This window comes from Argiope bruennichi, chromosome 7, assembly GCF_947563725.1.
Source record: "Argiope bruennichi chromosome 7, qqArgBrue1.1, whole genome shotgun sequence".
Classification (NCBI taxonomy): Eukaryota; Metazoa; Arthropoda; class Arachnida; order Araneae; family Araneidae; genus Argiope; species Argiope bruennichi.
This window is the reverse complement of record NC_079157.1, coordinates 8,404,798-8,476,886: the sequence shown is the minus strand read 5'-3', so window position 1 is coordinate 8,476,886 and position 72,089 is coordinate 8,404,798. Positions and strand designations below refer to the sequence as shown.

The 72,089-nt window shown below is 29.9% G+C and overlaps 1 protein-coding gene across 2 annotated transcripts; it reads left to right on the top strand.

Moving 5' to 3' along the window:
* Window positions 1-29,008: 29,008 nt before the first annotated feature.
* LOC129975607 (60S ribosomal export protein NMD3-like) lies at window positions 29,009-56,158 on the top strand. Of its 2 annotated transcripts, none has more exons than XM_056088676.1 (15): window positions 29,009-29,126; window positions 30,683-30,738; window positions 33,271-33,405; window positions 35,708-35,801; window positions 36,455-36,661; window positions 38,540-38,630; window positions 38,717-38,795; window positions 41,249-41,345; window positions 42,632-42,749; window positions 44,760-44,911; window positions 46,139-46,254; window positions 48,626-48,698; window positions 52,116-52,225; window positions 52,975-53,045; window positions 55,979-56,158. In XM_056088676.1, exons 2-15 carry the CDS (start codon window positions 30,698-30,700, stop codon window positions 56,110-56,112), a joined length of 1,518 nt encoding a protein of 505 aa, XP_055944651.1. In that variant the 5' UTR covers window positions 29,009-29,126; window positions 30,683-30,697; the 3' UTR covers window positions 56,113-56,158. The 2 variants fall into 2 exon arrangements, with proteins under 2 accessions (XP_055944651.1, XP_055944652.1); XM_056088677.1 differs by having other exon boundaries at window positions 29,120-29,260.
* Window positions 56,159-72,089: the final 15,931 nt, after the last annotated feature.

Here is a 72,089-nt window from a genome sequence, read left to right as displayed (position 1 = left end):
TTAAGGCGAATCTCCATTTTTCAGACCTTCCTGTCCGAAAAACATGTTCTGAAATTATGTCTGTCTGTCTATCTGTGAAATAGATAATTCAAAAATGCTTTGAGTTAGATTTAAGAAAATGAGTACTTAAATTTAACACACCAAAATTATAGATTTTTATCGAATTTTGAATACAATCTATTTAGAGAAAATTCTTCTTTCCGGTTGTCCGTATACAAGTGAGCATGCTAATTAGAAAGCATATATATCTGATAGATAAAGATAAAATTTGGTTTACAAAATCATTTCAAATTTAGATCTATATCAAATTTGAAACAGATTTCGACAAGATGCTGACAATTTCTTGATCTATATTTTTGCATGCATCTAAAAGCGATACTTCAAAAACATAACAACTTAGATACATAAAATTTGGTTCAAAGTTTTAACACCTAAAAAGTAGGTTCCTATCAGATTTTCACCTAAATATATCAAAAGATTGATTGTCTGTTCGTCTGTACTTCCACTTGCATGTAAATGCAAAAACATAAAAAAAAAGCTATAACTTAAACCTTTAAAGGAACATTTTTTTCTAGTCATATTATGTTTAAATACTTTTAGGCTTGAAATTAGAATAAGAAAAGGGATTCATTTAGCTTATTAGATAAATTTAATTTGATTCATTAATTAATTTGGTTCATTAATAATTAAGTAACAAAGCAAGACACATCATTTTGTGTGAGATAAAGAACTGAAGAATTTAAGTTTCTGTCTTTCTAAAAAAATTTGTCAGAGCTTATGCCAACCTACATAATTTCATACAAAGATTGATAAATTTGGTAAGAATCATACTTCCCACGGTCCTAGAAAGGGTTAAATAAATAAAATTTGATATTTGATTTGTAGATTCGTACAATTGTTTTATGTCGAATTCTGGTTGTAACTGGTCAGGGGAAAAGTTGTCCAAAGTTCATATTAGATTTTCTACTACTTGTGTTTTAACCGCAGGCCAACAATTAATCACCAAAGATCACACTCTAATGGAGATAAAATGCTAAAGATCGATACTTCACAATTATTGTTCTCTAGTGATATGAAATTAACACATTAGTTTCAATTTTCTTCATTTTATTTCAAAGCACCCTGCTGTCATGTGAGGAATTCTGAAAATACAAATTTAAGTACTAGTGACATTTAAAGCACTGCTTAAAGTCCATAATTTTTTATATGTAGTGAGGGGGAGTAACATTTTTATTACAAAGTAGGAGAAAAAGTTTTGGGGGGACTGCCCCCATTAGTTGGAATTATTATTATTAAAAGATCAGTCAGAAACGCAACAAGCTATACTGGTGAATTTTAACATTCGTTCTTTATGCAAAAACTATAAATTTCTGTCATGGTTTGGTCAGAATTCTTTATTACAAACCTGCCAGTCCGTATACATGACAATGCCAAATCTCAAAAATTCAATGAGATTTTGCTTACAGTTCTATAATTCATGTATATGTGAAGCGATGCCATATTAATGTAACAAGCTAAATAAATGTCTTTTATTCAATGGCCTCTACATTAACCACCTACTAGTTTATTTTATCTTCAATATAATAAGAGAACACCTAATATTATAGGAATCATTTTATGATTGGATTCAACTCAAAATCCATCAAACACTTCAGATATTTACTTTTTCCCAAGTGATTTTCACTTCCTGATATATGAAGTATGCAAAGAGAAATGATTGTAATGGTAAAAATTCGAACTCAAGATTGTGACGAATCCCCATATTTCAGTTTTCTCGAGTACGAAACATTTTTGGTATTTTTCTTCTATATGACTCCGATAACTTAAAAACGCTCTAAGCTAGATAGGTGCCATTCGGTACATGGTCTTTACATTAAATTTGTAGATTTCTGTCAAATTTTGAATGAAAATGCACATGAGGTCATTGAAGGAGTTTCATTAAAAATTTTGGTTGTAGCTTTCTTGGTATAAGTGAAAATGGTAACCATAAAATGTAAAGAGTAAAAATGGATAAAATTCGGTACTCAAATTAAACATCTATAGTGTAGATTTGTATCAAATTTCGAATCAAAAATCGTACAACGGTTGACTCTCTGTGGGTATGTATTTTCAATTGTATGTAATCTTGATAATTCTAAAACGCAATGACTGAAAAGAACCAAATTTGATATGTGATCTAGTGGTTGAAATTGAATTCTGTATCAAATATTGATCCACGTCGGTCGATAAAAAGTATTCCAATAACCCATGCTCCACCTTCTTCACTATGCCACGAAGCATAAAGGGCTCATAAGCGGAATTCGATTCTCTGATACTTGTGCATGCCAAATAATCGTCCACAAATTCGCACACTAATTTCAATGAAAATTCTTGGTTCAAATGAAAGCTCGATATTTATATAATATATATTAATTAATATATATAATATATATATTAATTTATTAATATCGAAATAAACTACGGTTGGTATTGTGTGATTGGTATAACTATAGTTGGCCAACGTCCGGCAATTAATATATAAGTATTGAGGTTGTTTTTCCCCTCTCTATTCTAAAGCATACAATTCTAATTTGTGGGGTTCTAAAAAAAAATGCACATTCGTGGTATTCGCTGCTTTGTCCAAAGTCCGCAATTTTTTTAGATAGTGTTTTTGTGTGGGTAGTGGTGGGGGAACGGTAGATCGTACTTATATAATATGTAAGAAATTTTCTGAAAAAAATTCGCTCCCGCAGGGTGCATTGGATTTTTGTATTAACGAAGAGATAGGATGTTGTTTAAACTTATTAGGGTGTTAAAACTCAATGCTTGGTAAACCGTCTAAAACGTTAATATTTTCTCTGAACAGATGCTATTGTTTATACTTGGGTGTAAATATGCGATAAACCAGACACACAAAAAAAATTCTTTCCATCTTGGTTATGTTCTAAATCCACATTATATATATAAAAAAAGAATCTATGTGTTCTATAATTCTGCGGGATATATTTCCTTTGGACGAAACACAAATGTTGTCCTATATCTCTTCGAATTCTTCCAAAAAGGTCAACTTACTGTAACATATTTGAAGTAAGTTAGATTACTATCTAATTCTATGAATTTGTAACATTGCTTACTTGTATATATAGTTTCCTGTTAGGGAAGAGTGTTTAACTCCCCGGCCTTGGCAATCATATGCCGATTTGGCAACCAATTTAGCGATTTTGGGCAAAAATGAAGGATCCAGAATATTCGAAAATCTTAGTGATATCCGTTTAGGACATGACTTTCATCATTTGTTCTGGTACATTCCAGACATGTTCTTTCATCATTTGTTCTGGTATATTCCAGACATGTTCTTTCATCATTTGTTCTGGTACCCTGACTGGAAAGCTATAAAAACGAGTCAAATCGAGCAGCAGAGTTAATAATCGAATCGAGAAAAGTATTTCGTTGGATTGCTGATCTTCGATTAGTTTTCTTTGAATACTTTTTACTGTTATGTTTGTAATAGCGATTTGCTAATTGTGTGTTATTATTTACTACAAGTGTTGTTTTTATTCTTTATGTACACTAAATCGACATTTTAGGATCGAATGAAGAAATGTTATCTGTTACTGAGGCTACTGATTTTTTTCCATCGTAGACCCGCCAGCCGTATTTTTCCATAATACTAATAATATTGTTGGCAACAGAAAATGCCATAGTTTCCGTTTTACTAAGAACCACTTAGATATGTTGCACAAAGCAATATTGCAGACGTCACCATTAGAATGGGACAGCGTCTCTGGAAAAATTTCTTTTGTATGAAAACTAATTTGAATAGTCATAAAACAATTTATTTAGTAAGCCTCGAAAAATTATTTAGTCAATTAGAATCAGGAAATCATTCTTCAGCTAGTCTCTGCAATCATTCATTCAGTTAGCCACAAGCATTCCCTTATTCTTCTTACCTCAGGTAATCATTTATTCGTTCGTCTTACCTCAGGTATTCATTCATTCAGACTCAACCATTCATTTACCTAGTCTCAGGTAATCATTCATTCAGATTTAACCATTCATTCCCCTAACCTCAGGTAATCATACATTCTTCATTCCTCTAACCTCAGGTAATCATTTATTCAGACTCAACCATTCATTCACCTAGCCTCAGGTAATCATTCATTCAATTAGCATCAAGTAATCATTCATTCATCTAATCTCAGGTAATCATTCTTCACTTTTAACTCAGATAAATACTAGTTGCTCAAAAGCGCTACTTTCTCTATTAATCCTTAATCATGGGCTTGGCTAGATAAGCCAGAACAAATAAGATTAATTCTTCCATCACGTAACAAGCAAGATAAATGAAATTCAATATGTCGTCTTTGGATCAAAACTTCATATCTACATATAATTTTGAACCAAGTCAATCAAAGTTATACATGAAAATCTGCAGAAATATACGGCTCCTGGTAATTAAATACATGAAATATAAAATAATCTGCGAGAACTGTTCCAAAATGAAACAGACTTCATTCTTATTTCCTCCTAAAACTTAATTGTTAAAATTTAAACATAAAAATTAAGTTATTTGTTTGAGAATCACATTTGATCTGTAGCTCCACTAAAGGAATATATATATATGTATGTAAATTATATCCTTTGACTGGTTTCATCTACCATTTCTGATCTAGTTAGGTGAAAAATTTCTGGCTGATACTTCTGGAACTGATTTCATGTCCAACACGAAGAACAGAAACTGAGCAGGGCTATTAACCCATGGTTGGATGTGAGTTCTTGGTTTAGATTATGAACTTCCCTTGTTCGGCTGGCTTTTTCTTCAAAAGAATTAGTATGTTAATTCAAAGTTTAATAATCTATATATTGTATGGACATAGCACAGAATAACTATCCTTTTTTTAGCTATATTAGTCTGTGTTTTCAATAAATACAGAATCGGAGTTTCAGTTATAACATTCTTTCCTCTCTTTCGAAGTGCGCTTCTTATCACTCGTGAAAAAAGGAGTAATTGGCTGTTAATGGAGGAAATGTGTATTATAAAAAAAACAGAAAACATACCATGGCAAGCTTCTAATTCAAGCTTTGAAGGGGGAATAGTTCTTTATACCTTGAAAAATTGCAAACTAACCATGTTGTATAGATATGGCAGGAGCTTATCAATCTCTTTGAAGGAATTTGAAGGATTAACTGCTTTTTGAAACTACAGACAATCTCTGAATCTCGTAGTTACTCACCTGAAAGATTTTAAACTTGCGTTTTCTTTCTAAATATAATCAAACTCTGGAATGGGAATATATATTTCCCATGTAAATATTGTAAATCAAAACATTAAACTTACATTTACCAGACGTGTGTACTTTCTTAATAGACATTTTATATTCAGTATGTAGCACCGGTTCAGAATCATAATCATTTTTAGAACATAATTTCATTTCAATGAATGCAAGAATTTCTTAGGTTACATACAAGGGGAAAATTGCCTCCAATGAGAAAGTTCCTAAAATTTTGCGTTTCTTAATAGATAATCTGTTGCTTGTAAGAATGTCTATGAAGTGCTATATTTCTATAAACGTTTCGTGACTACCTATATTTCAACAGACAAATACTGCTCATTTCAGGATCTCAATACTATCACTTCTTGACGATTGTATTTCGCTAAGGGGTGATACGCAGAAAGATAATCGACAACAAAGCTTCTTAGACGTGAGAATAATGTTTGCTCCTTTTTGCCATCATAAGCGACTGTTCCTTTCATCCTTCCCCTTTCTTGACAAAATGAACACCTCCTGACGCAAGTGCAAAGGAGCGGGAGATTTCTGAATCAAACGATGAGCAAACGAAAAGACGTTGCCTAAAGAAATATGTCAAAGTTTATTCAGATAAGTTCGGAATTTCTTATCAAACCTTCAAAATGCAAACTTATTTCAGCTCCTAATTTAATGTACATTTTATTTCGATATTATTGTTATTTCCATTCATATAGAAAGGACAAGGTCAGTAAAAATATTTAAGCGTGCCCAAAGGATTTTTGTCTTTTAAACTAAATACTACTTAAATAAAAACTTAAATATTTTACAATTTGTAACTCGATGAAAAAATTTGATACATCATTTTAATCCAAAAAATTCATTATATCTTTTTTATTCCTTTGGTTCCGGGTAGTCTGTTTATGGATCTCACTCCCTGCAGCTGACCTGCATATCATGGCACTCCTTGTTAAGAGAAAACTCCATAGCTCTCAAACACACGTTTGTTGCAGGAGGTATATACAGAAGTAATCAATGCACAAGAAAAAGTATGTAATAAATAGAAATGAAAGTGAATACACATAGTATTATCTACACCTTAGATCATGTAATTCGTAACATCCTAGTCCCCGATGACCAGGTCATCGAGTGCAAATAATTCCGCAATATTAATATGCACAAAATATAACAGATTTATAACCAACAAAATTGCTAGAACTCCATACTTATTATTTCAGCACAATAACAATAAGCTGTTACTTCAACACCAGGCAGGAGACTCACTCCTTACAGTTGGCCAGCATATCACGTTATTCCTAGTTAAGAGAAAACTTCAGAGGTCTCAAGCCCTTATGATTTTTTAATGGTATATACAAAAGTGAGAAATGTACAAGGAGTCTTTGGTGTTCAAGGAGTTCCTGCTTCCAAATGGAAGCTATCTCCGGTAGTGGAGGACAATAATTGAACCTAGGCCTTTGCTTTTATTAAATGATATGAACTCTCCTTCCTCTTGGTTCCTGTGCAATGTACAAGGAATAATATGAATTAAATACAAATGAAATACAAGGTGAATTAAATACAAAGTGAATATACACAACACAATCTACTTCAGTTCATAACAATCTATGTTAAATGCAGCTAGTTTCTTAACATTTATTAAATACTGTAGATTTAATGCAGACAATTAAAAAACAATTTTGTCTTACTAAAAAAACATTAATTAATTATTATTATTATAAAAAAATAAATAAATTCGGAATTCGACTTCTGAAAGATATTCCCAAACACAACGAAATCAAGATAAATTAATCTTTGTCTGTCTTTTATATTTTTCCAATTCTTCCTATCCCTTATACTCACAAAATTAAACAATTTTAAATGGCTTGCAAATTTAATGGACTCCTCGTATAACGTATTGTTAAACAAATTTTAATGACATTAAACCTTAACTACGCTCAGCACTAACTTTAACAACCAAACCTCTTCTTTAAATTCGGTAACATATCCCAGAGTGTGAAACTTTAATTCCTTCTTTAAGGATCACCGAGATTTCTTAAAGGATTCATATTAAAGTTTAACGTTTAGCGCAGAGGAGGGAACAAATCCCCATTAATCACGCTGCCGCGCGCTTCGGTCAGGTTTATTGCTCTTTGAAAATTGGTACTTCTAGAGGCAAGCAGTCATAAAACTATCATAAAGAACGTTACATAACGCCGTTCTCACTTATCTTTCTAGCCCTTCGGATTCAATATCCTCGTTTCCGGTTTAATGATTTTCGGTTACGCGCAAGGTGGATAATCAGAGTGATTGATTGCGCTACCATGTTGATACAGCGAAAGATGTCTCTTTAATTAATCGAGTTCCTATGGTAAAACTCGAAGGATTTGGAGTTCTGAATGCAGTAAATTTATGCAGTGAGGTGACTGGTTAATGAGCTTTATGAATTACAAACATATTTGACAAAAAGAACTTTTGTGGAAGATTTTAACGTCCAAATAATACATACCTCACATCAGCGGTAGTGGTATCCAAGCTTTTCCGCAGTGTCTAATAAATTTTTATCCCCTTTCGCCCGCATAAAATTGTGGAACTTGGATAAGACAGCAAATACTTTGCATGGTACTTCTAAACTATAGTAACATAATATAGATTTATATTTCGTAACTATTCGGAACCTAGAATTTTTAATGATTATATCATGAGAATATTATTTTTGACACCTTTTTGTCCATCAACAGACACTAACTTTTTCTTTAGTCTTTTGACCATCAACAGGATATAGTTGTTTAAATAAAAGCTCAGAAATTATTACTGGAATAAAAAGTGTACAGAAAATCATATTTTAATATGCTCTAACGTATCTCCGTCGCAAAATCTCGTCATGAATCAAAGAAGTTAAAAGCAAGAAATTATTTCTCTTTATCTTTTATTAATGGCAACTATTCCGTTTTTGCAGTATTTGAAATGAGAGCAACATCTTTTCACTTTATTATCGATTCTATAACAGAAAATGATATTTTTTGTTTGATTTTATGATATACATTGATTTTTTACCTGCTTAATCCGCTTTGAGTGCACTTTTCTACCTTTTGTATCTCCATTTATTATTGATATTTATATGCATATGCAAGAAAGGCAATGAGTTCTTTAAATGGAAACTTTATTCTTTTTCTCTATGATTTATGGAAAGAGATTAAATTCAGGCAATTGTAAAGGCTTCTTCGATAGATCATAACCCAGCAGAGAAGCAGTCCGAATGGGAAGGTAGATAGAAGAAAAAAAGCCCCATAGGGGGTTCATTCAGAATTCTATAGCTTCTGGAAGTAGTTTAGCTCAGACACTATTTCATTTGGAAGGTGTGAAATAAAATCGCTGGAAAATAAACATCCTTAAAAGTTAGAGGTGAAAGTTAAATATGAGTTCTAATAATTAGGAAATGATTATTTTTAAAATATGATATAGTAATAAATTGAAGTTATTGAGTACGTGCGGGCGCGCTCGTGGATGTGGGTGTATATGTGTGCGTGTGCTTCTCTTTCTGTGTTGTGCGCATGCGTATGTGAAATCTATTATTCGTGGAATATAACCAGTTATTCTATGAAATAACTCTATATTCTGTGAACTTACTAATTATACACTTTAACGGTAACATATACAAGGTACCTTAGGGCCAAAGTGACAAACTTATAGGAGGAGTTCAATACACCAGTTATTCCATGAAAGAATTATATTTTCTATAAACTAATTGAATTATTTGATATGAACTAATTGATAATTTTAATAGTAACATATACACTGTGTTTCAGAGCCAGGGTGACAAGCTACTAGGAGAGGCATAAGAACACCCAAGGCCATTTATGAATAAGTTACACCCACGAAATAACTCTATATTATGTGAAGTAACTGAAAGATACACTTTGATGATTACATATTCAGTGTGTCTCATCACCATGGTGACAAACTTCTAGAAGGGGTACGGTACACCAGTTATTCCATAAAATCAACATACATTCTATGTACTTATAGAATTATATATATACAATATCATATATACAGAGTGGTGACATATACAGGGTGATGATAATACGTTACCATGTATGTGTTGCCCCTTATGGTAACATGTACAGGATATCTCAATACCAATGTGGTATTGAGATACTCTGGATGGTGACATATACAGGATTTCTCAATACTAATGTGACAAACTTGTAGGAGGAATATAGAAAACCATAAAGACTCGGAATCACTTATCAAGAAATGATAAGTGCATGCTGTGCCATTTCTTCAACCTAAACAATAAAGAAGAAAACAAAATAAAGTTAATGACCCCACTCAAGTGAATATACGGATTATTTTATAATATACAATAATAAAAGTAGCGTGTTCAACTTCATGCAGATCGGATTAAACGTTTACGTTGAGTAAGTGTTTTTGTGATAAATATACCTAATTTCAAGTAAAACAAAGAGTGTATGCGATGGGTTCTGTTTTTCGTTGCTCAATTAAAAGAAAAACGCAGTTAATAGACATTATATATTTGCGAAAACTTACGGTGGCAATTCTCCTAGTAGCATAAATATATTGTATAATATCATATGACATTAAACTGTATTCGCAATATTATATAATACTATTAAATATTAAATTATATAATATAATGTCACACAATATTTTATAATATTGTGAAACAGGATATACCGCTTGAGTCCCTAACGCAAGACGTGAGTGTGAGGTGAATTAGATGGAAAAAAAGTGGCGACTCCATACCTTTGTATGTATTAGAATCAAAAACGCGTGGAGTGCAGTGAGAATCTAAAATCAGGTGAAACATTGAATACCATTCGCTACCATCAAATATTGATCAATTTGAGCCATGAATTGGTCAGAAAACACTCAGATTGGACTAAAAGACACGGAAAAGGATTTTGTAACCAGATAATAAGACACTAGATAATAAGATCAGAGACACCATTTTGGCTCATAGCTGGGAACTCTTGTCCTATCCATCATACTCAACAGACTTGGTCTCTTCACACTACCACTTATTTTCATCGATGTTTTACACACTTTTCCAACAACACTTCAACAATTCTGAAGATATCGAAAAATGGCTTGCTAATAGGATCACTTCAAGTACTTACGAATGTTGCGATTACAATGAACTGGGTATCGTGTTTGACACCACAGTGATGGCCGTATCAAAACAAAATCATGTCCATTTTGCAGCAGTTGAAGCAACACTTCATGCAGGAAGAGTCAGTAGTTTGTATTTCTCAGATGGCAATAGGTATTATCCAGTGAGTTAATTCTCCACAATGCCGGCCCAAAAATGTACCTTACTTTGTGCCGCATGACTTCATATTGCATGAGAGTTCACCACCAACTATACATAAGTATTGTAATAACTAAAGATCCCCCCCCTGGGAACGATGTTCCTTCTATGAAAGCATAGATGCAGGTAGATTTTGCAGATAACAATATGGAAAATCTATCCGTGGTAGATAATTACTTTCTTCAACTACCTGAACAAGCTGCAAGTGATATGGATACATGTCATTTTTCTCATAGAGCGACGACATCTGCTGCATCTTCAAGCATTTAAAATTCATTATTGCAATGTGATTCTAAGTTTGTAATATTAGTGCTGAGATATTTGAAGTTAATTTTCAGTAATATTTATTATTCAGTTATTCTATGTTCAGTTTTGGAACTTCTTGATTTTTTTTATCATTTGTATTTTATGATATTTGTAGACGAAATACTTTTAAGTCCTTAAAAATTACAGTGGTGGAAGTTCAATTTCTATAAAAATTGAATAACAGTAAAGAAAAGATTTCCGCTAGTTAAGTCAGAATTTAATAAATTGAATTGTTATAATTGTTAAGAGCAAATGCATGAACTGTAGGCTCGAAAATGTAAGGAGTCTTTTGATTTAATTGTCATTTAACAAATAAAAAACAAAAACTTTTATCACCTAATGCACGAATATTTTTTATTCATTTATATTTCTTTAAATATGTACCTTTCTTCACTTTAGTGAAAAACAAGGAAAAAAAAACAATTTTACAATAATCCCCAGATAAAGCTCGAAAACCGCAACAGTTTTAGTAAGAGAAAATGTTAATAAAGAAAGAAAAATAAACTGCAAGAGAAAACGCTGCAAATGTTCTGTTATGTAAATCTAAGAAATAATTAATCTTTGGTATTAAATATGCACTCCATTAATTTCCATTTTAAATAAATATTTAAATTGGAAGCGACCAAACTTAAAACACCGTAATCTTTGATTTGAACATTTATTTATTCAGCCTATTATATATGCAGGCAGCATAATATTTCATTTAAATTGTCTTTCATTTTTTTTCTCTTAATAAAAAAAGCATGTCATTACTGGTAGAAATTATTTTAAATGTTACAAAGAATAGAATCTATTAAGATATGAATGCAGGTACTTAAATCTCAAGATAGAAAACTGAGAAAAGCAAATATTAAAATAAAAAAGATTAACATTCCTTGTTGCCAAACACTACATTATAATTACTGAGTTTATGTTTCTTTATTTATTTAGTAAACCTCATCGAAATGAAATTCATTCAAGACATCTGTTTATATGTAAGCAAACCGAAAACAACCCAAATGTTGTTTACCTTTTCAACTTTTGTTTCAAGGAAATAAGAGATGTTGAAATATTTTAAGATGGAAAATAAATATCTTTTGACGTTATTTATTATTATTATTATCAACGGATTTTATTCTTTATACTTTCACTTTTACTTTCATTGCTTATGATAAAATACTCTTTATTTTCTAAAATTCTATGCATATATGGGGGGGGGAATTATTTCTGAAAACACGAGATGAAGTTTATGCGATGAATTTTATGCGTATATAATAACAATTAACGTTATGTGTCACTTTTATAAAACATAGTTTCGTAAACAAAAAAGGGTGGTGACTGCATGGGCCGTTGTTAGTGAATTTACAACATGATTATATTAAAAATCTTTTCTGGTACATGAGACCCACCTCCACATAAGATTAGGCTTTGCATTCGTGGTAAGTCGTCATACATGATAAAATATTTTAATACTGGGTTGTTTTAACTTTTTTAATTATATTGCAAGACCCATTTCAACTCTTTTTTTATTGTTAATAATGCATTCGAAAAAAAATTAAAGTTGTAGCCAATTAAAATGTTCCAAATTTTATTCCTGTAACCATAACTGAAGAAGCTGAACTGTTGTTTTGAAATCCTTTTTAGCACATATCTTAATTTTTTAATTGTTTTGCTAATCAGTTAACATCTTCTGTTTCAAGAAGGTGCTGTCTTACTAACTCAGTTAAGGATCCATAGAATATATTAGATGTTTGCGGATTATGTGAAATTTTTATATGGAATTTTTGAAGATAAGCTTGAGAAGTGATAATTTGATGTCCGTTTTACGTACGATCAGACCGATTAATGAGTTAAAATATTTTTGTCAGGTCCAAAATTTAATTGCTTCTTTGAATGGTATGATCGCCAGAAGCTCATCAAGAATTTTTCTATAGTCTCTATGTAATTCACTGATGAAGAAGCTCTTTGTAGTTATCTTCCTTTGCCTTTCTTTGCTGTCTAATCACTCCGTAATTCACTGACAAAGAGAGCTCGCTGTTATGGCCCTTTACTTTTACTTTATAATAACGTTATAATTCACTAACAAAGAGCTTTATAGCTCTTTGTTAGTCACTCTGAAATCACTCCTTTGTTTGTCATTCCGAAATCGTCATTCTTTGCCTTTGATTTATAATCATTCCATTATTAATTGCTAAATTGTACTCTGTAGTTGCTGCCTTTTGTCTTTGCTTTATAAAAATTACTCACTTCTGTATGCTTTACCGAACTTTAAAGCTTTCTCCATGAATTTAGAAACAACCTCACGATGAAACAGTAGAGCAATTAGCAAAATATGTGATTTCCAATTTTTTGTCCTCTTTCCCTTCCTTATGCACTCTGTCCATCTGTCTTTTCTTCTCCTCAAAATCTATTCACAACCCCAGATAAACTTGTTAGATTTTTTCACGCTTATCATTCGCACATATTTTTACTTCCAAGCTATTACGGATTTAGTTCAATGAATTTCGTTCAAAGCAACGCAGGTCATTTTGGTACAGATCTCATTGCTCTGAATTATTATCAGATGACAAGGGTGACCCATGAGCTGCCACCCTGTCTCCAAATATTTACACTTACAAGCGAATGAAGAGCAAAATTTTTCGGAAGTTATTTTATCACGAAAAAACGAGCACATATATGTTTATGCAAGTTTGTTGTATTCTGCTATACATTGTAGTGAACGCTTATAAGCCAGTTAACAGCTACGCTACACGAGCAAGTGCTTTTGTATTGTGGTCATGTTACTCAGCTGCGAACCACAAGGTCCCAGATTCTATCCTCGCTCATACCAATCACCACATTGGTGACCTGGGACTCTGAAATTTTAACCTTCGTACAACTGCTGTGGCGCCATCTACTCGCAGCAACCCAAAATCTTCAGACTCACTTGACGCAGCAACACAAAGTCGTTAGCCTCACTTGACGCAGCAACCCAAAATCTTCAGACTCACTTGACGCAGCAACACAAAGTCGTTAGCCTCACTTGACGCAGCAACCCAAAATCGTCAGACTCACTTAACGCAAGAGCAACCACTCACTCGCACACGCTCTCCATAACGCTTGGCGCTACTCAAATGGGTACAGGCACATTAGACTCAACAGCTAAAACATCACCACTGAACAGCCATATCGTTCGTCTCACTTTCGACTCACTGGAGGGAGAGTCTATAGTGAACGCTTATAAGCCAGTTAACAGTTACGCTACACGAGCAATTGCTTTTGTTTTGTGGTCATGTTACTCGGCTGCGAACCACAAGCTCCTGTGGGTACATAGAAGTCCAACAGGCTCAGTAAAGGGTAACGATGCTTTATTCCACGTGGAAACACAAAACACAGGTAGCAAAACACGGATTAAACACACGCAAAGCACTATTTGTAGAATTAACAGCACATAAGAAGCAGATCGTCATTCAATAATCACAAGAACTCAGTGAAAGAACTGAAGTAGATCAACAGTCAAAAAAGAAAATTCACTCGATTAATCTCTCTTGACTTAACTACTAACTCAATAAACATCTGTGCACTTCTGTTTTCAATAACTACTGTGACAAGGCATCGAATATTCTAAAGCAAACTCTAGAACTCGAATTCTAATCGTCAAAATTCCATTAATTTCAGGAATCTCCGTTTTAGGCACCAAGTTCGTCGCCAAGGTCGGATGTCATTGCTCTATCATCTATTATCCATCCATTATCTCTGTTATCCATTATCCAAGCATTAAGGATATCTGTAAAACTCACTTCCTTACCAATAAACTCACTGCTCAGGGAAACAATATTACAGATTAGTAACAGTACATTATCTTCGCCTCCATCGCTGCACTTCTTAATAACTTGAGAATCGTTGCTTCTTAATCTAATTCTTCATCCAATGGTGAAAAAATCTCTTGAAACGAGATGAAGAGAATAAGCTGATTCTTCTGATCTCATGTCTCATACGAATAAGCTGATTCTCTGGGAAGTATAGGAATTTCATGTTTTGATAGATGACGTCTGGTGGGTCTATGATCCAGCTGTTTATCTTCATTATCCATAAATTTATCTACTGATGACCAAAACTTTTTAGATACCTCTAATCACGAGCTATACGCAATATTTGATCCGAATAAACTTTCTCGGATTTTTTGAAAGAAATTGTATAATTCAATACCTTTTAAAAAAATATTCAAAAAAATTTCGGATCATTTTGAACGTAGTATTGTAAATCTCACGTTATTATACAAGTCAATATTCATCTCTAATGCCACATATTTCAATACTTGAAACTTTTCAATAGGAAAAAGAAACCGGTATTTTTCGCAATCAGAAACGAATATGATTGATTTTTTTTAATCATTTTTATTTATTGGTACGTCATGTAAGATATTATGTGAAAAAAATTGTTTTTGTATTTTCTTTATTGGTTCTGAAAATTTCAATTATTTTCCCCCTTGGAAAATTTTAAAAAATAAAAAATGTTTTTTTTTTTTTTTTTTTTTTTTTTTTTACTTTCTCGTGAAGAGAAAATTTAATAATCGTCAAAAAAATTCGAATTCTAGATTTTAGCGAAGCACCACCTGTTAGATCTCTCTGTGTTCGAACAGCACATTTTTGAAAATGTCCATCTGTGGCAAAGTTTACGCAAAAACGCTTTGAGCTAGACGGGTGAAATTTGGTATACCATCTTTTCATCGGATTTGTAGATTTCTATCAAATTTTGAGCAAAATCTGTTCAAAGGAAATCTGTCTTTTCAGCTGCACCAATATAAATTAACTACAAAAAAAGAGAGCTAGGCAGTTAAAATTCGGTACACACATTTAAAATCCATAATAGAAGAATCCATAATAAAATCCATAATGCAGATACTTATCAAATTTTGAATCAAATCTAATGAGGGGTTGACAGTCTGTCGGTCTGTATTTTAAGAACCATATTAGCGCTATAACTCAAAAAAAGCAATGAGTTATATACATAAAATTTAGAATGAGATTTTGTGACTGCAAGTGCAGTTTTTAACAAATTTTTGTTCCAATCGATTCACAAAAAACGCATTTAAAGTACAGATTTGTTTTTGGATGTTATTATACATGCAATAAAAATAATAAATTGACGCCAAAGATTAGTATTTCTTAACTATTATAGGCCATGCAAGGCGTTCTCTGTTATAACACCTTTATTAGAGTGTATGTGAGAAAGTTCTGGGGAGACCATATAATGATACACTTCACTTATACGACAAAACTTATACAGACAGAAAAGGATCGTACAGAAAAAAATTAGCATGTTTAAATAAGTACATTTTTTATCAATTTTTTAATGTATATTTTGTATTCTTTTAATTTTTTTTTTCTTTAATACCTCCAAAAAATATTTTGCATTTGGGCTCCTCTATGGAGACAGCCGACCTAGCCCATGTTACACCCAAAAACTTGTGAACAAGTAACGAAATTTTGCGTGTTGCTAAAACTCACTTTAAAACTTTCAAAATGATCACGATTATGCGAAGTGACAATGTGAAAACGGTAGACTGTGGGGCGCCATCTATGAATTCTAACAAGAACTTTTTCTTCATCTTATTATTCTGACGCTTTTTGAAATTCAGGAATAATATTATAGTTTTAGTACTGGAGAAAAATTTCAGAATTTAAGTCGTTTTTAAATAGGTCATATTATTTTTGCATGCATAATATAACTATTAATACTTATCTAAAAATTTGTTCTAGTAGATATTTATCAAGTTTAAGTAAAATTGCATTTATCTTAGAGTAAAAAAAGATCTTATATTTTGAAAAATTAAGAAGCATTAAAAATATTTGATTTCAACGATTCGGATAGATTGAATATATTTCATATGAATTTTTTTTAATGTCTCGCTGTCTGCAAAAATGATAATTCAGAAACAAAAGAAAATCCACTAAATAAATTTAAAATGTTGCCTTTAAACTAAAACTGCAAAAGTTTGCCTTGTTTTTGAGCACAGCCTTTTTTTCTGTCTGTTCGTGTACATATGAATAAGATAACAGAAAAACACAATTATTGGATGGATAACATTTGTTAACATATGCTTTTATCTTAGAATTGTAAATTTATATCAGATTTTCGACCCTACATGCCAAGAGGTCTTCTATTCTAATTGCATGTGAATTAAAAAAATCTAAAAAAGGCACTAAGTTACATAAATGAAATTTGGTCCATGACCTTCTGAAGAAGATTTCAAACTAGTAAAAAAAAATTAGGAGCATTTGGTTAGGAAAGATGTATGTATTATTTGTATGTAATTGGTATTCACATACAAAAAAAAACATATTCGATTTTCATGACTCTTCTACGAGGTTAAGTGTAAATATGTGACCTAATTAAAGAAAGGACATTTCCATTGATTATCATTACTTAATAGGACTTTCTTCTTTACAGTATCTAGGAAGAAAATAATTAAAAAAATAAGGAAGAAAATGTAAAAAATAATTAAATATAATTATTTTTTTTAATTTATCCCGTACAAAAATAATTAAATATAATAATTTTTTTTTTTATTCTTTCAGAAAGAATTTTTTGTCCTAAATTTTGGTTTTTTTTCAAATACTCTTAATCGAAAACAAATGACCAGAATAGAAATCAGTCCTGCTTCGGTATAAATAATGATTAATATATCGGACCAGGGACTGAAGCAAAAGTTTAGGAATAACACAAAATTCTTGTAAATTACAAGAGTTTTAATGTAAAATCATAGATTTTTTCACAGGAGAATTTTGAACTTTATAGCTTAAAAGATGCGTAACTTTACGACGATTTATTATTGGATTTATATTTTGGTTTATTTCCGGATTGTGTTATAAATTAAATGTAGCAAAATTTAAGACTGATGTTTTTAATAGTGTTCCAACAATCGAATTGGAGAACTAGAAATTTTTGAAAAAAATAATGTTTAGAGAAAAATAGTTTAAAGTGTTTGTTTTAAAATTTGTTGCTTATAAAATTTCGTTTTCGCTTTTAATTTTTAAACACATGGAAAAAAAACAATTTTTCTTCAAAACTTTCTAAATTGGCAGGTTATTCTTTCATTTTTCTTGAAAACAATTCATTTTTACTTTCTAGTGTACCATGTATAGAGGAAGTATTGTAGTCGTTAAAAAATTTGAGGTCAAACTTTATGGAATCTCCACATTTTAAATCTCCTTGAGTTTTATAAACACATTTTTGGAAAATGTCTATCATTGGCGAAGGTAACTGAAAAACACCTCTAACTAAATGGATGAAAATTTGGTATATGGCCTTTACACCAAATTTGAAGATTTCTGTCAAATTTTGAGCAAAATTAATTCTGCAAAAGTCTATCTGTGTGATTGCTCGAATGTACGTAAACACGATAAACAACAAAACGAAGAGAACTAGATAAATAAGATTCTGTACACAGATTTAATATCTATTATGTAGAAACCTATCAGATTTTGAGCCAAATCCAGTAAAGAGTTCACCGTCTATCGGTTTGTACTTTCAAAAACATGTAAACACGATAGCTCAAAGGCGTAGTGAGTAAAATATATAAAATTTCGCATATTATTTTGTGATTACAAGTGCAGTTATATGTCAAATTTTTGTTTCAATCGGTTGTGGAAAACGTAACAGAAACACAAATTCGATTTTCGGACACTTAACCGCATGCAAGGGATTATTCGCCAAATAACTCGCCAAAGGTGACACAATAGATTCAGTAAAAATGCTATTTTCACGTCTAAGGTTACTATTTCATAACTATTCTATACCAATGCTATAGAAAGCGTTCTCTGGGATAATATCTATAATTGTTAGAGTGTATGCGAGAAAGTTTTGGGGGGACCACTCCCGATAGTTGAGTTATTACGATTCAAATGTATACTGACGAATGAAAAGACAGATTTCACAAAGAGGGATTTCTTACGAAAGACCACAAAAGGAATTGACTAAAACACTCTCTACTCTACTCTACTCTCTCGTCTCTTGCTCACTATGTTACAATATTCAAAGACAGACAGACGTATTTCAAAAAATGTATTTTTCGGATTTGGGGAGATAAGAAACGAAGAAATTCATCATGATCTCAAAGTTAAATCGTTTTCAGCATTGCAATATTTTCTCTTTGTGTATAAGAATGTGGGAACACAAAAATTCCGAAATTCAAATGGATTGAATCAAAACATGAAAAAAGTGTTTTAATTTAAATTGCCATCTCTAACCATCAATTCCGAAGATACCCAAAAGCCAATTCAATGAAACTACGAAGACCAAAAGCCGATTCAATGAAACCTCGATATTACTGTAAAATTCCGCCACCTTTCGTTATATACTCAGAACAGGTGTATTACTCGTTAGAGACGAGAAAAGTCAAAAAATATCAACTAAATAGGATCTTTGCATATCAAGCTCTTCTGAACAAGGTCTATTGTTATGGATTTTAAGGGAGGTTGAAAATTTTTATTATTTTTAAAAGGGAATATCGGGATTGCAACATTACAAAGTATTGGGTGATTATTTTAAAAAAATAAATAAATAAAATAAAAAGAATAAAACTATCGCAATATATTAAACTATCATAGCATTCTCAAAAACGGAATAAAATTTTTATTCAAAGCAATTTGAGATATGCACTCAAAAATCCTTTGAAAACTAACAGTTACGGTTACAGGACAAAATTTATACAGAGTTGGAACAGTACTTGAAGCTTGAAAATCACCAGTACTAGACAGACTTAGAAGAAAAGAGAAAATAACTGTGGTGAAGTTCAACAAATTCCTTTAAGCATGGTACTGTAAAAAATTTGACCCGAAAATTGCCAGAAGATAGATGTCAGAACCGTATTGGTGTAGATCAAAAATATGATGACATCACACTGGTAGTACGTTTGGCAGACGGAGATTTTTTTCGGCGTGGTGTTGTGTTGTGTTTAGTGGTGTTGAGAGTGAAATGCATTGATGCCTGGTGATGGTGTTCTATCTTGTGGATTAAGATGATGGTCGTGGGAATGGATTTACAAATATTGTAATATATGAATTTCCTATTGTTTGTATGTTGTGAATGTTTCTTTTTATGTTATGTGTTTTATGTTGTGTGTTTTGTCCGACTGTGATGTTATAAATAAACAAATTTAAAATACAAATTTGGCCTATTCACTCGGCTGTATTTTGATGACATCGCAGTACGTGCTTTCGTTCTAGGCACCATCTGCCGAAAAAGCAAAGAGTTATCGAGGTTGAAATAGGTCAAGTAGAAAATTCGTGAATCACAATAAAATGTTTTTTCTGTTGTTTCTCTACTGTTATAATTGTTTTCTCTTTTTCCCTTCAACTGTCTAGGATGGGTGATTTTCTTGCTACAGGCACCGTTCCAACTGTATTTATTGAATTTTGCCTAGGAGAAAACATTCTAATTAAGAAAAAGTGGATGTTTCAATTAAAAAATCTTGAAATTTTGTCACTGTAACCGTAAATGTTAAAGCTTAACTATTTTTTTTTTCATATGATTCTTGAGTACATAACTCAAAATACCTTCAACAAAAAAAATTTCCCGTTCTTGTGAATGCTATGATAGTTACGGTCTCATATATCGGGATAGGTTTATTTTTAAAATAGCCCGGCATCTGAACTCGAATAATCTTAGGAATAAAGGAATAAAGATAAATAACTATGTACACAAACCCCAGTCGCCCATTCCACAATTATTAAAAATTGCTCAATTCTTAAAATAAGATGAAATTCATCACATTCATTAGAATAAGAGCATGATAAAAAATGGCGAGAAAACAAAGCAATAATTATCATCTGACAATTGGAGCAGTCCTCTGGAACGAAGTGAGAAAAAAAGATTTATTATTTCTTTATACTGGCGATTGCTTTTTAAAAATCTGAAAAATCAAGCTTCGCTAATAAGGTGAGAAATTTTTTTATCTAATTAACCTTAGTTTTTTTTTATTATTTATTTAACAGACATGTTTATAAATTAAATACGAAAGAATTATATATATGAATGTTTTGCTGATGTTTAATGATATTTAAGAACAACAATAACTTTCGATATCATATTCTTTTTTTATTATTATTTTGTAAGATTAAAATAAAAATAGCATATAATAACACTCTTCAATAAGACATTTATTACAAAATTTTCATTCAATGAAATAAATAAGGTTATTTTAATTATCAAGAAATTGACCTATCATAAGTTTTTAAAAATTTGGTCTAATTTAGAACAATAAAAATGAAGGCACCAATATCATCTATTGCTTTAGATTTCTCTGTGAGAAAAATTGGATTTCAAAAGGTAATACTGTAGTGAAGTTAGAAACAATGAAAATGAGGGCACCATTATCATTTGTTGCTTCGGGTGTATCTGTGATAAAAGTTGAATTTCACAAGATACTGGATTGAAAAACGTTATCTAAGAAATAATAAACTAGATACAATAAAGACAAGAGCACCATTATCATCTGTTGTATCGGGTTTCCCTGTGAGGAAAGTTGGATTTCAAAATTTAACAGATTCAGAAAGTTATGAAAATACGGAGACAGGTCCGAAACAATAAAGATGAGGGCACCATTATCATCTGCTATCTCGGGCCTTCTTGTGATTAAAGTTGAGTTTCAAAAAGTAATTGATTGAAAAACGTTATCTAAAAAAACATTGTAGAGAAGTTAGAAATAATAAAGAGGAGGCAGCAATGTTATCTAAGTTACACCAAAGGGAAGTTAGACAAGAATAGCGGGTTGAATATTTTAAAAGAAAGAAGTGCTCATACCTTGTTTCCTTTTATTGTTACAAAATTTCCGAAAAAAATAGTATTATTTTTGAGTAATCTGAAAGGAAATTTTGCTTGCAGCTATTAAATTCAAATTTATGGGATGATCAGCAATTTCTCTTCAGGTAATCCCACAACCAATAATCGCACGGATTAAGATCTGGGAGTCCAAGCAAGACCAAAGTAGCCTCTCAGCACGCTATCCTCAAACAATGTGCGCAAGAAATCTTTCACGCATGTTGCAATATGAGATGGAGCACCATCCTACATAAATGTCTTACTTTTCAGCAGGTCTTACTTTCCATAAATATCTTACTTTATCAGCCAGGCTAAGGATGATGCGATTCAGTAACATATAGACGTACCTCGTACCCATTGAAGCTAACAGTTTGAAAAACAGAATCACTCATTCTCTCGAATTAAAAAAGTCCAATTACGATAAAAGGGACAAATCCATACCACATTGTGACATTCTCGTCATGCATTGGAGTTTCACTACAGTTATAAGATTTTCGGATCTACAAATTCTACAGTTGTGGAAGTTTGAAGACATCGGAGTTTGAAATGGGCTTCGTCGTATCGTTAGACGATCTTCCCATATGTTTTGAATTGCTCATGCCGCAGATGTTTTCCTCTTCACAAAATCAGCAGTTAACAGTTCATGTGGAAGCTGGATTTTGTGCTGGTAGCATTGGAGGATATCCCTTACTGAATTCCAAACTATTGTGTTTTATAAAATTGTGTTCTTTTCAATCGATTGAAACAAAAATTTGACACAAAACGGCACTTATAGTCACGGATTCCTACTGCAAATTTTGTATATTTAATTTATCGCGTTTTTGAATTATCGCGTGTACATATTTCTGAAAGTACAAACAGTCAACCTGTAATCGGATATGGCTCAAAATTTTACAGGTGTCTTTACTATAAATGTTAAATCTGTGTACCCAATCTTATCCATCTAGATCCTTTCATTTTGTAATTATTGCATTAACTTATATTCGGACAGTCGGGATTTCCTCTGAATAGATTTTACTCAAAATGTGACAGAATCCTGCAAATTTGGTGTAAAGATCGTATACCAAATTTCAACCATCTAGTTCAAATCGGTTTTAAGTTATCTTTGTCACAGACAAACAGACATTTTCCAAAAATGTGTTTTTCGAACTCAAGGAGATCTGAACTTGGAGATTCGTCAAAATCTTGAGCTCGAATTTTTTGACGATAACTATACTTTCTCTATACTATATATGCGAGAAAGTAAAAATCAATATTTTCCCGATCTCAAACAATAGGAAGTCTGACTATGGGACAAATTGACTGTATGAATGTGTAATCAGTTTTTAATCTTTACCTACAATTATGGCTTGTATGAAAGAGAAATCTAAGGAAATCCGCACCACTCTTTACTATTCAATAAGTTAATGAACGCTAAAATAAGGAAAATAATTAGCACTTATTATTTATACATTCAATTGTTTAATGTCAAGTATAAATTTCTTTGATTATATAGACAATATCTTCAGAATATCTTTAAAATTATTTCCTCCTCGAAGAAATCCCTCTGATCAGAATTATGAAGTATTCTCTATTTTTCAATTTGATTTGTGTAAAAACACAATTTTGAGTCATTAGTTCGAAAATGCATCGAGTGATAATGTGCCAAGTCCAATTCCCTCGCATTTATTCGTTTTGTTTAAATCAGCCGTTTCGTAAAAAATGAGAATCACCCATCACTCCGTCATTCTTACAGAACTTTTTTATAATGTTCTTTTTTACCATTTCTTTCAATGAAAAAGCGATTTTCCCATGCCTCCTCATCATGCAGTTTATATATACCATACAAGCCTAAAAATATTAATATGTCTTTCTTTTTTTTTTCTGGGCTTAAATGTACCATGAAGTTGTGGTGAACGCTTATAAGCCAGTTAACAGCTACGCTACCCGAGCAATTGCTTTTGTATCGTGCTCATGTTACAGGACTGCGAACCACAAGGTCCCAGGTTCTGTCCTCGTTCATCACAATTCGCCACATTAGTGACCCGGAAGTGATCCTTCAACCTTCGTACAGCTGTTGTGGCGCCATCTACCCACAGCAAATCAAAGTCGCTAGACTCACTTGACGCATCAACACAAACCCGTCAGATTCACTTGAAGCAACAGCGACCACTAACCCACACACGCTCGCCATAACGCTTGGTGTTACTCAAATGGGTACAGGCACATTAGAATCAACAGCTAATACATCACCACTCAACAGCCATATCATTCGTCTCACTTCCGACTCACTGGAGGGAGAGTCTGTGGTGAAAGCTTATAAGCCAGTTAATAGCTACGCTACCAGAGCAATTGGCTTTGTATCGTGGTCATGTTACTGGACTGCGAACCACAAGATCACAGATTCCATCCTCACTCATTCCATTCCGCCACAAAGTCATGAAGCATTTTCAGCCAATTCAAGAGACCTAAACACAACACATTTTTCCTGTGCTACTAAAATATTCTTCTTTTAAGCTTTTTCGTTTAGAACAAATAATTCAGTACACTTTTTAAACTTCGTCTCTTCGATTGGACTAATCTAAAATTCGATAAAGAATAGTTTAAGTGAAAAAAGTACAAAAAAGTTTTTTTAAATATTACGTTTATGATAATCATGAATCAACCTAAGAATAAACAGATTGAGAAGTACTATCTTCTAATAAAATTGAAATTTCACTTTTATTGGAAATTTGTATTATTTATTTTACATATATACAAATCTGATGATGAAACCTGTATAAAATTTCCTCCATTTAGCTTACTTTTGGTCAATTATATTCGTAAAATTTAGGTGCTGAAATATAAGATTTCTTTTTGACAGATTTTATCCAAACTTTTGTGAAATGATTTTGCTTTAAAAATCATAAAACAAATTTCATCTTTCTAACTCCTTTCATTTTCTTATTAGCGTACTCACAGACAGACGGATTTACTTTCAAATATGGATTTCTTTTTCGGACTCAGAATGTCCTGAAATATGAAGATTCACTGATCAATTTATTTGAATTCCTTACGCTTCGTAATATGTATACGGGCAAGTAAAAAATGCTCATTCCAAATATTGTTTTATCACCATACGTATTATCCTCGTGCAATTCTTTAACCAGATAAGTGAAATTCCATTCAGTTAATTCACTTTTACTATTCAATATTTTCGTAATTTAATTTTTTTTTATTATAGTATTAAAAAAATCTTTAAATGTGTAACATTCACTTAGAACATGGAAATAATTAAAAAATTATTGAACCCTATGCAAAAAATAATGTGTAATATTTTTATTACAATAAAATAACCTTTTGTCATATGAATTTCCTATCCGATAAACAATAGTTTCCACCTCAAAATAAAATCCCTTCCTTTCAATAAACACCGATTATTTAATTGGTTTAAAATGTCTGTATGATGTGCGCGTCTTATTTGCACGCCATAAGATTTGATGCAGCGATTAAAAAAATAAATAAAAAAAAGAGTTAAACAAGTATTTTATTCATCATAAAAATTAAAATGATTGTTAATTTCTTAGGGTGGGATCAACTAACGAGGACGAATTATGAATTAATTGAAAATATAATAGAAATATCTCAATATTTAATTTAAATTAATAAAATATTTAGAATTAAAAATCATGTTCATATAAAGGATCAATTTAAATCGTGTTGATTATTCTTCAGAAATTTATGTGAATAAAAGCAAAACAAAAGTCCAGGGTTTTTTTCCAACAAATTAAGATCTACTTAATATAAGATCCCTAGTAGCTGGGCTCTCCTAGAACAGACTTTTCACGGGAAAAAAAATAAATATATTTCAAGAACGACTGCGAAATTCGGAACAAAATTTGACACACACATGAAATAAAAAAAAACTACCGAATTGAATTCTTGATAAATCTTGATTTCCATAATGGATAATTTTCGAGATACTAATTGATTAACAATGTTAATTAACTCGGTTAATAAGTTTGTCTACATAAACAAATCTGTCCCTTTATGTCATTTGTAATTGAAGCCAATTTTGTGAAGATATGATAATAAATAAACAAAGTTACAGAGATGTTGAAGTTTTGCTGTTGTTGACGGCTGTGCATTATTGTTTAATATAAATATATTTAATTTGGAGCATGGAACGGTTTTAAGTTTTAATCTTTCATACGACATTTCTCTATACTCTATGCTGGGTCTATATTGTTTGGTTTGCCTCACTACCTGCCCTTAATTCGGATTTCAAACCCGAATTTGTTTTTAGTTGATTGGTCAATGTCGTATCCAGTCAACTAATGAATTTGTCATAGTAGGGATAGATTATGACTATGGAGTTCTGATCGGTAAGAAGCATCGCTCGATTTTGATTCCTAATTTTAATAGTCTTCTTAATAAAGCTATTTTTTAAAGTTTTTAATGAATAATGAACTAAGGATTGTTATCCGAATAAATTAAGCAATTAGATTTTAAAATAATTCTTTTTAAAACTATAAGACTTATTTTTACGGAAAAATTTGTAGTTTTAAGAAAATGATTTGAAAAATTTAATTAAAAATTAATAAAAAATTTGAACATTAATTAATAGGTTAAAACGTTCTATGCAAAACGCGGATTAGACGTCGTTGCTCCTAAATGGCTTGCAAAAAACCGAATAATTTTGAGAAGACTTAATAATTCTGTACAAAACAAAAAGAATAAAATTTTCCTGAGACAAGAATTGATATTCGATTAAATTTTTTCAATTCATATTATTAGTTCACACTCTCCCAATATATATATATATATATATATATATATAATACTTTTTATTCATCCACTCAAATTCAAATACATTTTTTTAAACTTGTATTGGATGACAATTGATGTTAATAAATTTTTTTTCAAATATTAATTAATTAATTAAATTTATCCAGTAATTTCTATTTGGTCGCCAAAGTCGCTAAATTGTCGCCACTCGCCAAGCTCTGCGATTACTGAAGCGACACCCGATCATAAATAATATAAGATATCTAATATATAAAAATCTCATGTCACAGTGTTTGTGTTCGTACTCCTCCGAAACGGCTCGACCGATTTTTATGAAATTTTTTATGTGTATTTGGTAGGTATGAGAATAGGTCGTAAAGTATATTTGATAACGCTAGGTAATTAGAGTGTTCCTATCCACGTTCACCGTATGCTAATGAGATCAACGCTTGCTTGAAATCATCGCCACTGTGCCGTAATGTTGAAGCTAAAGTCCGGCTAAAAATAAACACACGCGTCCAAATGCTACAAGATCCATCTGCTGACACATTCTTGGACCAATTCTTAGATATCGGCGATGGAAAAGTTGCTGTCTTTGAAAATACTGTACTTTTTCCACTGGAAAATTGTCCACTAATTTCTGCACTATCGTTGATTCGCAAAATGCTCTCATTGACCGTATATTTCCCGATGTAAACACAAAATACATAAATTATACATGGCTGGCAGAAACAGCCATCTTGGCAGCAAAAAATGTGGACGTCGACGATTTAAACTTCAAGATACAATAATCGTTGCCAGGTGACTTGGTATCATACAAATCGATAGATACAATTCGCGATGCTAACGAAGCTGTAAATTATCCAATAGAGCTTTTGAGCTCACTGGATTTGCCAGGCATGTCACCACACCTTCTACGACTGAAAGTTGGATCTCCGGTTATTTTACTTCGGAATTTGAACCCACCACGGCTGTGCAATGGTCAGCCAATTTCAGTTTAAATACAGTCAATTTCAGTTTAAATACAGTCAATTTCAGTTTAAATACAATAAACTATTGACATTTCATTTTTAACAATAGAAAAGTTGTTTGATATAAATTCACTTTGAATCTATCACAAATCTGCAAATGTAATTAGAAAACTAGTAATATTCACATCCACCTAAGTTTAGCATTATAGCAGATGTTATTTTTGCAACAGGAGTTTTTTTATTTACATTTAGATAATATTTTGTAAGAAAATGCAATGTAATACTCATGTAAGCATTTTAAAACCTTCTAAGCATATTCAAAATTATCAGAAATTTCATCAAATGTGAATAAAGTAAATTAGAAATGCACTCACGATTTTGTTTGATTGTTTTTGGTGGCAAATCGCTTACCGATTTCTTTTTCTTCGAAGAGTTTTTCTAACAAATTACTGGAACAGCTATATTTAATAAATGGACACACACTGAATGAATTCTTCAAAATGATCGGAGCATATCACCGACTTCGAAGGCTTGAAAAAATCTATATCAAAGCTATCAACCCAAGTCAGAATTGTTGAAAGAAAAATAAGAAAACATTTTATCATGACAGTCACTCTTGTGTTTCGCATTAAAGCATGCATCCATCAGCACACCAGTATTTCCTCTGTTAACATATAATAAAACGAAGAAAATGACTCAAAAATTGTATCTTCAAATGTAAACAAAAAATCCGCTTCGTTCTTGGCGGAGAACGTTAATGGCAGACTGATCAACGAAAGCTGTGCGGATGAAACTTAAATGCCATGCTCAAGAAGTACATGACATGTGACTTTTACGTCACATGAACTGACCCCATTCACTGATCTTACAAATCAATCAGATTCGACTTGTGCTCGGATGTCTGCTGAGATTCATTTTTGCGGTGTTGAAAATCAAATCCATGTTGTTTCTGTCTTCTCGCTTCCATAAATGTTTCCTCCTAGCATTTTCTGCGCGTTGAATGTTTTACGTAGTCCCAAAATGCAACTTTTTACGATATTCCCTTTTAATATGCATTTTTGAGTGTAGGGGTATGGGAGATATGATTATACGTTAGCCGATACACAATAATTAACACTTCTCCGATAAAATTTCGAACACAGTTGCTGAAAGCGAAGCCGAGCATATAACATTAATCGTTAACTGTACATTTATGCATTTTTAAGAATTCATTTTTATTAAAATAAAACTATACTTAAAACTCATTCTCATTACAAAGATATTGGACAATATTTATATTCGAGCTGTTACAATAATATCTTCTAATACTAAGAGGAACATAAGATTTATTTTTGTAACATTTTTCTCAAACTGATAAATATAGGAACAGAACTTATGTTTAAATATCTTTGAAAAGCTGGGATAATTCGAAGTCCATCCATTAATCACTATGTTAATAGGTTGGCTCTCTAATCATGGATTTTGATTTTTCATAACTTTTCTGAATATAAACGGTATGTAAATCTGTAATAGAAAGCAAAATGTAATTTTAAAAAATTTTATTGAGTAAAAATTCTAAAAACAATGACTTTTATTTCATTTGTGGGTTCATTTCTCAGTCAATGCATCCTGACCTACATGCTAGCAAACCTTTTACTTCGTTTTAAGATTATAGGATATTTCACGATAACCGTCGAAGTCGGTATTATTGTTTTTACACGTGAAATCGGTCTTCAAAATTTGGCTAAGGTGAAATTATTGCTGTTATATAAATTTGTAACGCAAGTATGTTTGTTTTTCAATTTTTATTGTTTTATACATTTATTCAACTTTTTTGAGTGGAAGATGAAAGCGTAAAATACGAAATAAAGTTGCTGGAATTGTTTCCGAATATTTGGAAGAACTTAATAAAATTTCATGTAATTTCAGTATTCTTTTATTCAAATTTATTTTAACCTATTTTGAAATATTTTTGATACTGAAATATGTTATGAAAGAACTTATATTTGCATGCGTTGTATGTAATAGTTCACTTATATTATTGGATTGTTTAAAAGTTTTTTATTCCATTTTAAGTGTCATTCATACGCATAACTGACTTCTTTTATTTTATATCAAGTGATTTAGTAGAAGATACATTGTGTTTTTCTGTGATTGATGGGGAATTATATTCATGAGATGACTTGACCATTTACTATCCCTAAATATTATTTATTGAAATATCCATATAATGGAAGGCCAATATTGTTGAATTTTTGTTCTCTCAGTTTAAATGATGTATATATCTTTGCTCTACCGTTTGTCCTTGTACCTGGTTGAAAGTCCTGTAAATGAAACCTGTTCTTTTTTAAAGTTGATATATTTTTTTAAAAAGTTTACTTTATGGATATAATAAATGTGTTTATTTAATCTTTAATAATCCTAACAAATTTTTAAATTTCCATTTGAAAGTTTGGATGCACCAGCCTGGAGTAATTTGTCATCCCAGTAGAATTATAGCTAACCTTGTTGTGTAGCCCATTGAAAACATGGGCTAAACTATTTCTATTAAAATGATATCACAGTAGACTTTTGTGGCCATCGTTACATATTTGGTTGAGTTTATTGTTTTATATAGTGAAAGTAAAATTATATAAAAGTAAATGAATTTAAAAGAATATAAGCATTTTTTCTCACATTGCTTCTTTTAGGCTGCATGCTGTCTTAATTAAATCAAAAAATACATGAGATTTACTGTGACTAAATAATATTCATTTATTTGGGAGATGCGGCACAAAAGATTCTTTAAAAAATGGATTTTTATCACCCGTAATTTTAAAAAATTAATCTTTCATGTTTTAAAATATAAATCCACTTCATAGCCTTTTAATCAGTTAATCCCAAAATAAATGTAAAGCATAAATTTCAGTAAAATTATTTTGAATTATGTTAAAAGCACAAAAATAACTGTGAAGGGAAATTTGATTTTTTAAAATAGGAAAAAGTGCAGAATATCATTTGAAAAAGCTATTAATACTAAAGAATTTAATGTTCTTTAAAATTTAGTAAAAAATATAAAAATAATGATTGCTTTTAATTTTCTGACATTATTTTGAAAATAAATGAAAGGAAACAGATAAAAATTTCAAAATAACATTTTCATTAAAAAGAATCTGACTAATATTTCGTGCATACCTGTTAAAAATTGTTTGTTTTGAAATATATATTGATTTTTTTAAGACATAGCAAAAAAAATCGATTTAACCATAGAAATATAATGTAATTATCTTCAAAACAGGATCTTGGGCATTAATAAATTAAAACTTGATTATCTAATGACTCTTTTAATTTTATCATTGCAGATATTCTGTGTAAAGATGGAGTACGTAGAACAGCAGACTAGAACGCTTGCCAGAATGTGTGTATTCTTTGATTGTATATATTTTATAAAAGTAGAAATTTCATTTTTTTTCTTTTATTATTATTTAGCACCAGAACAGTTTAAAAGGCTTTTTAATCTTTATTTACATTATTGGCTTTTAAAAAAGTATGAAAAATTATATACATAAATCTGAAAGTTTAATGTGTTGCATTCAGAGTGTGTCAAGCACTTTAAAATTACGATGGCCATAAATATAAATATTTTTTATTTCTATGAAAGGATTATTCTCTTATTAAAATTTGCTATAGTTTATCTTTGTCAGTGTGTTCCTTTTCAAATTTAATTTTTGCCTTCTCAGACAAAATTGATTGAAAAGATTATATAACTTTTTTTGTATTAATTATTTTATTTATGAATATATTAACAATTCAGCTTGATAGCAGTGAATGAAATATTTATTATTTATTCTAATGCTTTGATAGCAGAACTAATAATCTTATTTTAAGATGTGTATGGGATTTTGTTGTTTCACTGTTAATATGCCCACAATTGTCAAGCATGAATGTTAGTGTGAAATATTGATTTCTGTTTAAATCAAAAGCCATTAAATTTGGTGACAATACATAATCATTTTGAGAAAAAAAATTGCAAGTTAAGTAACTTAATTATGCTCAATTTGGTGCAAATTTAGCTAATAGAATAGTATCAAACATGGGAATAATGAATAAAACTTCGAATTTTCCCAACTTGATAGAGAAGTAAATAGATAATGAAATGATTATTTATATATTAGATTAAAAATAAGATATATTTTTGTTGTTGGGAAAGCTTTAATGCTAAAAGCTTAATGTGAATTAATAATTTGTAAAGCTTTAAAAATATGTTTTCTCTCTAAAGTATTGAACTGAACAAAAAATTTGATACTACAATGAAAATCAAATTGATTATAACTGCAGAAATTTTTTTATTAAAATCTAGTTAAGTAAATAATTATTAAAATCAGTAAAAATTATTATTTATTTATGAATAAATAAAAATTATTACTCATTTCATGACCGATTTATTAAAAAGAGGCTATTTGCTAATTCTGAATTTATTTTAAAATTAATGATAATTTTTCCAAAACAAATAATTTTTTTTTTTTTTCAACAAACAGAATTATCTCAATTTTCCCTCTTTTATAAAAGAAAGATATATAATATGAATTGACATATAACAAATGTAGCAGATTATTTTTCAAACTTGCTGCAAGCATGAACATGCATCCATTTGAGATATGATAATAATATTGAAATATCTGCTAATTTGTACTTTAAAAAATTCATATACAGTACACTCCCGGTTATCCGCGGAATTGGGTGATGCGGCCGCCGCGGATAATCCGAAAAAAGCTAAAAACGGGTATAGCAAAAAAGAAAACAGTCATTCCAATTTTGAAAAATCGTTTTATGTACAATAAAACGTAAAATAAACAGCAGGAAATGTTTAACTAACGCTTAATATTTTAGTATATCACTCAAAACTAACCTAAAATACATTTTGTTAATGAAAACAAAAAAGTGCTTTGTATTTACGAGAGGCGTCAAGGATACACAGAAAAATTAATACATATGTACTGTTTTAATACTGTAATGTATTATGTAATTACAAAAGCATAACTATAAAACTGCACCTTTTTGAATTCCTGTTGCATGTCCTCATTTGAATTCCTGTTGCATGTCCTCAACTTGCATTAAGAAAAGTAAAAAAAAAAAAAAAAAAAAATTAAACTTTGTGCGGGAAGCGCAGATAACCTGCCCGCATATAATTGGGAATCTACTGTATTTGATTTGTATAAAATTTTTATTTCCCTTTATTAAAATTTAGAAATTTGAAATACACAATTGGAAAAAAAAACTACAAGTTATATTTATAGGACATTTTTAAAAATTTATATTGTAATAAAAATATTTTTGACAAAAACAGTTATATAAAAATTGGCCAGAGCAAAGTTTTTGAAACTGAGTTCATAAGAAACTTCTTGAAACTTATTTATTTAAAATTATTGTTAGTCTAGGTGACATTTATTATTCATATAAAAATTAATTTTCTGCATAAAAATTACTTATAATGCTTTTAGTTTTCTAACTAGATAATGAAAAATCAAATTTTTAGTTACAGCTCTTATTTTTGGAAAAAATAAAATCAATATATCTTTAAACCATATTTTTCAAATTTATGTGTTAGAATAACATTCTTTAATTTTTCTCTGTGTATATTCTTGCTTTTTCTTTGTATGTATGCATATATAGAATGCTAAAAAAAAATTGAGATTCATGGATTTTTGCAGCAATTTTTAAGTTCATATTGCAATGGAAATTTCAGTGATGCACATAATATGAAGGGATCATATTTAATTTTATATCAGGATTTATAAAATGTTGTTGCATATTTTTATTGATATTAACTTTTTATTATAATCTGCAATAGTTAATTTTAATACTTACTATGTTACAAATTCATTTTTGACAAAATGCATTTTATATTACTCTTTTAATTTGAATTTGATTTTTATATTTTTTTCCACAGAAAATGTTGCGATTGTGATATTCTCATAGAGCCCAATCCATCAAATATGTGTGCTGGATGTCTTAGGAAGCGAGTGGATATAACAGAATCAATATCAAAACAAGTTGTCATCCAATGCTGTAAACTCTGTGAAAGGTACTGCATTTTAAACATGATTGCATTCACCAGAATTGATTTTATAAATTTTTTTGGTGGAGTTTGATTTGATATTTGTATAGCTATGTATTTCCTAGGGTATTTTGAAAGCATATTCTCTTATTTTTGTATTTAGAGCCTGCAAATTGTAGTAGTATAACTCTGATATAGAATTTGAACTATTAACACATTGTATAAAGCACTCTTCGCACACAACCTGCTCCTAGGCCCTACACCTTTTTGAATGCTCTAGAAGCATGCTTGACTAGCAATAAGATGCATATATGCACATTTTTAATTTGCATTTGGTATTATATTTACATAAAGTATTCTTAAATATTACTATATATTTTCCACATCTATTTATTATATAAGATTTTTTACATATTAAAAAGCTGTTTCCTTATAAATTAAAACATGAACTTTGAAATAACAAAATGTACAAGAATAAAACACTTTATAAGGTACTGTAAATGATTGGTGCAGATCTATCGACATACCGGCTATATTGACTGATTGTTTCCTTGCTTGGACATTCAGTTATTTTGCTAATCATTTGTCATAAGAATGTGTAAGGCTTCGTTACCCTGGTAACATAACAAAAATATTTACCTGTGGTTGGTTATGCAACGATTCAGCCGAAAAAACATGAAAACAAGATATTTCATGTCCCGGCCATAATGTTCGGCCTGCAAAAGTGAGAAATCTGGTGACCTGTATGCAATGTGTTAAAGTGTACCCATACACAATGTGTCTATTGTAGTTGAATTTGAAAATTTCAAAAAATGTTATTCACTGGATGTTGTTTACATATGATAAAAAAAATTAAGATACTGGAATCAATTTCTTTAATTTTATTTAAGAAGTTGGGATTAAAATACACAGTTTATCTAGCAAAACATATCCTATATTGTTCCTGTATGAAGATTTAGTATGATTTCTCTTGACAAAACGTGTATATTCAGTTTGTATTCACAGAGTTTCTGGCTATTTATTTACATGAGCTGTCAAAAATCAATTATAAATTCACTAGAATATAACTTCAATAGTGAAATTTTTTAAGCTAAAAATCAAGACTTAAATTGAAAACTTATTATGTACAAGGCATATAGTTAAAATCTTTTTAGGAATTATTTTCTCATTGGACTTATAGATTAATACTTTTGATAACAGTTTTAAAAATTTATTAATATTATAATTTTAGAATTTATTTTAATATTTTATTGTTTGTTTTAAATTGTCTTCTTAGTTTGTAAAAATGTATTTATTACTTATTATAGTTTTTACATTTTTGAAAATTGGATTTCTCTTCCATCTCAAAAATTTGATAATTCAAGAGATAGTTAATTCTCCCATAAAAATTAATAGAAATGTAGCATAGAGATATAGCATTTAAGAATAAAAGATTTTTTTCTCATTTATTTAACTATTATATCATTTTTGAAGAAATTGCATCAGTTGTAATTATACTATTTGTCGCTTTTTTAAGCAGTTAATAACCAATTCTTATTTAAGGCATGGATTTTAATTAATTTTAAAGAAATTAACTAAAAACCATATTTGTTTATTTTTGTTCAAAAATTTATTGAAAAATCAGACAAGAATTTTTAAAAATAGGTATATATAAATTTTGTGTGAGCTTTATGTTTTATTCGCTTTATGATTGGTAGATAGTGATTCACTTGATGCGTGGTATCTGAGGTTTGTTTTACCAATAATGTTTGAAATATTTGAGGAAAATTATTAATATGTAATAGTAAGTATTTATATCACACTTGATGGTGAAATGATGACAAAATAGAAAAACTAAAACTTTAATTAACACCACATTAAAAGCAAATAAGTTTAAAACAATATATTCTACTTTTAGACACACTGTTTCTAATAATACTAAGAAGAGCCACACAAAAAAATGATGACAGTTTAACTTCAAAATCTGAATGGGTAGTATATGTCAGTTAAAAACTAATTATGAATACTTTTTGCTTTCCTAGGCAAAGAAAAAGGAAAGGAGATAGTATGAAATGTAATACGTAGTTCTCCTGTACTCAGAGCACTTGATGTTAATAGGCTTCAGTTTAAAAAACAGTTTTGTTATGGGATTTTTATGGACTTATTCTTGAAAAAAATTGCAATTTTCTTGCTATTAACTCTGACAAAGTTGCATTGTTGTATTGTAAAAATTTGAATTGTTTTTTTTTTTCCTGTATTAGTTTCAAAGTTATTTTGACAAAGTTAATTATTACTGTTTTTGAAATTTTCCTTTTTAAGTAGAATTTTTTATATTAAATATCTTTTGTAGATACTTGAACCCACCGGATAAATGGCTTGTTTGTCCTCTAGAATCAAGGGAATTACTGGCATTTTGTCTGAAAAAACTTAAAGGATTAAAAGAGGTATTATCTAATGCTAATTTTTTTTAAAAATGTTTTCTCTTACAATAAAATTGATTTTTGAAATAATTTTATCAAACATGAAAAAGAGTTTCATTTGAAGATATTTTCAACATAGGTCTAAACATGTATTTTGTTATCTTGCTCATGAGTTATTTTGATCAGAAGTTACTAATTTCTAAAAGATGAGCTAAAGAAATTGGTTGATAGAATTTTTAAACCATAGGAAATTCTATAAAATTTCTCAAGAAAATTCATGAGTGAATGTAGATTTACCGATTTAGATTTTTATATGAAAAGTAGAATTTTCCAACTTAAGAATTATCTTCTTGTTTTTTGTTGTTTTTTTTAAATTTTTATTTTTAAATACAATTTTGAAAATATCTTTAATTAATTGTTGCTTGTTAAGCATTGCCTATATAAAATTTATTTTTATGTTTTAAGATAGGTGTTGATCGAACTTTCATATAAAAGAATCTGTTTCTGTATTACTGTAAAGAAGAAGAAAAAAAATTTAATGTATGTTTTTAAAAATGAAATATGACCCACTTTTGTGATTATATTAGCAATAATTTTGTGTTTTGAAATATGCTAATCTAAAGCATTAAACATATTTAAAACTTGAACATGACATGCATTTTTTTCCCATATTCCAGATTCACTTAGTTGATGCTACATTTGTATATACAGAACCTCATTCAAAGAGGCTAAAAGTTAAATTAACTGTACAGAAAGGAGTATATGGTGTTGTCTTACAACAAGAATTCATCGTAGAATACGAGGTTCAAACTTTTATGTGTTCCGATTGCCATAAAAATGAAGCTAAAAACTTTTGGAAGGCTGTTGTACAAGTGAGACAAAGGGTTTGTATTTATCTTTTTCCTTTCTATATTCATCTTTTTTGACCAATCTGATGTTAAAAATATTTTTAAATTCTTCATCCAATTTCGAAATGTTAACATCCCATAGCCATTATTTATAGATAAATGGCCTGTGTAATATTTGTTAATGGCAAAAGAAGTATTAAGTTTATAAAAATCCTTAATGAATGATGCATTTGTATTCTTAACTACTTTAAACTATAGAGAGCTTTTTGAAATTAAATAACTTCCTTTTTATGTACAATCTTATTTACAAAATATCATTATTTAAAATAAAAAAATTTCTCAAATATTTAAATTATTTTTAAATATATCAACATTATATTTAGGATCATATATTTAATTATAATAATGCATCCTAAGTTTTCCACTTATTATCATTTTAGTTTGTTTCTGATTATGGAAAGCTATCCAGATTACCATCTAGATAAAGGCAGTGTGATTTGCTGTCAGAAATGGTTGAATATAAAATGTATCTGTTGTTAAAAGAAACAGTCATAAAGGAGCTAAATTTTCAGTTATCAAAGATAACAGTTTTAGCCTTTAAAAGTCATAGTACTAAAATTAAACACTGTGTTTGCAATCCTGAATAATGATATAAACTCTTTGATTATATTATTTATAAAGGAATCAGAAAATTTAGGAAATGAATGCAATAAAATACAAATGTAATGCACTATACATTTGTATTTGTATTACATTTGTAAATATTATTTGCAAAACCTTTTACAAAAACAAGGACGTGAAATTAAGATGGCAGAGGACTGTAATGAGAAACTGTAGAGATAAGAATACAAATTAAAATAAAATCCAAAACACGAAAAATTTGAACTTAAAGTCTGTAATGAAATGAGTGCATGGAATGATATTCAGATAATTGCATGCAATGTTTTTAATCTAATAATGTTTATAGACTGAAATATATCATTGCATAAAAATTATTTTTTCTCTTTATCTTTCTTACACTACAAAAAATTTTCAAAAATAACTTTAGTGTTACCAATTCTATATCTGTACCGGTTTTTTTTTTTTTTTTTTTTTTTTGTTCTCTAGTTTTAATAAAAATTATTTTTATGTAACAATAACATGCTTCATTTACTCTATTAATGAATGTTTCATTGAGACAGTGTGTGTGTCATGTCTATGATTATATTATTTTATAAAGCTTGTTCTTAAAGATAGATGAATCAAGTCTAAAACTTTTTCATGCCATGATGTTTCTGGTTAGAGCTGTAAATATCTTTGTAATTTATTTTTAGTGGAATTTTTGATAAAACTTTATTGAGATTTTTCTTAATTCTTTGAAGGAAAAAAAAAAAAAAAGTAAAATTTGTATGGCCCCCCCCCAAAAATTATATCTTTGATTCTGCATCCTACAAAAGTGAAGCAAACTACATGAATTAGTTTCATTACATATATGAATAAATGTAAAGGAAGATATGGATTTTTATTATTATTGTAAGAGGGTTTACTTAGAGATGGCAACCAAAGTGGCTAGGGCAATCTGACTTCCTCTGCGTCAGTCTTAAAGAATGGCAGTAAAATAAAATATAAATAAATTTTTGTGACCTTCTAAAGTTGAATTTGATGTATTGACATAAAAATAATGCCATATGCTTGGCATCATTTACTTAAATTACTGATGACAACTAGGAGTAAAATAAATCATATATCAGCTTGGGCAACCCTTTCTCTTTTTAGATTACTTGTTCCTAAATTAATTTTAAAATTCAATAGAAAGTCAATTAATGAACAATTGGGATGGTAAATATCTTAAAATAAATTATATATGTGATTACCTACTATTTATTTGTTTTGAATATATGGAATCACTAAAAAAAATTCTTTTCTTTAATTTAGGTGCAACATAAAAAGACATTTTTCTATTTGGAACAATTGATATTGAAACATAATATGGGAGTGAATTGTCTCGGCTTCAAAAAATCTCCTGGTAATTACAATAATTGAACATTTCTCTATCAATCTATGTTATGCATTTATTATAATAGCTATCTCTATATAATATTTTACTTATAGTTGGAGTGGACATGTTCTTTGCTAAAAAGGATGATGCTCGAAAATTGGTGGATTTCTTTATGGCAGTTGTGCCTTGCAGGTTTGTTATGAATGATTCTTTTATTTGATTATCTTTGTTAGAAAAGCTTTTACTGGGTTTGTTCATTCAGGTTTTCAATTCCAGCTTGTTTTAAAATTTCTGTTGTTAATTTTACTCTAATATTCTAGAGCTATAGTTCCTTAGCTTTTTATTTTTCTGTATTCCTACTATATTACTTTTATTTTTTGTATTCCCAATTATATCAATCGCATTTTTGTATGAAGAAGTTGTTAATATTGTAAGGAGTTTAGAGAGAAAAATCAAATGACTTAAATCAATGAAATAGCACTTACAATTATTAATCTTTCATTTTACATTTTATTCCTCTTTTTTTTAATAACATTAGTTTCATGTCTTAGCTATGATAATACCATTGATATAATTCTACATTAACTCCTTGAACTGCAATTGATTTTCAGTAAGCACTACTCAAATAGACGATTTAATTTTCTTAGTTTTAAGAAGAGGTAATATAGATTTTTTTTCCCCCCCTTCCATGGAGATTGTCAATTCAATTTCTGGCAAATACAGCTAGCTCATCAGTGTCATTTTGCCTAAGAAAGTTATGATAAGCTGATTATATTTCAGTTTAATGGGATAACTTTTGATGAAAGATTGCAATTACTCATTATGGTAATCAGCATTTAATAGTAATTACAGTGAAAACTTTCCATTTTCAAATGAAGACAGATACAAAATCATATCTAGAATTGGACCATACTTATTGTATTTGTTATTGATATTGTTTCTGCAATTTATGTGTTTGTGAATGTTGCTGAATATTCTATTGTTCTAGTATTAAATTCTGTTCATTTCACTTTCCCTGCTACCCATTAGGTTTTCAGCTTCCATTTCCCATACAAATTTAAGCAAAATTCTGTATCTTAAAAAAAAAAAAAAAAAAAAAAACTTTTATGTTTTGCAATGTTATCAAAATTGCTTTTGAATGCCATTTATCAAAATTACTTGTAACCCATTCAATTAGTCTACTGTCATATTTCTAAAGATACATGTATACCACAAATTGAAAACTTCTATTGTATTGAAGAAATAGCTCAGAGCTGTACTAAAAGAGATGGATTCCAAGACATTCAATGCACAAATATGATTTGCTGAATTTCAAAAGCATTGTGATTTTTCATATGAATTATTAATAATTTTATCTGTGATAATTTTCTCGTACTCATAATTGGAGATCAAAATATATGCAGAATCAAACTAAAAAATGATAGCCAGTAAATTCTAACCCATCTGATAATAAATGTAAAAAGAAGGCACGAAGTAAACATTCACAATCCTTTTAAATGACAGTTAAAATTTATACTTTTTAATTCAAAACCATCTGACTTTAAATAAAATTATAAGAATCTATTAAAATGGAATCATCCATCCAATTGTTTTATAAGTTTGAACCATTAATAATATCACACATTCATGACAACGGTTAAGTAATGTCTGTCTTATCTGAGGCCATCTTCTTCGAGTTTTTATTAACATTCCTTTTATTCCATTCATTCAATTTAATTTTAAAAGCTTAGATTTCAGTAATAAACAAAAAACTTTGTTAATTCTAGAATAAAATTAAGAATGTTTTCAAAACATTATTGGGGGAAAAAAAAAACCAGTTAAATATCATTTTAAAAACTTGAATAGACATATTAAACGTATTTTATAATATATAAGATATGGATTCGTTGGGGTGTTTTTTTTTTTCCCCCTCTCCAAAAATAAATTAGATTTTTTTTAATTATAATTTTTTGATTTCAAAATCTGACTGTTTGGTATATGCCAATTGAAAAAAATTTCAGAGTTTGAGAAAGCAGTTGGATTTTTTTTTTTTTTTTAAGTGAAAACAATTTAATGTTGTTGGTATAGCTATGGAAGTGCAATGTAATTGTTCTTTAAATGGAATGCTTGGTGTTAATAGATGAAATATGCAAAATCAGTTGCTTTTTTGTAATTGCCAAATGCAACTTGGGGGGGGGGGATCTGCACAATATCAAGCAAAGCGCTATTAAATAGCAATTGTGTCATCTTAATTTTGGCTGATGCATTTGTCACATTCTATTGCTTAGACATGACAGACTTATCTATTATTATCCTAAGTTGTTGTTTTTTTTGGTGATTAATATATATATATATATATATATATATATATATATATATATATATATATATATATATATATATATATATATATATATATATATACATACAAAAGCATAGAGAAATCTTATCCTCCTCTCTTTCTAATTCATAATCACTCCTTTTGATTATACTTTGGCATTAAATCAAATTTCATAATACTTTTTTGCCCTAAACACTTTAACCATATAATCTTGCAAATATTACTTGAAAATCTATGTACTACAATAGTAGTACCTTACATTTGCCCTTAATTTCCAAATCATTCATTTCTGCTATATTATTCTTATATGTCTTTCTTTTTTTAGGTACACAACATCTCAACAACTGATTTCTCACGATACTCACAGTAATACCTTTGATTACAAATATACATTTTCTGTTGAAATTGTTCCTATCTGCAAGGTAAATGTTTGGATTTATATTCATTTTTAATTTTTATAAATAACAAATTAAATATTTTCTCATTGGCCAAATTATTGTGACCATCCCTTATTGCTCCCATTTGCTCACAATGTTGAACCATCTTTTGCCCTTAATACTCCTTGGATTCTTCTTGGCATGGACTCCGTGAGATGTTGGGAGGTGGTATGAGGAATATGAAAGTGATGAAATGCATTTTCCAATTCCTTAAGATATGTTGGTAGGGGATCTAGAAAATTATGTCCCACTTGCTCTCACTCCATAGATTCTAATTGGAATAAAATCTGATGATTGTGCGGGTCAAAAAAGCCAGATAAAGTATCTGTCATGTTCTTCAAAAAATTTGCAGATGGTAGCAGCTTTATAGCAGGGAACATTATCCTGCTGGAAGTATACATCCTTGGCAGAGTATGCCATTGATAACTAGCTGTGCATGATCTTAGACAACATTTAAATACCCTTGGGCATTTAAGCATACAACGACAAGAAGACAACTCCCAAACCTTAATATTGCCTCTAGCTTCAAGTGTTGTTGCAATATGGTTGAGGTCCATACTTTCATGCTGTTTTCTCCATATTCACATTTTGCTTGGTGTAATTGAAAACATCATTCATTGCACCACATGACCTTTTTCCAGTAATCTATTCTGCACTTTTTATGCTCCTTTGCAAATTGGAAGCATCTGCAGTTCTAAAAGGCAGAAAGGAGAGATTTAAAACTGGTTAACAGCATTGTAATGTGTAGTAAACAGTTTATTCAGAATATTCGTAATTGCTCTTTAATTAAGATTTCTTACAATTTTGTTGGACTGAGCAACTCTGTCAACAACTCTTTTCAGATAGAACATTATTAGCCGGTGGTGGCCACAAACCTGCTGTTCAGATCCATATTTCTGCTTGCTAGTCCACTCTGTAAACATTAATAACTCATGCCCTTGAATATTTCACAAGTGCAGACATTTTGTTGATAGTAGTTATGATACTTTTAACAGTTAGTAGTCATTAGGACTGTTTTCAAACTCAGTTAAATCAAATTCTTTTGACCATTCCTTCTGGAGTTCCTTGGTGCTTCTCTTGTCCTGCAGTTCTTTTTTATAGATACCTCGCCCTCTAGCGGCAACAAAGTGAAGTTTTGGCCGATCTCCATGTGAGATTCAAATGGTTGTAATATTTGGCCACTCAATTTCTCTCTCTATATATATATATAAACTGAGTGATGAGAGATAGATTGCTTGATTGCAACTATTTTATTTCATTTTATTTTTCAGCATGATGTTGTCTGCTTGCCTCTATCACTGTCTCGTACATTAGGAAACATTGGTCAAATATGTGTTTGTCATAGAGTCACCAATTCCATTTATCTTATTGATCCTCGTACTCTTCAAAGTAAGTCTGGATTTTATCAATAGACATTAAGTTTCCTTCAGTTTTAATGTACTTTTTGTTTACTTGAAGATAGTGTTATATTCATAAAATATAATAATTCAAAATTTTGATGAATTCCTATGTTTCAGAATCTTTTAAATCTTAAAATTACATTTTAAAAAAATGTTTTCTTAAGGTATAATAAATCAAAAATTTTAAAAAAATTACATGTTTGAAATTTGGCATGATAATTTTTTCATCAAAATTATGTTCTGTCAAATTCTGGACAAAATTTATATGGATAGTCTGTTCATCCATTAATGCTCATGTGAACTCAAAATGTGAATAGCTTTAAAGATAAATTAAACATATATATTTATCGTTCGAAATCTACATAGGTATCAGATTTGAATCTGATTTCCCAAATGGTTTACTATCTGTATGCCAATGTGATAACTTAAACATAACTTATAAAATGAAACTTGATATATGTTCATCAACATTGCAGATCTCTATCTGATTTTAAGGCCAATTGGTGAAAAAGAGATTATTGAAATTCTATATTTTGTTTCCTTTTCTGAACTATGAAGGACAAATTATGTCATATTGTGATAGTATACGAATAAGTTGCATACACTTCCAATGTTTTGAGAGAAGTCGATCAATTTCTGTATGATTCTGAATCACCCTTCTTTTTATAATCAAATTTGCTTATTATTTGATTCAAATGAATTTTATTTATATTCTGAAATTGTTTAAATTATTAATTTTATTATCTTCAATTCTAATAGCATTGGTTTAAAAAGGAAAAAGAAAAATCTAGCATAACTGTCTTCTTATTAAGATAAGGTTAAATCTTAACAAAAGTATTGTGTGCATATGTGATGATTTAGATGCTTTATTACCGTAGAAAATTAATTAAATCTTTGTTAAGGAATGAGGAATAAATTTTTATTATATCACTTGCTGGCTTTCCATTAGAAAGTTTTCCAACAAATCATTTAGTATTGATATATTTAAGCTCTTAATTTGTATTCACTTCTAAGATTGCAGTGCAATGGACAAGAGGTTTAGCAGTGTCATTGAACTCTTGATACATATATTACTTTTTTACTTTTAGACTATATTTAAATTTATTCTCATATTTTTGAAATTTCATTTTTAAAAGAGTATTTTCATCATCATATTGTTTGAGATGTTTTAGCATAATCAAAACTATTAATTTCATAACAATTATTAAAATTTCATGTTCTTGAGCATCAATCAGGTTCATCAGAAGTTCAAGCTTAATTTCTACAGAATTTACAAAAGGTCAACAAATTAATTCTTTAAAAAAATTGACTATTTTTTGAGTTCCCAAATACTTTAAGTAAATTAAATTTTAAGATAAAACTTTCTGAAACATGTACTTACAATCAGTAAATACAGTAAAGTATAATGTTGTTTCTTTCAAAAATGTTGCTGGAGTAAATTGAACTATAATTTCTACTGCTAGTTTAAATTTGAGGTGAATTTTCTATTTCAGAACCCAAATACTTAACCCCTTCAACAAAAATTAAGACAAAATGCAAAGATATATATAAGAATTATAATAACATGATCTTAAATTCAAAATATAAATCAATTTATTGTGATGCAATTTAACCACGGAAAAAAAATCAGGACTATTTATTTTATCACTGAAAACTTTTTATCTTTTTAAAGGATTTTATATCTATTTTTTTCTTCTTTGTATTCATTTTATATTAATAATTATTTAAAATTTCATAAATTATTTAAAATTCCTTTGAAAAGTTATTTAATATATACTTATCAGAAATATTATCTTTCATTTTGTTTCTTTTTGAGGTAGTTTATAGATATGTATAAAAATATAGATATGTACAAAAAATTTTATGTTTTTACTCTAATTTTTTTTATTTAAGTTTTTTTTTTTTTTTTTTTTTTTTTTTTTTTGAAATAGTAATTTTGATATTTGTACAATGCTATAATGTGTGGTGTGAAGAAAATAAATTTATTGACTTTTTATAGCTGCTGATGTAACTAGTCAGCAGTATTGGAGAACACCTTTCCATGCTATTGGTTCATTGAAAAATTACACTGAATATACAGTGATGGATACAAATTTTATTTCGGATTCTGAGCGAATTACTTTTGCTGGTCAAGGACGAATATCTATGAAGGTAAAAAAAAAAGGCTTCTACTGTTCTAAAAATATACTGAAGATATCGATATTATATCAACTCTAGGACAAGTATTCTCTATAAAAAAGTGCCTTCTATTACTCCTTAAGTTTTTACATTCAATGTCAGTAATTTAATTATTTACTTTCAAATAACATTAAATGAATAGAATCTAATATGAATTGACCATAAATTCCTTTGAACAGGTATTTAATATATACTTATCAGAAATATTATCTTTTATTTTGTTTCTTTTTGAGGTAGTTTGTAGATATGTACAAAAAAATTTTTTTATATTTTTACTTTATAAAAAAGTGGCTTCTAACTTCTATTACTCCTTAAGTTTTTACATTCAATGTCAGTAATTTAATTATTTACTTTCAAATAACATTAAATGAATAGAATCTAATATGAATTGACCATGAATTATGACTAATTTTACTTTAAAAACTGTTATACTTTAACTGTCTATATTTAAATAATTGATTTATAATTTGGGAAATAAAGTATTTAATAATATCTTACTAGAAGGGATTGTTTTTTCCTTGTAAATTAGACAAAATAAATATATAAAGAAAAAAATATTAATTTACGGGGGGGGGGAGCAAGTGAGATAGTGATTTGATTTTCTTTAGGGACTTAAAATTATCACCGTTTACATATTGTATTGCTATTAGCATTAAACAACTTTGAAGACCTGTTCCATTTGTTTTGAATTTCAAAGAGAAGTTAATATTATTATGGAAAAATTAATTCTGCTAAAACTTGATGATGGGTTCACTAGTTGGTGTATGGTGTAATACAGGAAGCCTTAGGCATAAGTGTCAATGGGCCTCAATAACGATGTATATAGACATGAATACACAGATAATAACACACAGCTGAAACATACACAAGCAATATACAATGGCACGCTTAGAGTGAACAGCAGCCTATAGGTTGTAAACAATAACTACAATCCATAAAGCGGCCAGATGGAACTCAACAGGAGGAGGGAATCTACGTAACTACTCTCTATAGTCTCTCCAAATGTCTACTATTCTCCACTGTCTCCTTTCTTAATCTGTACCCAACTGCGAATTCACTACTCTACGACAAACTACTCCACACATGACTCAATACTGAATCAATACTTTTCTCCAAACCTTGTTGTGCAATACCAATATTTTATGCTGTCTTAGTTCAAATTATTTTCATTATAGTAAATATATAACTTTTTCCTTTCAGCATAATCTTGCAGATGCTTGGGTTGTAAAATCCAGTGAGCTTGGGATAACAGAGAGTTTAATTCATAGCCGAACTCATCTTGGCCATCTTTTAAAGCCTGGTGATTCAGTACTGGGGTAAGCATTCTTTTTATTTGTCTGTGAAAAATGATGGATTTTACTTTTTAGGCAATATATCATTTTGGATTATCCATAATACATCTTTAGTTAATATCCAAATGTTGTTTGTTTTGTATTGGGCAATTAGAAATAATGTGTTTCTTTTCAAAGCACCATAAAGCAGGGGGGGGGGATATCTGTTTTCACTTAAATGCCTTTTCTTAAAGAATATTGAAAATTAAAAGATGCAAAAGATGGTAATAAATTTAAAAATAATAAAATGCCTGAATATTTTAATTAAAATGCATGTACATTCCATAATTGTTCAATTAAAAATCAAACAGTGAATTTCTGGAAAAACAAGTTACTGTGTCATTTGTAAAGATTTTGGGACAGAGTAAACATTAAGTTGCTACTTACATAAAAAATTATATTATTTATAAAAGATATATAAAAGATCGATCAACATGTATTTTATGCAATAAGTATATATTTTGTTAGTAATTTTTTTTTTTTTAAATAAACCTCCACAAAGCTGATGGACTTATGATCAAATATCTACCAAATTACTGTACTTGTATAAGTTATCAAATTTTAAAGTAAATGAAGTAGTATAGTAGTTGTTCTAGAGAACTAAAAAGATCATATTTACTGAATATTGCCCCCCCCAGGTCTCATTTTCCTCTCTTAAAAGCTTATATCTCATAGATATAAACTTTAAAATAGAAGATTTATTATTATTATTATTTTTTCATTGCATTGCATTTTATTTAATCACTTAAATTTAATGGAAATAACATAGGACAAGTTCAATCTTGGTTTTTTATTTTATTTACATGATAATAACATTATATTTACATAAAATGCATTAGCAAATTATTGTAAGAATATGCCTAAATAATTTTCTCTGCTGAATAAAAATTATAGTTAAATTCTTTCTAAAAGAACTTTTTCTCTAACAACAGTAATAATCTTTTACTAATTATTCAATCCTATTAACCCTTCAACTGAATGGAATGTAAAAAGTTAGCCCGAAGAGATTTACCAGTAATCACCGGGAAGCAGAAACATTCTTTGTACATTCAAGCATTGTCATTTTAGAGAGATTCAGTTGTTGGAAAATGGGTTAAAAAATTTTACATGTTGTTCACCATAATGCATCAAAAAGTTTCTTGTCCAAATATTCAGAATTCCTGATAGTAATTTTTTTTTAAACATATGAAAATAACTCATTCAGTATACAGCAAACATGGCAGCTTGTAATCAGTTTACATTATATAACTTCTCTTAGTAGGTCAAAGTTTCTCTTTTCAAATGGTTTAAATATTCACTAGTGTCTCTCTCTCTCACACACACACGCACACCTTTACTGCATCTTCTTTTATTCAAAGTTTTCTTTTTACCCCTGTTGCATTATCTTCTCATCCAATCAAAACAATCATGAGTTGATGTGTCATCTCCACAAAAATATAAACAGATTGTGATAACAGGGTTTAAAATACATTGATGATCAAATTCGACGAGAAAGTTATTTTTCTTGTTAAATTATAGTTACATTTTGTTACCTTGGAAAAATGCAGAATTCTTAAAAAGTAAGAAAGTGAAACAATGAAAATTTCTCAATTTGCAGTGCGATATATTATGGATGATTGACACAAAAGTAATTAGCATACTTATGATTTTATTTAAAATTGGTTTCATGTTTTCTCTGATAATAATGTAGTTTTTTGTAAAAAATAACCCTGATATGTGTTTATTCAGAATATGTACATATTTATGAGAAGTTTGGAGAAACCCACACTTCTTTTTCATAAATATAATTATATTTTACTTCCTCTTTTTCCCAACACTACCCCTTATATCTAAGTTGCATATTGTGTCAATTGGTGAAATATTATTGTGAAAAAAGAAAGTTAGATCTAAAAAAATTCCTCTTGTTTGGAAACAAAAATAGGAAATCTGCCTTTTTTTTTTTTTTTTTGCTAAAGCTGTAGTTTTTCATAAGTTATCAGTTATTTGTGTAACCAATGTGCCTGGATTATAAATATTATGAAGTTACTGTTCGGTGCAACCAACTGCTTAACACATCTTGTAGAAAATGAACTGCATTAATTTGAGGAAATATACATTGTTTGTATTTCTTGTTATTAAAAGAAAAACACATTCAACAAATCAGGAAGGAATTATTTATGAGGTTGAAGGAATTTTCTCATCTCAGTCTGTTTCAAAATTAAAAACAAACAAAAAAAAAGTTTGTCTCTTTATGAAATTATAATCTAAAAAATTATCGTCTTTAGTCTCCTGGCAAAATTCCAACACAAATAAAATCTTTTCAATTTTTTTTTTTTTTTTTTCTGTATTTCTGATTGAAAATTTTCTTTTTCTGTAGATTAGATCTAGCAACTATTAATATCAATGATGCTGAGTTCAACAAATTGAAAAAAGAAAATCTGCCTGATGTGGTAAGCATTAACAGATTATTTTAAAAAGTATATAAAATTTGTATGGCTATAATCATGCATTCAGTTTATGAATATATGTTTATTACATTTTAAATTAAACATTCAGACTTGTCTTTAAAATATGCTTGGTTGAAACATAGTAATACAACACATAAATTATTTAAAAAATTAACATACTTATAACATTTTTGAATAAAAAAAATATAATGTAAAGAAAAGATAGCATACAATAAAATATCATTTATACATCTCTCAAGAGTTGTGGCAAAATGATATATTAACGACAAGACATAAAGATGAAATTTTAATAAGCAACTTTTTAAGATAATGAGAAGCATCTTTTAAGCAACTTAAGATAAGCAATAAGCAACTTTTTAAAGATAATGTAGTATATTACTCATAGTTTTGAAAGTAGAAAAATATTTATTTAAAAAAAATGAAAAAATCATACCTATGTTACACTTCTTGAATACTATTTGTGCATATTTTATTTTCATTTATTATAATGCATGCAACCGGCATCCTTTTTTTTTTTTTTTTTTGCTTAACATGTTTATTGTCTGTAAACATTAAGTACAGTTTTATCAATTTAATGAAATTTGTTAGATTTTCATTACAAATTGACAGGCAAAATGAATTCAAGCTTTTTTACTGGGCTCTTTTTCATTCATATGACCTCCAAAGATGTCATATTTTTTGCAAATAGCAATTAATTTGAGGTGGGGGGAGAGTTGTCAGAAATATCTGTTTACTGTTCACCAATGATGTGCAGTTAGACCAAAAGTTCATCAATGGCATGTAGTTCATACACAAGTACTGAAAGTGGTATAACTTCTGATCCTTCATCATCACTTTAGCATCAGATGATTTCTCTCCATTTATTCCTTAATTATGAATAATTCCAATGTATTTAAATTGGTTATCCTTCTGATGAGAAAGGAAAATAACTGGGACATATAACCAGTAAGGTTTTTGCATCATATAAACAACTTTTTCATTACAAAGTTTACAAATAAATTGAAAGTATGGTGAAACAGCATTTGAATCAGAAATATAGAAGCAGAACTTGAATGTATTTTCTAACTGCTGAATTTTGTGATGTATATCTGGTCTTCATGATCAATCACTCTATATCAACATCATTTCAACTTCTTCTGTGAATACTTTGTTACAGCATAATACAAGTTCCCCTCTCCACAATCCAGGCCTGTTTCTCACTGCTTGTATTCAGTGATCATTTATTACAAATGCTAAGATGGAAGTGAACTGATTGGAAATTAGAATTATTTGAATATCCAATTTTCAATCCACCTTATGCCGATTCCAGTTATTTTTTCTTCATTGGTGATAAATTTTGAAGTCCCACCATTCCATTAGTATAGTGTGGCATGACTGTAAATGTCCGGCTTTAATATGTTGAGATGCAATATGATTTCTCTCCAAATTCTTTATAGATTCAGATAGAATTTTCCTTGCAATTGCAGGTGGTTTATCTTGCAGCAAAATTGCCAACTTGCTTGATTTTTTTTTTTTTTTTTTTTTTTAATTTTAAGTAGGCATTTCTCAGACACGATCAACATCCTGTGGTAATCAGTATTTTGCTTCTTTTTGATGTAAAAGGGTTTTCTGAAACTGCTATTAACGAATGTTGATAGAGGCATCTGAAAGAAAATTCTTTTACATGCTTATCCTTAAAATTACATTGAGTAATAGTGAAAGATTTTTTTGGAATATTGCAGCACTTGCATTGCTTTCTCTTGCTTATGATCAGATCATAATGAACCACAATGACTGTCATTGCAATTGCAATGTTGCCATTTAAGCATTTTTTGAATAATATTGTGAATTGTCTCAACACTACAGATAGCTGAACCTCAAACTATCAAATGGGATAGTTAGAGAACCATGGTTTTTTCTTAGTTTTAAGTGTTTACCAAAAAAAAATATTTTTTTTATGCTTTTTATTTTATTTATTTATTTATTCTTTATGCTATATAAGAATACTCATTAGGCATTTTAATTCATTGAAAATTTAATATTGTCTCGTAGCAATTTCAATGCATTTATTTATTAAAAAAAAAGTGGCACACTTTTTTTAAAAAATTGGTTTAAAAAAATCCATAAAATATTTTTGTTTAATTTTGATAAATTTTCAAAGTTAATGTTTAATGCAATTTACTATACTTTTTATTCTTTTATGGATTTTTCTTTTATTGTTTCTTCATGTCTTAGATTTGCATGCCTTTGCTGATATTATCAATTTACTAAGCATTATATTTTTCTGGAAGCATGCATTTTTTTCTGTAAATTATGCTATATAAGAATAATTATGCATAGAATGCAGTGATTGATGCAATCAAGCCAAGCAAAAACAATACAAATAAATTGAACTAAAATATTTTCATATTGCACTATTTTGTAGAGATTCAGATATTCATTTACTTATTACTTTCTTGTATATATAGTAGTTGAGAGAAAGTATAATAATTGTCAAAAAATTTGAAATTGAGATTTTGACAAATCTCTATATTTTAGACCTACCTGAGTTTGAAAAACACATTTTTGGAAAATGTCTGTCTTTCTGCGACAAAGATATCTCAAAAATGCTTTGAGCTAGACAGTTGAAATTTGGTATATGGGTTTTTATGCTAAATTTGCTGAAATCTATCTATTTCTATCAAATAGTGAATAAAAACTGTAGAGAAATTCTGTCTGGTCAGCTGTTTGAATATAAGCTAACATGAAAACTTCAAAATGAAGAGAGCCTGCATAGATAAAATTCAGCACATGGATTAAACATATTGCAGTGAAGAAACCTGTCAAATTTTGAGAGAAATAAGGATTGGTCGTCTGTCGATCTGTACTTTCATAAACATACGTGATAACTCAAAAATGTAATAACTGTATCAAATTTAGTATTTGAGTTTGTGCCTACAGTTGTAGTTCAATGTCAAATTTTTGTTCCATTTGGTTGGAAAAAATGTGTCTAAAACACAAATTCGATTTTCAGATGCTGTGAACCGCATCCTAGAAATTAACTGTCAAATAACTAACTTGTTTAGAATAACACAATAGATTCAGTAAAAATGCCTTTATACTAATGTTAATATTTCATTATTACTATATGCCATTGCTATGTAAGGCTTTCTCTGGCATAAGTTTATTAGAAAGAGTATGCAAGAAAGTTTTGAAAAAGTCGCACCCATGTTTTTTTTTTTTTTTTTTTTCTGATTTTATTATTCTGAAAAACTGTTATTTTGTCATGGTTTTTATTCAAAAGAGACAAATATGCAGAAGCCTTGACAGTACTTTAATTATTACTACTATATTAGGTCAGATATTGTAAGAAATATATACATTTAAATAATTTCTTAATTACTTTTTTTTTTTTTTTTTTTTTTTTTTTTTTTTTTTAAGATTTTAGTGAAGAAAATCTTTGGTGACAAAGCAACAAGACAGAAGCGAAGAAGGTGGAAATTAAAACGATTAGCTATAGAGACTGATACTGATACATCTAGTGTTGCCAGGTAATGACAAAAAAAATTCATTTCCTATATAATGTAAAAATAGATTTAAATATCAAATAAATTATTGTTAAAACATTTTTTTTTTCAAATCTTATTGATTTATAAATTTGTTGTATTAATTTAATGCCAGTTTTTCTTTTGATGTTTTCTGCAAAATATTATTCAAATAATTTTTTATATGTATGTTTGAAAAAATATGTATATTAAATCGTTGTTAAAATTATGATATTATTTAGTCTGGCTTTTTTTATTATTATCTCACAATTTTCAGTAACAATACATGGATTTTAAATCATAATATTTTTAGGACTATAACCAATATAAAACTGCATTATATATATACTTCCAGTTATTCAAAAAAAAAAAATCTGGATTTTAATATTTTTGTTATATGCTGTTATACAATAATAGAATCAGGTGCAAGACTTTTGTTTAAAGATTAATTAATCATCAATTTAAAACAATAAACATTTCTTCTTGAAAAATATTTGTAATTAATAGATTTTTTAGTGTAATTATATAAAGTAAGTCTCAACTAAAGACAAACATTTAAAATTGTTAATTACTACTTACATTATTTATATTCATCTGTTGTGGGGTTATTCTGTACGTATCTTCTCTAAAGATGCAAATTTGATGGGAAATACTGTAAATAAAGGGTTAAATGTATAATATTTTCTTCCATTATATCATTAAAAATAAAAAAAAATACAGAACTGCATTCTAAAATATTATTCTCACACTTTCAGGGACTATGATGATTTCTTGGAAGATTTAGAAGAGGATCCTGAATATCGCCAGAATGTTAATATTTTTAGAGGTAACATATTTTATTTTAGATTGTGTATTTATCAGTATATCTATAATAAATCAAAGTATTATATACAGGTTCATAAAGTTAGCAAGCATTTTTAAAATTCCGAAAAGCTTTAGTTATATAACAAAAACAAGTTAATTGTGATTAAAGTAGGTTGGCTAAGCGTTATATGTAGTTAGAATCCAATCAAACTTGGTAGAGAATTAAAATCATTTAAGATGAGATAGATTAGTCCAAAAAAATTTACGTGTGATTTAAAAAAGGGGGGGTTATAAAGGGCATTATTCCATGTTAAATCTGGAATAAAAAATTTTCTGTTGTGACAGACGGTAGATTATGCTTGTTGTTCCAGTGTTATTATTGGCAACATTTCAACCCAGGTGAATCATAACTAAAGGGATAACAATACTCTTTTGAAAATTGATCTCTTATTCAAGTATAAACTGTATATGCTTCCTAAAGGCTAAGACTTTTTTCTGCATAGTCTTTCAAACCTCATCTTAATCACAGACCATGTTGGAAGACCTCATACACAGGGCACAGACCACACTAGGCATGGGAATAGCTAGCATTTAGCAATTTCCCCTCAAAAAGCTTTAATAGGAAAAACATATGTCCAGCAGTCACGAATAATAGCTCAGTCACCACATCAAGAACCTCATCCTCCTGTCATTAATATCTCCATCAACATTTCCAATCATTTAAAACACACACACACACACATTTTCTTAAATTTACAATTATTATTTGAAATATAAATCAATTAAATCAGAAATTAAGGGAAGAGCAGATTGCAATCCCTTGAGAATAACTTGGTGATGATGCTTTTAATTGAATTTTTCTGCATTTAAACTTCATCAAAAAATTTTGAAATTTGTTGTGAACTTGCAATTAGCAGATACAGTAAATAATGGTTCTCTTCTGTGTGACAATGCCAGGTCCTATACTAGGTGCTAAATTCAAGATGCAACATAAATCATTGGATAGGAGGTTTAGTGACATTTGATCCTTGTTTGCTTCTTGGTCCTTTTCCTACAAATAAAGGAACATTCATAGGAATGAATTTCACTTCAGACATTGAAGTCAAAGCATAGCCTCAACAAGTAGCAAAATAATTAGGGAAATCATTTCAAATAATCTGTGAGGCACAATCTAATCCTGCCGTTTGATAAATGCCACAGATTATTTGTCAATTTTGTGAGAAAATGACAAATTGATCTTTTTACTTTATATTGTTTTAATTTGCATTGTAATCTTTATATGTTTTTAGAAACCAGTATTTGATCTTAACAATGTTTATATAGGGTTGTTGCTATGAAGTAAAAATTATAAAAAATAATCAAATTATTCACAAAGGCCAAAATGCTGTGACAGAATGCATTCTCCAGCACATTTTTCTCATGTTGACTACTAGTATTCACAAGGAAGACATTCAATATTCTATATAGCTGAATTGTATTTAGTTGTAGGAATACTCATGTCGTGAAATGTTATCTTCTTAGATAATTATGTTTAGAAAAATAAAACAACTTTATAAATGATATTCATAATGACAACATAAGATGCATGTTAAGTTTCTCTAATTCTTTGAAATTTTTTATGTCTATTCTAAAATACTTTATATCTGATTTGCAGCTGTGAATTTCACACAGCTTCATCTAGTAATAGGATTTCTCTCTCTCACTCTCTCTCCACCAAAATTGCAGATGCGGCTATTACATTTATTAATTAAAATGCATTTATCTGCTTAGCGAGTAGCCACCACATACAAACTACAACAGTTCCATACTGTATCATTTCAGTAATTATTGAAGCTATTTTTCATAGCTCTTCCCCCCCCCCCTTTCAAATGGTGACATTTATACAAAAATGGCTCTGAATTTTAATTTTTCTTTTTAAAAGTTTGACAAATTTTACAGCCTGAAATAATTAAGTAATTTCTGGGCCCGTATTAATAAAAACAATTCTTGTATTTAAAATATTTCGTTTGTGTGTTTCAATTAAATACAAGTGTATTTTTATTTAACCTTAAAAACTGTTTTTTATTATTATTATTATTATTTTCTATGTGATTATAATTGAGGTTACAAAATAATTTAGGGACAGATAAAATTTTCACACAGTTTGATATTATGAATAATACAGGAATTGTAATTAATGAATTAAATGGATTTGTGATTACTGAGGATGATATTTGTTCTAGTTGGTACAGATGGAATTTTGGCTGATTTTAAAGTTAAATCAACTATTTAAAAAGAAATCATATATGCATGTGTACATATAGACAAAAGCATTTTACATGCTATAATTTAAATTTATTTATCTGTTTAGTGTAATTATTATTATTATTGTATTTAAAATATTTTATTTGTGTGTTTTAATTAAATATAAGTGTATTTTTATTTAACCTTAGAAACTTTTTTTTCCCCTTATTCTCTTCTGTGTGATTATAATTGAGGTTAAAAAATAATTTAGGGACGGATTATAAAAAGAATCCATCTTGCTTTTACTACATCTTTAATTGAATAATTCTCTTTAAATCAAAGTGTTCTCTAATACAGCATGTCTCAACCTGTGGGTTCACATATACTGCCAAACGTACATGAAATGGTCTTGGGACATATATGGTAAAAAGATGTAATAGTAGTCATTGATAGATGTATGTGTATTTCCTGTATATATATATATATATAGATGCATGTATTAATAATTAATAGAGTGGAATGGAATTCATAGAGCAGAAGTAATATGTCAAGGTGTACATAGTAAAAAAAAAAATTTGAGAAATTCATTTCTACAGTGATGCTCTTTTCAGTATATTCATATTTTAAACTAATTTATCTTTGAAGTTTTGGGAAAGCCTATTGAATTACTCTGTATGCAAATGATTATAAATTTGCTGCTGAACATTTTTAATTCTGTTTGAATTTTTGTAGATAAAGACAAACTTCCTGTTGATGAAGATGAAATGGATGATGATGTGCCACGCCTTACCCTCCAAGACATGATGGACGATTTAAATTTAGAGGAAGATGCCACTGGTGAAGAGGGAGGACCTATGATGGAATAAATATAAACTTGTTATAAAATATGTAAATAAAATTTTTTCAAGCGAATCTTAGTTGTTTTTATTCTATATATTGGATCATTTCTCACTATAACTAAAGGTGAAAGAAACAAAATATTAATACAAATTTCTGTAATTAATACAGATAAATAATTCGCATATTCCAATTTGCATTGGTAAAAAACAACCATAAAAAAGAATTTTTATTTCAAGGCGAAGAGGATTGGTCGTGTTTGTGACGTTTATTTGCACTTTGTCTAAATACTGTGACATCATGTTGCTTTTCTTTTGCAAAATGCTAGGGGGGGGGGTCCAAAATAAAGTTGTCACTGACAGAATGCTATTATCAAATAGAGAGCCCTGAGTTCTCAAGATTTCTTTGGCACTAATTTAAATTAATGTAAATGTTGTAATTAAATTTTTTGCTTTCATTTGATTTATAAAAGGCATGCATTGATGTTTATTCAAAGATGGCTATCATTTAAATTTCAGAATGTATTCTCTTTTTGTTCATTTTTCATGCTCTCTAATTAATTTATTGATTAGTTTGTTCAGTTCGTTTTATAGCCGATTAACTCACAGGTGAATTTTTGTATCAGATCGTATTTATCATTATTTTCTAGCTGCCAGTTCATGGATAGATATCAACATGTTCAATGGAAATATTGAGAGTCAACGTTCTCTTATTTTCATAAGAATTGCACTTTGAAAAACATCAAAATATTGATTTTTTTTCCTCCATAAAATTGATTTTCGAAAATGGATAAATTGTCTACTTTTAAGACTCCCCTGAATCTGAAAGCACATACACATTTGATATGTCTGTCTGTTTGCCTTTGAACATGCTAACTCAAAAATGCATCGAGCTAGACGTATAAAATTTATATGCTATTTTAATGCCAAATTACTAGTTTTATATCAATTTTAGAACTTAATAGTCTAAAGTCTGGCTCCTGTTTGTGTAAATGCAATGATTCAAGAATGAATCGAAATATGAAGTTTAGTGTATTGTTTTATCATTACATATGTTGCAACAAAAAAATGTAGATATTGTTACGAAAATTTTCTACTACAAATTACCGTCGATCAATCGTAATGACGCAGCACATTTAATTGGTAGTTCAGCAGCTTGCTTGCTTACTGTCTAATCCTCTCCAAAATCTCTTTTACTTGTCGGCGACTCCGACTCTGTCACACACGACTTCTCCTTTGTTGAGAGGGATTACGGCTCATTGGGGCCGCAGGCCCCACCATCCGTAAATCTAAAAATGGTTAACTTTGGAGTGATATGAAACTGACCTTAGTAATTACAGTGCATCATACATGGTTTATTTTAGTTTGGAAGTATTGTTTTCTTGTGTGTGGGGAAAAAAAAGGGTTATGTATTATTTGTCTACAATTTAAATTGCAAGGGCACAGCGAGGTCTGCGTTTGTTGCAGGTGTCGTTTATATCATATGTCGGTAGATTACTTAGGGTGGGGTTGTCTATATTTATGATGTTTCCATAGAAGTTTTGGGCTTGTTTGAGGATGAATTGTTTGATTGGGGGGATGTTCAGAGCTTTAATGATTTCCGCATTTCTGATGAACCATCTGGCCCTGACTATCATCCTTAATGTTTTGTTTTCCAGTGCGACTATTTTTTGTAGGTTAGTTTTCGCCGTAGCAGCCCAGATCGGACATGCATAAGTAAGTATTGGTCTTAGATATGCTAGGTAAATGAGGACTTTATTGTTTATTGACAGACCTGAATTTCTGCAAATTAGTGGGTATTGGATTCTGAAAGCCAAATTAAATTTTTCTCTTGTTTTATTTATGTGCGTTTTGTAATTTAAGTTTTTATCTAGTGTTATTCCCAGGTATTTGACCTCGTTTTTCCAGCTGATTTCAGTTTTGGATTTTGGGCCAGTTATTATTTTTCTTGAAGAATAAGATTGCCTCTGTTTTGTCCACATTGAGTTTTATTTTCCAGGGGGTTAGCCAATTTTCGAGATTATTAATGTAATTTTGTAGGGGGATGATTGTTTGCTGAGGGTTTTTGCCTTGGGAGAGAATTGCAGTATCGTCTGCATAGAGACTTATCATGATGTCTTTTTGTTGGGGTATGTCATTCAGATAGAGTAGGAATATGACAGGTGCCAGAATTCCGCCTTGGGGTACCCCGGCTCTGAGTTTTCTTTTTGTTGAGTCCGTCTGGTTAACTTGCACTGTGAAATATCGGTCCGTGAGGTAAGATTTAATTATGTCAATTATTGTTTTGGGGAAATTGTAAGCAATTAATTTATGTATTAGGCCTGGGATCCAAACTTTATCGAATGCTTTTGCTATGTCCAAGAATATGGCTGCTGTTGGTTTTTTGTTTTTCCTGCCTTCATGAAGGAATTCTATCATGCGGAGTAATTGATGAGTGGTGGAGAGTTTCTCCGTGAAGCCAAATTGCTGTGGGATTGAGATGCCAAGTTCTTTACTGACGACTTCTTCCTGCAGCTTCAGAGTGCTCGTCTTTTATAGTTTCGGAAGGCGGGGCAAAAATCGTCAGACCAATCAGGGCGTACCTGGCTGTATCTCGGGTCTTAGTGGATGGATCATGAAAGTTCTCGAACTTTCCAGTAGTAACCATTTAGTCGCCAAATTCGTTGCCAAATGGTCGCCAAGCTCAGTAAGCACAGGACAGATCTTACAAAGGCTTTAACGGTCTTTTCGGGATGACACTATTCATGCCGAAGAGTAAAATTACAGATTTGTAACAATATATTTCAGAATTTGGCAAAAATGTGACAAAGGTATGATCATTTGTCAATCTGCATATGCAAGTGTATCTAAATAGTATAATTTTAAAAAAAATTTTAACTTGAATAAATGATTTAGAATAATGCTGTTTTACAACCAGAATTGACAACATATATCAAAATTAGAACCCAGTTGGAAGAAAGGAAGTCTCCCGAAATTCATACTCTCTTTTCTTCTTTAAATTACAAAACGCGATGTATTAGGTCACTACATGTGAAAATCAGAAAAGAGGGCTTGGGAAATATCTCGGCATTTTCGTAAGTCTGCCATATACCTATCTAAGTTTCTCAATATGTTCTAAATATTAGAAAGGTGAGGAGAGACAAATCTAATTGGTTTTCAGATGATTCTTGAGTATGATTTGTCCTACTGTCAAATTTAGGGTTGCTGGGAAAAAAACCATTGTTTAAAAATCTAACATAAAATTATAAAAGTATACCAACTACTTAATTGCTTAGATTTTTTTGCATCTAAATATTTGTGAAATTATTTTTTTATCATATTATTTGATATCTTAAAACGATACTAACCTTCCTCGACAAGCAGCTGTTCGTCAGCCACTTACAAATTTAAAGTAATTCGCAAACCCCTCGACCACTGTGTCAATTTTTTATTTCATATTAAAACTAATGACACCTAGATAAGTCGTAAGTGGTCCCCGCACTCCATCAACTTTCACTTTCAAGAAAAATCTTTACCGAAAAAACAAAAAATTGCTTCCTTGTACAACCTTTATGGGAGGGGAAATTTTAATTTTTAAGTTCTGCACCAATTTTGCCAGTTTCTATTTCATATGAAAGCTCTTAAATGCTTATCTGCTCTTTTTATTTCGATTTTCGAGAGATATCGCAGAATAGACAGTGCCTCAAAAATAGTATTTTACTTGTAAAATCAGAAAAGCATTTTCCTCACTGTCAAAGTTGCTTTCTAGCATCTATATGCATATTTAATTTTTGAAACTTTGCAATCTGAATCTCTGCAGAAGCCGAAGTATTTTTATGCATTTAGGTATCCCGCGGGATGAAATTTTGCAATTACACCTAATTGTAATATTTAAGGTTATTGCCATTCGGTAATAGTTGGTAATAAATCCTTATTCCACTTTTTTTTAATCACCTTATGTATATGTAAAAGAGAAAATACATATAAGCAGTCATTTTCAGCCGCATTTGTTTGGGTCTTTAAATAAAAATTCAAGTTCGTATAATTTATGTTTAATTTTTAAAAGCAACTCGAAATGATCCATAACAAAAATAAGATATAGATTCTTTTACTTTATAAAAACGAAAGATTCTGGATATTTTCCCCATTAATTCCTTCCAGTAAAATGACGAGTATAGCTCGTCATTGGTTTTTCATGCCATACAGCACAATGACGAGCTATGCTCATTATGTGACTAAAATTACTGTTGAATATGATAATAAATTCCGTTTAAAATGTCTAGTGCACTGAATCAGGCAACACTTTTATTACTTATGTTGATATCATAGATCCCAATCTCATATTGCTTACCGTTAGATTGCCCAAGTAGAAGTTACGGTCAAATTGTAGTTAGTCAGTGGATCTCATTCTTATAAACATTTAGCAAGAACATCTCTCTTACTGAAGGAAAAACATAATATGAAATAAACACCGCGACGAATAAAAGGAGTGCCCACTATGAAGATCAAGATGATTGGAGAGATCTAGAAATATCCGAAGAAATAAGCATACATTTACTTGATACTGATAATGATACTAATGATAGAGAAATATTACCACGAAGACGAAACGTGCTAAGCGACTAATAAGTAATTTTAGTGAATGCTCTGGAGTCATACACATCATCAGAATGGATTTGGAAGGAAATAGATGTATCTGAAATTAAAAAAAAAAAAAAAAAAATTACGGGAGTGCCCAGCGTAAAGGCGAAAATTATGTGTTAATCCGAAGTCATTAGAAGTATGAACTTACGAATTTCAATTATATATCCATATCAATGATATAATTTTAATTAACAATATTGTTTATGTGATTTCATAATTTGTAATTTTTGTTTTTCATTTAATTATTTTATTTATATTTTTCATTCTTTGTATACTTATTCATATAGTAAAAATTAATGCAGAACATAGATGGCGCAATATGCTCTAAACCATTTGTGTATTTGAAATGTGAGGGAAGCGCACTTAAGCATTTTTATTCTTTATTATTTCTAATTCCCAAATTCAAAAATTTCTAAACGCAAGAGAAAATTTACTCTTATCTGTCTTTCTGGAACCAAAAGAATTGGGGTAATCCAAAATGAGTTAGTCCATATAAACATCGAAATCATTGATCTAATAATGGCTGAGCATTCTCTATTTAATCATCTTTTTTTATTTTCTGGAAGAGATAATTATTTGCAAAGATTATGTACATATTTCTTTCACGTGCACGAATTCTAATATTCGCGATTTCTTTACATAGCATACAATAACCTTCCGTTCCGTTCTTACACTCCACCAACAAACGTTCTTACTTCTGTTTTTGTGGGATCATGAGATTTTTTTTTTCCTGGCGTCACCAAACAGCGCATGCGCGTAGGGGTAACAACGTATTATGGTTGAACCACAAAGATATCCAAAGGTCTCACTTCGAAGTTTGGCAAACGATTGTAGCGCCACCTCTATTGATGCCTTTGTACGGGAACTAAACGAAAGCAGCGAATTTTCGAAACGAAACAGGAAGTCGCCGCCATTTTGAGCGTCTTGCTTGTTGTTTTGAATGTGTTGTTGAAACCTTGAAGATTCTCTTTTGATTCATTTTTTTGCATTTGAAATTATTATTTTGCTTGACTTATCTTGTTCTGTGCATTTTCTCTTTTTTATTTGTTTAGATTTTTCTTCCTTATGTACTGCGTTTCTTGTATATATCGGCGTATGACTCTGCGTTTTAATGTGCAGATTGTAAACGCTCGATACATAAAATAAACATTTCTTATTTTAGGATATTACGACCAACGATTTAAAGTATTTTAAAGAAATTAAAATAAAAACACAAACTACGTCAAATCCAAGCAACGGCGAGCATCTCACTCGTTCTATTTATTTTTTACAATATCCATCTCGTTGCCAGATGCAACAGCAGAAAAATAGTTTCATTTAACACAAAAATAATATATAAAATATTTTTGATGCAATTACTTCAAAAACAAACATGAACAATTATAACAATTAAACAAATACAAAACATTAATAATTATTTATAATATTTAGTTACGTGTGAACCACAATAACTTGCGATGATGAGTTGCGTTACTCACAACCTGTTCCTACATCACTCCCTTGCCAGTAACGAAGTTACGTTAATTAGAAAAAAATTGAAAATGCCATTTAAATTTAACATGAATAGAATGCACTAGAACAATACTTTATGCCTCGTCTGTAAAACGCACAGGTCGTTTTATTTTCCTTCCACAACGTGTTTGTGTGGTTAAAGCAGGCAGTTTCTCGTCCTTTATTGAATCACTTAATGCATTCTTATGTTGCATCCTTTCAGTTGAGCCACTTCTTTTGGGTTCACAAGATGCAGGACTGTTAACAGTTGATGGCAATGGAGCATCAGAAGTGTCAAAATGTGTTAACTTATAGGCTGGTTTAATTCGATCAATAGAAATATTTACATGTTCACCTTTGATTAATAACGTGAAAAATTTTTGCGTTCGTTGTAATACTAAAAATGGTCCTTCATATGGCGGTTCTAAGGGTTTTTTTACGAGATAATCCTAAGAAATACGTGAGTAGTTGTATTTAAATCTTGTGGAACAAAAATGTGTTGTTTACATTTTTGCTTGGGTATTCTTGGTTTTATTAACTGCATCTGTTTTCGCAGATTATCAACAAAAGAATCTGTAATAGACACAGTTTTCGAATCTTCAAAAAATTCACCAGGTAATTTGATAGATTTACCAAATACCATTTCTGCTATTGTAAAACTACAATCGTCTCGAAGAGAAGCTCGTAAACCCATGAGAACCGTAGGCAACGACTCAGTCCATCGAATACAGTTGTGGCATCTAATGGCTGCTTTTAGCGTGCGATGTAGGCGTTCTATCTTTCCATTGCTTTGGGGATGATAAGACGTCGTATGCCGTAATTTTACACCACAAATGATTGCTAATTTTCTGAATAATTCTGAAGTAAACTGAGTTCCTCGATCCGTAACCACGAGAGAAGGTACTCCAAATCGTGTTATCCAGCATTCGTAAAAAGCTTGTGCAACAACTTCAGCAGTGATCTGCCGTAAAGGAACCACTTCCATCCAAGATGTGTGTCTATCGATGCATGTCAAACAATAGATGTATCCATCCGATGGAGAATACGGCCCAATCAAATCAATATGAATTACACTAAAACGATCATCTGGCGGTTTAAAAGTTCCAAATTCGGATTTTGTATGCCGCGAAATTTTATTTTTTTGGCAATGTAGACATGCTCGTGTCCAGTTACGAACTTCCTGTTTCAGTGAAGACCAAATGAATCGTGATGACATTTCTTTAACTGTTGTACGAATTCCGGGGTGAGCTAAACAATGGATTTGTTGAAACATCCGCATACGGAAAGGCTTTGGAATAAAAGGTCTAACCTTTGATGTAGATGTGTCGCACTATAAAGATTTTCCGGATGGAAGTTGACACTGCTTAAATTTCAAGGATTTATTGTAAAGTCGCAGTTGTTTCAGTTCGTCATCATCAATTTGGGCATCAGCAATTTGATCATAGTCTATAGATAGCAGGTTAACATTAGCAATTCTCGATAATGTATCTGCGACAATATTTTCCTGACCATTTACATGACATATATTTGTGGTAAATTGAGAAATATACTGTAAATGTCTCAACTGTCTTGGCGACGCTTTGTCGTTCTTTTGCTTAAAAGCAAAAACTAAAGGTTTATGATCAGTGAAGATTTGGAAATCTCTACCTTCCAAATAATGCTTAAAATGTTTTACGGACAAATAAATAGCCAAAAGTTCACGATCGTACGTCGAATAATTGGTTTGTGCCTCATTTAACTTTTTTGAATAAAATGCGATAGGTTTCAACCCATCAGGTTCGTGTTGTTGCAAAACTGCTCCTATAGCCAAATCCGATGCGTCTGTGTGAAGAGACAGAGGATAATCGGAATTTGGATATGTCAACATTGCAACTTCTGCTATATCCATTTTGCATTTTTCAAATAATTTTACAGTTGCCTCACTCCAAGGCACTTTTCTCTGATCTTTCTTTTTGGCACCTTTTAAAAATTCATGAAGAGGGGCTTGAGTTTCCGCAGCATTTTTTATGTATGGACGATAGAAGTTTAGCATACCCAAAAATGTACGCAATTTTTGGAGGGTATTTGGCAATGGATACTCTAATATGGCCTTTACTTTTTCAGGCAGGGGCCTTGATCCTTTAGCCGAAATTTTATAGCCCAAAAATTCTAGTGAATCAACTCCGAAAACTGATTTGCTGACATTTATGCGAAGGCCGTAATCATTTAAGCGTTGAAAAACAATTTTGAGATGTGAGCGATGTTCTTCTGCACTAGAAGAGGCAATCAATACATCATCTAAATAAGGGAACACAAAGTCTAAATTTCGAAATACTTCGTGAATAAATCTTTGGAATGTTGCCGGAGCATTCCGCAAACCAAAACTCATTCTGTTAAATTCGTAAAGTCCAAACGGAGTAATAATAGCTGTTTTTTTCTTGTCCTCCTCTGCAACAGGAATATGAAAATAGGCCTTAAAAAGATCAATTTTAGAAAATATGACTTTGTTTGGCAAAATGTGCTGAAAATCTTCGAGTCTAGGAATTGGATATCTATCTCGAAGTGTTTGGTCATTCAACCTTCTGTAGTCCCCGCATGGTCGGAAAGATCCATCTTTCTTCGAGACCATATGCAGTGGACTGGCCCACTCTGATTTAGATGGACGAATAATATTATTGTCCAGCATAAACTTAAATTCCTGTTTGGCAGTTTCTAATTTCTTCGGATCTAATCGTCTTGCCTTAGAGTACACTGGTGGTCCCCTAGTTTCTATGTGGTGTTTTATAGTATGCTTTACATCAGAAATAAAAAAAATTAGGTTTTGTAATAGATGGGTACAAATACAATAAATCTGAATATTTACAGGCACTGTACATTGTATTTACACTGACGTTTAAGGCAGGTGCAACTTTACCTTCAGTAGAGAGGTTAGTTATTCCATCAATTAATGTTTTATTCTTAACGTCAACTAACAAATGGAAACGATTTAGGAAATCTGCTCCTAAAATTGGCTGTTTGATATTTGCTATGACAAAAGGCCATTGGAATTCACGACGTAATCCCAAATCAAGGGTTAATACTTTCGTTCCATATGTTTCAATTTCAGTTCCATTTGCAGCATATAATTTATAATCACTAGTTGAAATTTGTTTTGCGGTATTGGGAAAAATGCTAACATCTGCTCCACTGTCCACAAGAAAACGCAAACCCGTTGTTTTGTCAAAGACAAATAAACGGTATTTACGGCAATCTTGATTTACTTCCGCAGCAGAACTCGCCGTTAAGTCTGCTGCTGATGCTAGTTTTCCGAATTTGCATTTTTACACTCGCACGGTTTCTTGCATTTATCGGGATGACATTTTGCTCCAAATTTATAATGATAAAAACAGTACTTACCAGCAGGATTAAATCGTTTGCGAGAAGCGCTGCGCCCCCGATTGTTTTGATTAGCAGCTCTGCTCCTTGAACGACTGCGTTCAAGTTGTAAGCGGTTGATTTTACGCTCTAAAGAAACAATCTGCGAACGTAAACTATTTATTTCACTATCCTGTTGTATATCATCTCTAGATGTAGCATATATTTCCCGATTCGGATGCATTTCTACAATACGGTCAGCCATTTCGGCAAGTTTCCGGATATCTTCATTGCTGACGATTAGGATATTTCGGATGGAATCTGGCATTTTTTGAAGAAATAAGGTTTTCAACACATTATCCGAAATCCCATCTGTCGCCAAACTACGCATTTTTTGAAGTAGTTGAGTTGGCCGTAAATCGCCTAACTCCATTTCTGACACGAGCCGCTGAATACGTCTATTTTCGCTTTCTTTAAAGGTATTCAGCAATCTCTCCTTCGCAGCGGTATATTTATTTTCATTAGCATCAGTGATTATATCCCATAAATTTTCAACAAATCTTGGTTCCATCTGCGCAATTAAATAATGAAATTTTGTTTCCTCTGATTTAATACCACTAATGGAAAATTGCGCCTCCACTTGGTAAAACCAAATTTCTGGTTTTTCTGTCCAAAATGGAGGAATTTTTACACTAACCTTGGCTACTTCACCATTAGATGCTGTAACCGCTGCACTTAGTTTCGGTTCGTCTTTTTCGCTGGTCGCCATTGCAGTTCTGTTTCCGGGTCACCACTTTATCGGCGTATGACTCTGCGTTTTAATGTGCAGATTGTAAACGCTCGATACATAAAATAAACATTTCTTATTTTAGGATATTACGACCAACGATTTAAAATATTTTAAAGAAATTAAAATAAAAACACAAACTACGTCAAATCCAAGCAACGGCGAGCATCTCACTCGTTCTATTTATTTTTTACAATATCCATCTCGTTGCCAGATGCAACAGCAGAAAAATAGTTTCATTTAACACAAAAATAATATATAAAATATTTTTGATGCAATTACTTCAAAAACAAACATGAACAATTATAACAATTAAACAAATACAAAACATTAATAATTATTTATAATATTTAGTTACGTGTGAACCACAATAACTTGCGATGATGAGTTGCGTTACTCACAACCTGTTCCTACATATATTTTTCGAATGGATGCGAACGCTGGACCTTATATGACTCCCGATAAATCATCGAGAAAATTCTAAGTCAGCAAATTTAGATCTTGTCTTTGTTGTAGAAGTCAGAATGAAACACCTGGATTGATATTATTCAAATTTCCTTCGGATAAGAGAAGATATGTTTAATAATTGGTTGGAAATTGAATATGAAAATAAATCGAACGAATTAGAATTATCTTATTTACATGAGATTACCTTATTACATTTAGAGAACATGCGAAATTTCCATTTGTGTTATTGAATTACTGTCATATTTCGTAAATTTAATCATGTAAAATAATATTTTTAGTTATATTTCATTGATTCTTAAATTTTTTCTTAGTATATTTTAATGGATTTAATGCTTTAAATATGATGTGATGGCAAAATGTTTCCTATCTTTTATTGTAATTTTAGTGTTGTAAAGCTCTGAATTTGAATGTTTAATAATAATGTAAGTGTGTGGAATAAAGAAAATGAATGTAAAACTGGCAGGTCAGGTGGAGATAGTCATAATATAATACTTTTTCTTACTATTAATTCCATCATACTTGTTCTAAAACTTTTTACATCATCTACTTAAGCATTTACTGATTAACCCACCACACTTATTATATTCTGTCAAAATTTCCAAAATGTCTGATCAAACTTTTCACTTTATGTTCAGTTTTATTTTCAAAGAATGAAGGTTTATTTATGCTTAATGGATAATAAATTCAAAATCACCTTTTAGATTAACTTCTACTTCTTTGATTCACTAGGAAGTTCAACTTTTATTTAATTGCTTTCTTATTCATAATGATGTATAATATATTAATGCTTAATAAAAAGAAACAAGTTGCCTGAATTGTTTTCTACAACATTTGTTTTATATTTGTAGGTAGTCACTCTGTTGCAACTGCTTTGAATGTTGCAGCTAATAACATTGAGAGCAAAGGAATAGAAACAGCAGAGTTTTTGGAAGATTGACAAACTATTTGACTGTTAATTCAAGAATATTGTATCATGAAAAGAAAGAATTATGTGCATTAACAAAGGGCAGTTTCCATATTTCGTTCTGAGAAGAAATGATAGAGTGGATAGCAACATAGCATTTTAAATCATGAAAAAGTATTAGGAAGAATGTTATACCATGTAAAAATGGTTGGATCTTAGCTTTATGTGCTTTCATTGGAATTTTGGAATTTATTCACTAAAGTCAAATTTATTTTTACTAATAGATTTGATCAAGATGCTTTAGAGAATACATTTTCTTCTGTTAGACGACATGGAGGCTTCCAAGACAATCCAGATGTTTATGAATTCAGATATACTATTCACAAAGTAATAATTACTAATTTTTTTAAAACAGACAACAAATAAAAACAGTGAGAAGGATGGCACTTCTACTTTAATCGATTTTAGCTCTTTAAACAAGAAAGAATTGTATGAGTTAATAAATGAAAATTCTGAGGACTTGGATGAAGGAAAGAAACAATATGACATGGATAACTTGAACATATGTACTATAAATATAGTGGAAGAAATGGGTTTTTTAGCAAAAAAGTTTTTGTCTTCTCATAAATGTATTAAATGCAGAAAATTACTAGTAGATGATGAAAAAAATTTAGATAATCATATTATTTTTTTATATTTTAAAGAATATGACATGTGTAAATCAGGATTAAAATGGCCAACTGAATATTTATTTCAATACTTTTCTAAATTACATGAATGTTTTTCTGGTAATTTTAGCCTTTTTTTCCAAAGAGATGGTAAAAGTCAGAAATTTAAACTAAGTTACTTTAGAGTTTTTTAATAATCACATAGAACACAAAGAAAAAGCACAGTTTTATTTCTTCTTTTATACGGATGATGATTAAACATAATATCAAAAAAATAAATGATGAAATGACAACCTACTATTTTCGAAAAAAATTAAAAGGTTTACATGTATAGTTTTTTTAATTTCATTTTTTGAAAATTAATTAGTAATTATGTCAGTTTGTGGTTTTCATGTTTTCTACTTTTTTAATTTACCATCTGAAGCATGCTAAAAATGTGACTCAAGCCAATTGTATTTTTGTCTTGTAAAATTATTGATAAGAACCTTTATAATATTAGATAATTATTGATAAAAAATTGATAATGCATAAAGACCTTTTTCTCATAGATTTTCAATTTATAAAACTAATCGCTCCTCATTTTTGATTGAAATTTCTTTTTCAAATGAGCTTATGCTATATTTACTAATATTTTTGGCCATGTAATATGTGGATTGTTTTCAATTATTTTTTTCTTCAATAAAATAAGACAACATTATTTGGGTTGTTTGTTATTTATTACATGATTATTCTGTAATACTAAATATATGTATTTAATTTTGTTAGAATTTGTAAAAAATTTCGGAAATTAATTTTTGCTCTTAAAATAACTTACATAAAACTAAATTAGAGTAGCCAAACCTGATATATGAGTGATCAAAGCTAGTATAAATACAGAGTAAAATTGATTAAAAGTTGTCCAAATTGGAAAAAAATATTTTAAAACTCATAAATTGCAGTTTAAAATCTACTGATATATATTATAATTAATGGAAAGTGAAAATTAATAATCAATAATAGAACTTAATATAATATGCAATTCATTCACTGTAAAATTTCAAATTTGCTCTTTAGGTAGCCAAAAATAAGTATTTACCTTACATATGAATTTTAAAAAATCATTTCTGGTGGAATAGGATTTTTTTAAAAATAATTTGATGGAATTTCATAGTGAAGTGTAAATGTAATTTAATTAATCTGAAATATGGTAATAATGCATCGGAATTTCACTAGTACACAACAAGCAAAGATGAAAAAATTTTTTTTTATATAAGAAGAGAGAAAATAAATGAAAAAAATAATTATTTCAAATAATTTATTTGGGGATATTATCCCAAGACTGAAATTTGGTCGAGAAAAGTCAATATAATAAATGCAGTTGCTTTGTTGACATTCGTATCATGGCGTCACGAAGAAAGATGACATCATTCCACCGAGCTTTAGTTCCAAATCAAAGGCAACAACAGAGATGGTGCTACTGTCTAGGTGAATGGCCATGTTAAAAAAGTTGCCATTAGTGTCTGTGAGAGTGAGACCTATGGATCTCCTTTGTGGGTTGAACCGAGAATTCCAAAACAAATAACTGTTGAAGATTGTTAATGACTTCTTGTAGGTGAGAAGGAAATAACTTCATAAAGACCACCAATTTGATCAGAATTAAGTCAATTAGACTGAATGTTATTTTTCTGTAGAGACAGGCATGTAACAGCATCTTCTTAATATAATGTTTAAAAATTGTTTGGCTTCACTGTAAAATAATGAATTTGTACCACAAAGCTCTCTTTAACCCTATTTACATAGCTGTTATCATTCTCAACAAAAAGAAAGAAAATTTTTTTTCAGAGAAATTAATTTTCGCTCGGCATTAGTGGCGCTCATGGCACCGATGTTTGCTGAGGTCCGAGGTATATTCACTTTAAAAGATGTTGGTCAATATAATCTTTAATGCGTAAAAAAATATTTTCTGGTTTTGTTTCTAATGTAATATAAGAAATTTATTATTATCTCTGATTTACATAGTAACATTTTATTTTTTTGTTGCCATCATTTTACAAATAGCTCAATAAAAATTCTTTATGAACTGTATCTATCCGTTTTTTGACGCTTTTGGAGAAATAAAGCTGTAAAGCTTTCATAATATATTTATTTTAGAAGAGGCGACGCAAAATTCATAAAATTGCTGTGAGATTATAGCTTTTTATAAAATTCAACTAGCAGTCTGACGATACAGGCAGCGTCATCTAGTGGTAGAGTCAATTCCCTTTACTTAGCAGTAACAATACAGTGTTCAAACAGAATCTGTTACAAACTTTATTTTATTAGCACCCGAATATAAAACAAAAAATTTACTGAATTAGCTTCAAAAAATAGCATGAAGTAAGAAAATGCAAAAGGCACTAAATAAATGATGTGATACAAGCCCTAATATTGTGTAACGCAAACAAAACAAACAGTGTTTCTTAATATTACTTTTTTTTAATTCCCTAAAGAATGGTTGAATTTTTGGGAGAATATATCGAAATTGCATAAGATTTCGAAAAATTGTTATCTTCTACCACTTTAAATAAAACTGCGTCTTTGTGTGTTATATAAAAAGCAGTACATTGCGGTTCAATAGCGTAGTGGTTGAGGTGTTCAGTGAGCTGTGTTTAGACCGCTGATTGCGACAATTGCTCTGACCGGTGTCAACAGACGCTGGCAATCGTTGATCTGGTCCTCAATTGGATAACGGAGAAAACTTCTTGAAAACGGCATAAAAAAAAAAGAAAAAAAAAAAGAAATTAATACAAGTCAGCCCGGAACCTTCGACCATACGCTTTTGATCCGAATTATGAATGCAATCCTTTACACAAAATGCCTATAGCGCCACTGACTACTATTATGGCTGCATAAGTTAGTGATAAAAACTATAAATATTTGGCAGTTTACCTTTACTAAAGAAGGTTAACTTATTAAGCAATCTGTAATACTTTTAAATTTAAAAAAATTGTGAAATATTAAACAAATTTCTTCTCTTTTCAGTTCATTTTAATCTTTATAGAAGAAGGTAATTTACCATTACAATAAGTAAAATGGTTTTCATGACACATTTTTTTAGGGTTTCGATGGATTTCGTTCATAATTCCTGTTTGTAAAGTCAAAAAGCTGCCTCCCAATTTGAATAAATAAAGATGTTTTTTTTTTTTTTTTTTTTTTTTTGATGAAACTTGTAGAAGATTCGATTGTTGTCGCGACCACAAGTTCTGAATACAAAATTCAACTTGCAGACTGAAGTTACACACAGAGCTACCTAGCGGTAGTTTCAATTTGCTTCACTATACAAGATTAGCAATTGAGAGTTCAGAATCAGTTACAACTTGATAACACTCGAATATAAAATAAAATTTTATTCAATTGTCTTCAAAATCACATGCTACAATATCTAAGATAATAAAATAACGATTTAAAAAAGCCTTGTAATACAGAAAATAATCAAAATAAACATACAGTGTTTCTTAAAATTATTTTATAAAGTTAATTATCTTTTCAGTTCCTCCTAGTAAAAAATATTAAAGATATTTAAATTTTTGTAATGAAAAAGTATACTTTTGCTACCATTTTAAATGAAAGAATATATAAAATGGCCGGAGCTTCCGAGATCTGAGTGTGAACCGCGCATTGCAGCAATAATATTGACCAATTTCAACAGATACCAGCAAAAACACTTTTTTGAGATTTGCAGAAACAAACTGTTTCCCTTTCTCTTATAGGCCTT

What these genes read in the sequence shown, in the direction of transcription:
- LOC129975607 (XM_056088676.1), top strand. Translation starts at nt 30,698, where the DNA reads ATGGAGTACGTAGAACAGCAGACTAGAACGCTTGCCAGAAT. An exon ending in AAATTGTTCCTATCTGCAAG is followed by an intron (nt 41,346 to 42,631) that starts GTAAATGTTTGG and finishes TTTATTTTTCAG; the next exon opens with CATGATGTTGTCTGCTTGCC. An exon ending in AAGAAAATCTGCCTGATGTG is followed by an intron (nt 48,699 to 52,115) that starts GTAAGCATTAAC and finishes TTTTTTTTTAAG; the next exon opens with ATTTTAGTGAAGAAAATCTT.